The 72,089-nt window shown below is 37.9% G+C and overlaps 1 long non-coding RNA gene across 1 annotated transcript; it reads left to right on the forward strand.

Moving 5' to 3' along the window:
* The first annotated feature begins 1,553 nt into the window (after positions 1–1,553).
* Positions 1,554–25,195, forward strand: LOC148050839 (uncharacterized). Its single transcript, XR_015700720.1, has 3 exons — positions 1,554–1,668; positions 9,785–9,818; positions 24,989–25,195. It is a non-coding gene; the product is annotated as an uncharacterized LOC148050839 (long non-coding RNA).
* Positions 25,196–72,089: the final 46,894 nt, after the last annotated feature.

Here is a 72,089-nt window from a genome sequence, read left to right on the forward strand (position 1 = left end):
AGCATTTTCTCAAAAATAGTCATATGATTGTTTTCAAATAGTTGGAAGAAAAATCAACATTTTGAAAGTTGATGCAAAGTAACTTATGTCCTCCAGATAGCTCTATTCATGTATTCTTTAGCTGTCAGAAGCAGAACTGTAGTTCAGCAATTACCTGCATTACATTCACATCTTCCTTTTTCTGTTAAATCATGCACACACATTTTCAATTTATTAGCACTGGATAAGTGGCCAACTATGTCTAGAAGCCTTGTAATGTGTAAATTACCCTAGCCAGTTCTAAGAAGGGATATGTGTCCATGAAAGTGAATTACTCACAGATCACAAAAGAAACCACCTTTCAAAATTATTTCAGATGGTCTAATTATCTGCAAAATGTAGGATTGGTTTAGTGCTGTTGAGATTTGTTAATATCCACCAAAAATGCTCGTGGCATTTTTGTATGCACAGCAGGAAAATCAGTATGGAACTGGAACTTGTTGTTAATAAAACTTGAAAAGCACAGCTTAAGGTCTTTGCTGAACTATAAATGGTTTAGGCCTCTCAAGCCTACATACTGTCTTAGGGTGAGAGCATATGGAAAAAACACATGAAAAAGCAATTACAGAAAAATTTGGGTTCAGGGTATTGATATTATTAATTAGAGGTGAATAATGCTGATTCAAAAACTTGACACTCCAGAAATGGCAAAGCAAAGCAATCACTAACATGTCTGGAATTCATATTACCTGTCCAAGCAATTTTCTTTCTCCTTCTGTAAGTGCACAGTATTGTTCATTTCAATGAGATATTAGACAGACACTAGGCACTCAATTCCCACAACTGGGATTTAAATATCCATTCAGTTCAGTAAATGGTATGTCTATCATGAAACTCCTTTTTAACTCTATGTCTACAGTTGCATACACATGGTTGATATATAATTAATAGGCATTTTTCATCCTTCTGAAGAGCAGAAATGTGTACAGTTGTGGAGTTTTTTTTAATTTGCAATACAGGCAGTGGATGACTGGCACTGAATATATATAAAAATTATCGTGCTACATGAGAAAGAAAAAAGATCTTTTACAGAGGGTTAGATCAAAGACAATAAGGTTGGTGACATACCGAAAATTAGTATCTACTTCTGTCTTATATTAAGACTGGGTAGGTTTCTCTATCAATAAAAAAAATGTATCTTGTTATCCACATATCTGTTTTGGTTTCATTTTTCCTGAATTAAATTTCATACCAATAATAGGTGTATGCTGGGAGTGGTTTGTAAAGGAGAATACCCAAGTGTGGTATTGGGTAGGCGTGTTAAACCTGGTTTATTGTCTGTTCATACAATACAAGGGGTGCAGCAGAGTCTGCTGGAAGTCCTGAAAGGAGTTCCTGGAGCTCGATGTTGAAAGTATAAACGAAGCATTTAGGTAACATCAGGTTACAGCAGGAAAGATAAATTAAACTTTGGAATCAGCATTTAGCACTAAGGCTATCAGGAGATTCTTCTCTTCCAGGTTCACTCTTACAGGATGTGAATACAAGAAGCTATTTTGAACTGAGGAGTCAATAGAAGAGATTTTGGAACAAATAGGAGAAAGTCAACAGGATCTAATTATGAGGATCAGATACTGTTTCTCCAGATAGAATTCAATGGGGAAATTGCTGGTTTAACTTTGGTACCAGGTAAGTTAGTATGAATACAGTTTCTATGAGAACAAATACAATTTTGTAAGAGCTCAAAGAACAATGTGAGTTAAGATTGTGTGATCAAGATACTATATATGGGTTTTCAAAAAGCCTTGTGAAGGATCTCTAACCCAAAAGATCTTTAAGAAACTAAGCTCTTAAGAAATAGGAGAAAACATCTTGGATTAATAACTGAATAAAAATAGGAGACAACAGGCAAGATAAAATAACTATTCTCACAAGGAAGAGAAGTTGCTGATGGAATCATAGAGGATTTGTGCAGTCTGTATATTCATAAATAATTTTTATGAAGGGAGGGGGATGATTCAGAAGGTGCCACTGTTTGCAGGTAACACAAAATTATTTAAGATTGATGGATCTACAGCTGGCTGTGAAGGTTTGAAATAGGATTTCCTAGCTGAGTGCAGGACAAAATGGTATAGGACATTCAAGGTATGTTCCAGCTGCTTGAAAATAGACATCTAGAGTCATTTGAGAGGGTACTTGACATAGCCACGTGATGGTGGCAGAAGTCAGACACACAGCCTGTCCTTGGCTGTGACATTAGATGCCTATGTTTGGGAAATGGAATCCCATTTTTAGTGCCTGTTAATATATTGTAATACTTATGGAGAAAAATAACCTTAGGCCTATGTAAAAATGCCTTGCAAAATGTTCAGGTAAGAGGTCTTGGAGTCAAAATATGTATGATTCTCTGAAAACATCAGTAGTGGCCAAAATTGCAAATTGATTGTTAAGCACTATTAGAAAAAAAAAAATAGGAAAAAAAAAATTACTGTGATCCTGCATAAACCTGCTACAAAACCATAACGCTATGGATACTGTGTTCAGTATTGATCTTCCCATCCCCAAATAGATATAGGAGAACTGGGAAAGTATTACAAGGGAGACAGAAAGAATGGAACTGCTTTCCTGTGAGTTTGAGTAGATTAGGACTCTTCATTTGCAAGAGCCACATCGGAAGAGAGATAAGACAGAAAACTATGAAAAACCATGAATGGCATCAGAATGTGAACAAGGAATCATCATTCACTATTTCTCACAGTGTAAGATGCGAGGCTCCCACAGTAAATGAGCCTTTTAGATTTCAAATGGAGAAAATGCTACCGGTTGCGGACTTCACTTCTACAGAAAACTATGGAGGTTAAAAGTATAGATGAGCTGAAAAAGCAGCAAGGTAGAGGCATGTAGTGTTGGTTCATCCGTGGTTCTTAAACAAGATGACTTGGAAGCAATGCCAAGCTTAGTAAGTTCGTAAGTCGGTAATATCCAGAGTGCAGGAGGAGAAACTGAAGGAAAAATCACTTTATGTATGCCGCTGTCTCTGCTTTTCTCTAGCCAATCACCAGTGCTGGAGCCAAGAAACAGAGTTATGGAAAATTTGGTCTGGCGTGTAGCCAGCGTGACTGATTCTGCACTTTTATTATGAGATCCCTCCCCTTGATCTGTAGTGCACTGGCTTCTCTATAGCTTAAGAACATGGAGTAAATATTCCGGGTTTCTTCTTCCACATATATACCATTGAAAGTCAAGAATAAATTTTTTAAAAAATGGAATATGCTAAGAGAAATAAAAGAACCCTTCCGGAGGCTCCCCCCAAAAAATTTGTTGTCTCGTATTTGGCTATATTAACTTTGAATCATAGAACACGCATAATGCACCTTATACTGATAGTTCTGACTGCAGAAACAGCCTGAAATCATCACTGAGTTAGGGACACTGCTGGAAGGGAACAGCTTTTGAGCAGTTACAGAAACTTTATGTAACCATTCAGGACAGCAGCTGTGTAAGGGAAATGCTGGAGTATGTAAGTGCACATGCTGAATTCAAACATGCAGACGTTAGTTAAGAGAGTAAGGATAACACCACTATGGGGAGAAACAGAAACACAGGAAAAACAATTCCAAAGGTCAAAATCTTCATGGATTTTAATGACCAGAGCTACTAGTGGTTGATTCCGTAACTCCTATTTCTGGTTGGCACCTGAAACCCCCATGCAAAAACACTTCCACACTGCTCTGAAGTGTTGTGCTTGTCCCTTTTATAGGTCCTCCACAGCCTTTTCCATCCAAGCAAGGGCAGCTAAAGCTCATTCATACTCCCATAAAGCAGTTATGCCCAATTCAGGTATATTCCAGAACGCACTGGAAGAAGCATCTATGCAATCTGGCTCACTGAGTGAGCTCTACAGGGTTCGTGTCAAATCAAATGCCACTAGGAAGGTTTTATGAGAAGTCATCTTTCTCTCACATGCCTGCTAGATGTTTCCTGCCATCTGGGATTGTTCTGAGCTTTTGCCTGTCCAGGTAAATGTGTTGCTCTTTGCAAGGACAAGTGACATCAACTGACAGCCTTTAGAGATTTAGCCTCTGTTTTAGCCACAGAGTACTCATGAACAGTGTTCAACTTAGAAATTGTTACAACTCGAGGTAATGTAATGGTTACAGCCAAAATCCTAATATGAACCATAAACAAACACGTAACAGAATAAAGTAAGCTCCTCATACTTGATAGGACTATTTCCTAAAATCGTGATTCATTTCTACTGTAGCATCTGCTGATCTCTTTACTAAGAAGTCTCAGTAAATGTGTTTTAAATTTGCAGACAGTTGTGCATGTGTGTATATATATACACACATATATACATACATATGTACATGTATGTATACATACATACACACACATATCTATATACATTTTTTTATATATAGATATAAAATAAATTTCCTGAGCAAGGGAAAGATGAGTCAAAGCCATAACTGATGCTTTTGTGATTGTGCTTGGATCCCCACAGCAATTAAGCTGGATCTCTCTCCCTAAAGAGAGCTTTGGGTGCACACTGGGAGAGCTGCCACCATAACCGTTGCCAGTGCTGCAGGAACGTTGCCTGCTGACAAGACCTGTGCCATTTTTGGCACTCAGGCTTTGCTGGGTTGCTGGTTTTCAATCACTGTGAAAAGCTAGGAGCAAAGAAAGGCACAATATGGTAGCAACATGCAGCGAGCTTGCAGTGAACTATGAAATAGTTATAGCAGGTAAAACTGAATGGTTTGGTATTGCAAGGAGGGCAGAAGAGACAGTACTGGGACAAGTAAGGTGCTAGGGAGCACCAGGGATGCACTTAAATAGGCTGGGCAGTCCCCGAAATATATGATAAAGTCTATCCTTTATTTTATTTTTGTGGAAGACTTTTTTGCCCAGCCTAGACAAGAAAATGAATGCCACTAACGGGAAGGTCCAGTTATTTCTCACTCACGTTATTTCTTTACTAGGTAATTACTGGACCAACAAGGTGATGTGCCTCAAACCAGGAGGACTAACATGGGGGACCGTATGCCTTAGCAGATGCATTACAACCTCAGACAGTATACGAGAAATAATAAAAGCCTGACAAGGAATGGAGGTGGGGGAAGGACAGTTTAGCAAAAAAAGGTACATCTTGGCACTTCATAAGGATAGTGATACACAGAACTGGCAAAAATCAAGCAGAGTCAGACCTTGCAAACCAAATTAAACAGATGGCAAAAGCTTTCTGTCATATGAGAGGAAAATAACCAAGAGAATCACTGTGCACTGAGGATAGAATAGAAATTAAACATAATCTAGGTGTGACCCAAAAACTAAATTAAGACTTTGAGAATAAAAAAAAAAATCAAAATGGGAAAATGGGATTAAGTGAAATATGAATTTGTTTTTTAAAAAATCATGCAGATAAACTTGTTATCTCACCCCCTTTATTTTAATGACAACGTGATTGTTGAGATAAAGCAAATGCAGTAGATTCAACCTTTCTGCTCTTCAGTAAAGCATTTGATACATTACTACAGGGGGAATTAGTAGTTAAATTGGAAAAGATAAGGACAAGTATCAGAACTGTAAGATAAGTAAAGAAGTGACTGAACGGGAGACAAGAGTGAGTTATGTTGAAAGGATTTCTCTCTCTCCCTGGAGGAAAGTTACTAGTGGAGTTCCTTTAGGATTGGTCTGGGGATTAATTTTATTTAATATTTTCCTTAATGACCTAGGCAGAAAAAGTAGGAGTGTACTAATTAATTTGCTGATGATACAAAACTGGGAGATGTCATGAATACAGAGGAGGATTGGAATATTATACAGGAAGAATTAAATGACCTTGAAGACTGGGGTAATAGAAATGGGATGGAATTTAAGGTCATGCGCTGCAAGGTCATGCACTTAGGGACTAATGAAAAGTATCTGCTATGAACTGTCAGTGGGAAATGACAGAGGGAAAAACCACCTAGTTGTAACAGTCAGTCACAGAATTACTATGAACTACCAGTGCACTTAGACCACAGAACAGGAAAATGCAATTTAAAGATATATTGAGGAAAATATTTTTAATGAAGCAAGGACTGTATTCATGCCATTGACCAAGGTGCTTGTTAGACATCACTTGAAATTCTGAATCCCTACGATTGGGGTGCAAATTTTTATTTTTTTAAAAAGGTGCAAAGAGTGACTAGTATGGTGATCAGAGGAAAGGATGGCCTGTCTGAAAAGAAGCTGTGCCCCGCAAAACAGAGGTTGAGAGGGGAAGCAATTGCTGTCTATAAATATATGATGAGGTAAACACCAGGGAGAAAAAAAAGCTCTTGAATTCACATGAAAATTTTGACATGAGAACAAAAAGACATAAATTGGCAATGAATACATTTGGACAAGAAATGGAGAAAAGCTTTCTAGACACCAGAGCCATAAGTACAGGAGTGTGGGAGTAAACACAGAGCTGGATAGATTTATTAACTGGGTTTACATGATGTGACTCATGTGCTGGCACCCGTTTGAACTTGATGACTCCTGGTCAGCCCTATGCCCTATTTTTCAGGCAATCTTGCTTCACAGTCCTTTGCTTGGCTTATTACATTTTCTTGCACATTCTTGGTTGTACTTGTGGATATATTTTATAACATAATCTCTTTGATATAATACAAATATTACATGATATCTTTAGTTTATCTATTCTCTACTTTCCTGAGAGGCAAACAGCAACAACAGCCCATGTCTTGCAATGACCAGAACAATGGAATAAAACAGAAATAAAACTATTGTTTCTTTACAACAAATTTGTTGAATTGCAGCAAAAAAATCTAAAACCAGAATAAAGTAGTTCAGAAAATAAACACCTTGAGCCACATCCACTCAAAAAACACATTCAGATGTAAGAACAATTTCACTGAAAGACAATCTCTGATTTTTGTCTTTTTGTTTCCATTCTGTATATTTACACACATTTTTGGAAGTCCCTCAAGTACTTTCCAGATTTAAAGTTTACTCAGTACATACTTTACACAGTTTTCATGATGGCCCATTACAGTTGTTATTAAGTTCTTATGTTCATGCAGTCCCCTCTGAGACAAGAATTACACTTGCAATATCGATAGGAATTTTTTTCTGTGAGGACTACAGACTAATATTTTATAACAGTAAGTTGATTTGTTTCTCAGAATACAAATATTCCCTTTTCTTAACCAGACCATGATTATTAGGTTATAATTTCTCAGTTTTATTGCATTATTATCAGGAGCAGAGAGGGGGGAAGACCTCAGTTCTCTCTCTGTTGAGTGACATGGCTTAATCGTAATGAATGGAAATAGTCCCAAGGATATGTACTGTATTTGTGGTGTAAAATCAAAACAGTCATATTGTGTCTTTAATGCTGTCTCAAATGGATACTCTCATTACTGCGTTCTGAGAAATTCTCTACCCTAGTATGTCTCAAATCTCATTCTAATCATTATAAATTAACAATGCAGAGGCTGAAAAGCAGCAGCAGCATGCTCTGATACTGAGTAAATAACGACAACCCTGTGTTTCCCAGGAGAGGGTCCTTTCTTTATGATAAACCAGTAAATTGAACAGGTTTCTCACTATCTGATTGAGGAGTTACAACTATTAAAATTTTGAGATTATTTGCAATGACTACTGCATCTGACAAATATTGAGTTACAATACTTAGTCTGTGTAACCAACAGCTTATTCCTTTTTTTCATGTGCTGTTGTGTTGTGTTTCATCAACTTTGGAGACGATGATGCAAAATAATGCAATGTGACACCATGAAATACAATAAGATGTGACATAACACATTAGAAATTTAAAGAATGAAAAGCTTCAGTCAATTCAGGAAATAGGAACCTTGTCCAAATTTATTGTGACAAGTAAGAACAGTGCAAACACTAAACACTGTTTTCAAACCAGAGGGCACCATTGTTTTTTGACCACCCAAATTGCTTGCAGATACTGCCGTCATCTTTATTTTTAGTTTAATTTAATAGGCGCAGAGCTAGGAGCTTTTTCAGTTTGGGTGGTGTTTTTGTTGTTTGGGGGGTTTCCTCTCCCTTTCCTCCAGCCTGGCATTAGTATTTAAATATCTAAATTGGCATCTGAATGACTTGGCGTGATTGTCGGCAACTTTCCATTCCAAACAAACCCGTTCCTTGACATTTCAAAAAGATGCATTGCTAACATGCTTCCAAGGATTTTGTAAAAATCCAATTCTGTGAACACAGGCTCAAAATGGGTGAACAAAAAAGCATCTGTGTTAGCAGAAAAGAAGTGTTTTCAGTTCATATCTAGGGTATGCTAATTGAAAATCTAGAAACAGGCTGCTTTCCTGTAGAGTACTGAAATGAATTGGAATATGAAACAACTCTCTTAAATCTGACTACTCCAGACTTTTCTTCCTCACATTTTCACTGTCATTTATTCATATCTGTCTGGTGATATTTAGGTCTGCATTAATGGATTAAAGTCCACATTGATCTCAGTTGGAAAATATGAGTTGCTGTTGCTGATCACCCTATGCTATTGCCAAAGCATTCTCCTTTGCTAGTAAAGTCAGATTCTATTGAAGTCTATCCCAAATAGTCATCTGTATAAACAATGATATGTGATTCTAAACTTCAAGCACATTTTCTGACCAGCTGTACTAACCATTTTTATGTAAGTTTTATTTAAGGGCAGCACTACCATGCCGTGAAGTCAGACAATGAAGAGATTAAAACTATTTTTTTTAAAGCCATCTTAGGGCCTGGATGGCTCATTTGATCGGACGCTGGCCTTTCATCACAGGGAAAAGCAGCTCATATCTAGCTTCGACCGTCGTGTTCAGAAGTAATCTTTATGGGATGCTTATAAAATGTTTGCAATGAAATGAGTACAGGGATTCTTGGTTTACTTGTCAGTACAGTGAAGAAGAACAGGGAACTGTCAACTAGTGTATATGCAGGTGAAAATTAAGTCTCCTGAAAGGGATTTTAGAAAGTGCAAAGCTCATACAAGCACCTAGCTAAATGAATAATAGACAGGTGACTGCTAAAAAACACATCTTTCCTAGCAAATCAAAATTAAATAGTACAGCAAATACTTCTAAATCAATAAGTGCTATAAAAATCTCTGTGGAGATTTATTTTTGTGCACAAAAGGATAAAATCCAATGTTCATTGAGATGGATGAAGAAATAAATGAATTAAATAGATGTTCTGTGCTGTTCCTGCCACTTTTAAAAAAATAATGATTCTAGACCAGATCCTTAGCCGAGTGACACATCTGATTAGCTCCAATAGTGGATTTTGTGGTAAATCAGATAGTAATATATAACTATATAGCTATTTTTCAGAGCTAAATCCATTATTAATTGAGTTCTGGGTATTAGATCAGCTGAGAAAATGGCTCAAAAATATTCACCTCCATTTTAACATGAATTGGGGCCCAAATGGGTACAGTTGTAGCAGAAAAAAAGTTCTGTAATGAATGTAAGGCTGCTTGAGCAGCTTTCTAGACTTCATTGCCCTCAGGTAGAATAAAATTTGCTACTGATGTGATTTAAAGCCAGCTTTTAATGTATTTAGGTAACTAGCCACAGTTCATTTGAAATCTGGCCTGTAAGTGTTATTGTCTATTTAACAAACTACTCACAGTCATGATATTGAATTTTCAGTACACCCAGAAAAACAATTCCCAGGAAAGCAGTCTTCCAACTTTCTGTATTTTTAACTGTAGTGAAAGAGCAACTTAATTAGTGTTTTTTCAAAATCTGGCTAGAATTAATTTTTTTTTTTTTTCTCCTTATAGGTTTAATGATTATTATGAACTTGGCAAGTTGAAAGTGAGTATCAAAAATTGATAGGCTTTCCATGAGCTAATTGTTGGATGACACATTAAAATTAATAAGCTCCTTTAAAAATACAAGAACTTAGTTTCAAGTTTTATGGAATAGCCAAATTATTGTCAGCCAATGAGATTCCACATATATACATATAAACATATGTAAATGAACATATATTATGCATTCACACTATACAGATAGCATTTATAATGTAAGCTCAGCTTTAGCTGGTGATGGAAAAAGGCTCCAACAGTTTTCTGGGGCTGTACCTGTTACCCCATCCTATGACATGGGTGCAGATGCACTGCAGAGAACTTCCATCATTCCCGTGCTTTGCTTGTTCTGCGCCCTTCAGAGCAGAGGAGGGACCCCAGGGGTGGGTCAGCGATGGGAGAAGAGCTTTGGACTTCATCCTTAGCCAGTAGCCTTCAGAGCTGACTGCTTGCATTTACAGAAGTACTAGTAGCACTTTTCTTCTGTACAGGGAAGTTATTTGGGAGGCTGCAAGCCTCTTCTTGCCCCCCTGGCATGGTTCGGCTTCAAACTGTGCTTTCCAAAGAGCAACTTGCAGCTGGCATGGCCTACTGCTTATATTGTAATTTATGAACTCAGTGGTGAGTAAAATTGTTGTGTGTTCTCTATTCTTGCAGTTTCCAAGTGCAAGTTCCTCTGTAATAGCCTGCCAGTTGAATGAAAGTAATGGTTTGGGGGGAGGAGGGCTATGCCCATTTATTCCTTAGTTTCTCTGCTACAGCTGCCAAGAAGAGAACAAATTGTAGTGGTGTCTTTTGTGATGTGGACATCTGCCCACTGAATCTGGATAAGCTCACCACCATGCTCTATGTAAGTCACCAGACAACCATCACATGGTAATGACTTTCAGTCACCAAGACCTGTTCAGATTTGAACCTCTGACCCAGAGGTGAAAGGTTTTCTATAGCTCAGTGTTTCCCTGAGCTGACCAGTACCTCACCTGCTCACACTTTGATAAATACAATCAGAAAAGAATAAAAACACTCTGCAGACAATAGTGATTTTGTGCACCAGATTCTGGAATCAGTTTTTCCACTGTCTTTTCTGCAGCTTCAATGCCATCAGCACAAATATAAGTTGTATAGCCAACATAAAAACAATCTACGCCAACTCTTGGTAGAAACTACTGCTTTTTTGTATTTTTTAATGTGTACATCCTCACTGCTGGCTTCTGCAAAACAGCTGCCTTGCAATTTGTAAGGATAACTAGATGATACAGAGCTGGCTGTGCATGGGGTGGAGGATCAGTTTCTTAATACTTGCCTGTACTGGAATTAGAACTAGAGCAGGAAAGGTCTGTGAATTGCGTGGCATTTTGAAGCAAACAGGAAACTGAATGGCAAGTTGTTTTTTTCACATACACCAATGTACATATGGATCAATTGGTCTTTGAAAGCAGTGGAAATGCTGATAAAACAGCAGAATCTGACCCAATGGTTTAAGCACTCCTTTTACAGGTGTTACTTTGGCATATCCATGTGTTTTTAGTAACAGCTTCAAACCACACAGCGGATGTGAAATAAGTCGCTACTACTTTAGGCAATGCTAATATTGCTAATATTTAGAAATGTGTTTTAAGTTCGAATTCAAAGCATGGCATGGGTTTTTCTCTTATCCTTTCATGAATTAGAGGTTCCAAACAGGAAATCAGATGTTAGGAAACAGAACTTCTTCCCTCCCAGCTTGAACAGCCAGGAGTTCTGAGAAAACAATATGCCACCACTGCTACTTTCAAAGTATCTCTATAATGTGGGTCCCGCAAAGGCAAACAACCTCTTGACCTCACACTTTCATTGATGGGAAAAAGGTTATACGTTACCTATATTTTGCCATATCACAGATTATTACAGCATGCAACATAAAGATATTCAGCAGGAAAAAAAAAGAAAAGAAAGAATGAAAGAAATTCTAAATTGTGGAACTACCCACCCTACTGCTTATTGTTTTAAAATCCTCAGTTAGGGCTCAGTGTAGGGAACTAAAAGGCTGAACAAAAATATTTTTAAATCCATATGGTGCTATTTTCTGTGAAATAGCAAGGAGATCTTTAAATTATTAAGCTTTTTGCATTCTCATGTGATTACTCTGCCTTGGTATACAAATGAAGGGAAAATAAAAGTCAAATAATAACTGATCTTTGCTGTGGTGTCCAGATTAGAACCATGTTCTGTGCAGAAGTGATGGGCATGTAAGCCCTTCCTATCAGGAGATCTGTCTGGCACTCATCAGGCAGTGTTACTTGATCACAGCTGGATAAAAATGCACACCCAGGGCAAATCTGTAAACACCAGCTTAATCTGCATGGGAAAAGTTACTGTCATCTCCTCCGACAGAAAAAGCCTCCAGGACACATTCCAGCAGTAACAGTCACTTCAGTTTGTTACAAATGTTGTCAGATTTAGACACAAAACCATTAAAGATGTCAAAAAGCTACAATTGAAAAAATAAGTGTATTGCTTTTTAGGTATTTTATTTTAGAAAAATGAGGAAAGTCAGTAGTTTTATCACTATGACCAAAAGAATGCGTATGTTTTGCAGGGGGGGAATCCCTATCATACAGCACTAGCTAACAAGCTACATTTTAGACTGTAATTCACAGTCCTCTAACATAGTTCCTTTTTTATATCAGGACATCTTAAAGAGATTTTTCTTTAGGCCAAGGATTGTAATTTGGATAATATTTTGCAGGAGTCATCTTTGTGCATAAATTAAAAACAACTCTGTCTTAGGATATGCCAAAAACCTACTTTTGGCTTCTTACGCCTCTATCAATGGTCATATTTGCAATTGCAAGACCAGAATCTATTACTCTTGTAATCAGCCCTGGAAAACACCTGAATCACTTCATCGTCAGAATAGCTATAAACTAATGGAAAAAAAAGGGCTTTTATCAACTCTAGACAGTTTAACTAAAATAATACAGTTAGAGATTCATAGCTTGCTTGTCTTTTTCAAGCAGATATTCCCATTTCCTTGAGAGAGATTATGCATATGTGCAAAAAAAAAAAAAAAAAAAGCAGGGCTTGGGACTTGATTCAGCTATCCAGGACTGGCAATGGGAAACTTTTGTTTAAATTTAATGTGAGATGGACCAGACCCCAGAGTTCCCAATGTGAAAATCCTAATGCTACAAATTCCCCCTCTGACTTCATATCTTCCCTTCTGCCCTCTCATGCCCACACTCATGCATAACAGAGCCACAGAATGACTGGTTTCTGCAATGTGTTAAATAGGAGGAAAGGGAACATTCAGAAGAAAACTAGGTATTTGGGGCTTTCTTCAACCCAAGATTAATGTCAAGAGATTTTTCTTAGCATTAGTGTCAGTGCTAGCCAGGAAAAATGATCCCATTAAAGGGCCCCTCATGAATAATTCATGAGGCCCAATTTAGTGTTAGTACTGAGGGTGAGAGATAAACAGGTGATAGAGTTTGTAGGGAAACCATTGCACTTGGCATGGTATTTTGGTGGTGTTATTTTTTTTTAAATCTGTATATGCATTAGAGGATGGAGACATAACATGATTTTTAAAACTCGGGTTACTGTTCAACTTCGAGTTGAGCATCTATGTGATCTGTATTTCCAAATCATTAGTGATGAGCTATTCCCCCTAAGTGCATTAAAGTAGAAAGCTCCATAGACAAGCTGGTAATTTAGGGGCTGTGTTTGGCAACAGAATTCCTCGCTACTTTGCTGTTCTCTTCTACGTCCATTGTGAGTATGGAAGAATAGTTACTGAATGTAGCAATTAAGGGGTTTTTTCCTCCCCAAATTAAAAGTTACATTTTTGCAATAATTGCAGTAGTTGAATAATTTATGTCCATTTAAGTGGAATAGCAGTCAGCACTGATGTTTACTGAAAACCCTTTTGTGTTTAGTGTAAAAAGGTAAAAATAAAAGTGGGGTAAAAGAGGTATAGGCAGGCCTGTGAACATGAGATTATTATCATGCCTGTGCAAATCATCAGACTTCAACCTACAATTGACTTCTTTGAATTATAGCATGAGTAGGTATATTCCAGACAAATAGAAGTTACTAGAGATGGTGCTGGGGCTGGTTGAGCCATCGCAGCTGGTCACACAGAAAGCTCCTAGTAAGGCTATAATAAGTAGCCTTTAATTTAAGCAGTATGTCCTGCTGCTGCTCATGCATTTAGAAAACCAAAAAGAAGAGATGTACAGTAGCTAAAGGTGACTGGATGTAGTGCCTTTTCCATGCTGCCCCTTGTAAGGCCAGGCACAATTAAAATCTCTGTGTCTGTGTTGTGCCATTGCTCTGCAAGCCTCTTTCTTTCTGACTAAGATAATCACAGGGAAATGGCTACCAGCCACTCAGTGGTTTTGTTTTATACTGTATATTTTGCAGTTCTCACTTTTAGTTAGAAACACCAATAGAAAGAGGGATTCAAAATCCCTGGCAGCTCTGAATGGAGAAAAGGAGAGACAGCTTACTATGCACGTGCTTGCTGAGCCTGGCAGTGTGATTGTTTCCGTTTTATTATACTGATTTTTGTATTCAGCCATAGGATATGATTCTGGTCTGTAACAGTATAATTCCATTGCTACTTCCAAGTTGCAAGGAAGGCAAATGAGATCAGCATCCGTCCTCCTGGGTTTATTCTGATAAATATTTAGTGAAGATTGAACTCTACCAAAATGCCACTAGGATTTTGCTCTAAATAGAAATTATATCATTGGACTTGTGGCCTCTATTGCCAAGATCTGTGAGCTGTCAATCCCAGATGCTCATTCCCATGCAGTGGCTACAGTTTGCATGGTTGAGCTGGTTTAATCCAAAACTAGGATGTCTCTACCAGTGAGTGATTGGCCTAGAGGCATGAAGTGACAGGACAGTACTTCAAAATTAATTTACTTAAGTGATGTTGCTGGTCTTTCTAGAGTGGTCACCTCTGTGGGACATTGGTTTTGTAAGCTAAATGCACATTTCTCAGTGTATAATAATCACTATCCCCTTAAGGCCCATAGGGTGACATAAATCTACTTTAAAAAAATTCTGTAGTGACATATCCATGCATATGATAGTTCAAGCTCCTATAGTAAAAACACCATCAACTCTCCAAGTTTCTGTTCTTGAAAGCAACAACAATCTATCGAGTCTGTAGTAAAAAAGTTGTATTTTTATAACTGTGGTTCATGAATTGTTGCAAAAGTTGGGCAAATAAAAATATTCTCTGCTTTGAAATTTCTGGTTTGCCCTCAAAGTGGATAAAAAATGAAAGTGAAATGCAATCTTGTGATCCAGATGTTGAGGTGAATAATGATACAGCACACAGAGAATAGGTTTAAACATTAGGCTGAAAAGGTATTAACCTAATTTTAGAATTCCATGCCCCAATCAAACAGTCCCAGGGTCCCAGCTGTAGAAGATATGGCCTCATTCTGATGCCAAAGATGGTTTTCTTTCTACCTGTGCTCTTCAAGTCACTTGGGGGATTCAGCCCACTGCTCAGCAGGAGTAAGGATAGGGATAAAGGATTCCTCTGTCTTCACTAGGCCTAAAACATTCCTCCTGCTGCAAGGGTCATGGTCAAATATCACTGGGGCCCCAAAATTGAGTTTACCTGGGGATCTACTCCATAGATTTGTTAAGAAGCTAAAGTCCCCATAGTCTTATACCTTTACCCTGAGCAAAGAGAGAGGAACAAGTGTGGTCAATGAGGTTGGTTGCTTCCTTCCTTCATGCTGGTGAGTACAAGGCCTTGCAAGAAGGGAGTAGGCAAGATCCAATTTTCACCACAAGGATGGTCTCCCTCTCTCCCTCCAAGGTATTACAGGCTGCTGGGAATATATTTGCTTGCTTCTTTGGTGAAGCACTATTCCTGAGGAGTGGGAAGGATGGCATTCTGATATACTGGCATTTGGGGATACCTTTCTCTTCTATAAGATGACTGTGTAGCCCAGTTGTACAAATTATGTGTCTGTAAATATATATTCGCTTCTTTGAATAGTTGATAGCTATGTAAACTATATGCCGTATGTGTTTTTTCAGGCATCAGAAATATGCACTTTTGCAAGTTTGGGAGTATCTGTGTTTTCTGTTGCATTTTTTGAGGTGCTACATAAACATTATTCTTTGTAAAAATGCTTCTACCTTGAATTATGCTTGGCACCAATTTACATTGTAATATTACTGACACTGCCATTTAATTTGCCTAGTTGCCTATGGTCTAAGTGTAGGTAATTTACAAACCTTTAACAATGTTCAGCTTTCCTAAATGGTAGGGAGAACTGCAATTACACTTAAAATGCACTGGTGCACTATGTGTCAGCAAAAAAGGACCTACAAAAGACATAATTACAATGTAATTGCCCACAAGTTCATGAAGTAAACATACATTATTAGAAGGCACTCATCTATTCAATTTAAGTGACATTACAGATAACATATTGCATAAATAGGAAGCCATTTTGTGACTAGTTAGTATAATAATAGGAGTTGAAATTAAAATGTGGTATATGTATTCCTAAGAGCACTTCAAGCTTGGCATCTGCTCTATAGTGGTTGGCATTATGCTTCATTTCCAGTTTTAAACATTTGAATATTCTCTACAGATATACACCAATAAATAATGATACTATTAGGTACCTCCTAAAAAAAAAAAAAGTTTCAAACAAATGTTTAGGCTGCCTAAGGCCATTCTTATCCAAGGAAAATCTCAGAAGCAGGAAATGGTCAGAGACAGCAGGGAAAATTTTCAGGAGTTGTTTTTGGTGAGCCAAATTGTCTAAAACTATGCAAAATTCAAGCTCTATTTCATTTTTGATCATTTGAACATCCCTGTAACAAAAGCAGTATGGCTGCAGTCTACGCCCCATTCCAGATGTACATTCAAAGGTAACCACCAAAGATGCAATACCAGCATCCCCTTGCCTTTGCTTGGCGAGGCCTGGATATATATGGGGGTCAGTGGTTACCCCACATCGCACCAGGCAGAGGAGCTAATTTTCATCTTGGAGGCCAAAACTGCATCCTGAATTGCACATTTTAGAGAATTTGGCCTTGTACCTTTTTAATAAATAGCAGTTGAGTATGTACATAGATTAGATTTGGTCACTGGAAGTTAATGGGTCCTCTGGATCAAATCCCCTCTGAAATGTCCCCTTGTGTCTGACAATTTCTAGGAGGATAGGCTTTGCAGGGATTTAGTGTAAATAACTGGCTTATTCTCACAAAATCTCTGGAACACCCGTTCCTCACGTGATGACACCATATCCTCCTGAATCATTTTGTTGTTTTTCCTGCTTGCTAAGGAAGGAGTATGTATCCCCTGTTCCTGGTTCCTCGATGGAGCAGCTCAGCTCTTCGTGCAGTGCCCTGGAGAGGCATCAGGCTCCATCTCAGCAAGGAGGTAGAACCAGAATTGTGAGTTCAGGGCCCGTATTTTTACCAAAATCAATGTTGTCTCCCTAGATTATGTTTGTGTTGTCAAGGACCTAATTAGTGTAAAAAGCCGCTTTATTTTTTAAAAAAAATCTTTATTATTAAGGTCTTGTTATGTTCTGTGCTCTCCCAGTGAAAAACACAGTTCGGTTTGAAAGTCAGGCAAATATCTTAAGGCTGCTGAAGCCAGCTATTTAATGTTTTACTTTTCTTGTGTGACCTTATAAGCAGTCTGACACAGTGTAGGTCCAGAGTAGATTGTTTACTTTTAATTTGCTCATAATAGCCTTCCTTGCCAACTTTTACAAACAACATGATATCATAGATTTTTACTTGGGATTCCACTCTGTTGAACACGGCTCAGATTTTTTTTCCTTTTACCTCTTTCACTAGATAAATATAATAGTGGATTACCAACTTGTTAAGTACTTCCTTTTGGAAAACATTGTCTGATACTTGATATTGTACCAGGGCTCAACCTAAATTGGTTTAATTCCTTGTACCTGCTGTGTAGTTAGATGAGATCAACTAGACAGACCTTTCCCATTGGTTAAAGGTCAAAAATAGCCTAAAGACATGTTGTTTACAGCACATCATATTGAGAAATATACTTTTCATAGAAGGCATGACCATATTTTCATTAGCAGTGATAAAAAAAGCTTAAACAGCTCTGCAGATATAATTACAGAGGATTATTTTTAATCACAAACCTATTTTTAAGAAAATGTAGAAGAATAAAATTCACCAGAGAATATTTTCATTATTATTTTACTATAATTATTACTAGATTATATAAAATGTTGGTTTATTACCCATTATTTGAGCACATTTGAGAAACCCCAGACAGTTCAGAGTAAGAGTCATATTCTGATGATATTTATATAACAGTAAATAACTTCACCAATGTCTGGCCTTATGCAAAATTATAATGGAGTCCCTGATGGCTAAAATGATGACTGACATTATTGGATTTTCTCATTTTAATTATTGTTAGATGCCAAGATAGAAACTAATCTGTTTATTTAAACTTTTCAAATTATTTCACCCTTGCAAAAATAATGAAGTTATTAACAAAATTTTTAACGCTTTGTAAGGTAATTTTGTAAATGTATTGTAATCTTTGTTTTGCGGAACTGAATGGCAAAGAGATTAAGTGCATCTTCTCAAAGAAGTATGAGTTTTTAAAAAGCTCAAGTTAAAAAAAAACCACAAGCAAGATTAAGAAATGTAAAGGCTGGGTTGTTGGGGGTTTTTTTTGGATGATGGCTTGAATTTTACACTCACCTATAATAGATGGGATTCAGTGGTCACCAAAATGTTGATACCATCGTATTTTCAGACATTGATATTACTATTTACTTTTTTTTTAGGAAAAGTTCTCAAAATTCTTTGCTAATTAATATAAACTTATCAAGAATGCACAGTGAGCACTTTAGCATTAGATTTTTTTATTTAGTATATATAGTTTCCTAGGAAAATACTTATTTCTATGATATTTTCTACAAAAAAGAGACACTACAGGTTTTTCACCTTTCTTTAATACTGGAGCTCAAAATCTCAGTATTTTACTTGAAAATGGTTTATGTGGACCTACCAAAACAATTGAGAGTTTTCTTGAAGCATTTAAGCTGGAAAATGGCTTTTTTATTAAGCTAAAATATTTCATGTTGACAATTTCAAAACAAGCCACTAATATTTTTTATTTCAGAAGTCATGTTCATTGGTAGGTGACTACTTCATTAAGCTGGTCTTTCATTCTGATGGTAGAACCAGAAAAGGCTTAAAACTCGGATGTGACCATTATTTCTTTAAAATTGGGGGTTGAATAAACCGCGATTTTTAAATAGTATGCTTGTATTAACTAAAATTTATAGGAATGATGGAAGCTATTCACATGCTGTGGTTCGAGGGACTTGGATTTAGAAGCCTGTGTTTCTTCTATAGTTGGGGAAGACACAGGCATCTCCAGGGAAGGATTCATCAAAGTTAAATAATTACACAATTTCTTTACAGAAAAAAGGGCTGCTAGAATGGACCGTGTAAAACAGTGTATTACTAGTAGAGTGAGAGTTATGTCCATAAGATACAAAAAAGATGAAGTTTTTGCAGTGAGGTATTAGTTATATGGTAGATAACATGCCAATGATGAGTTTGACAGGTAATAACCTATAAAGTCCATATGCAACATCTGAAGCAAAAATGGACATGAATTTTCCAAAAATAGAGACTTTGTTCTGTGGTGTTGACATCCTCCCAACAGTCATATCTCTTCACACAAGTCATGTCTGAGAAGAGGAAATAACATTTTCAGTTTTATATGGCTTGACATCTTCAGAAGACTAGACGGGGAAGATCTGGTAATCCTGTAATTTACAACATTAGATAATTAAAGCACTGAAGAGGAGGAAAAAAAAAAAAAAAACCCAAAATGATGATGAAGAGTGACTTTTGGACATTTGCGATGGCACATCTGCCGCTTATGTGAAATTCCCTGAGTTTTCATAAAAGATATGTGCTCCAGCCTTGAAAAGTCTGATTAGAGGAGAGCTCTCAACTCCAATGATCTCCAACAGCTACTTGACAGAACACCCTTACATGTCGACTTTTGAGGTGCTTTGGCAAATCTTGATTAGCTAACTTTTTGATGCATTTGTTGGTACTGGAAGCTACCGATGTTCTGAGATATGAAACCAAAGCCAATGATAATGACAGATAGCACACGATTTTTGAATATTCTTCATGATCTCTTAAGTTCACTATTGTGCTTAATTATTCTTGGTTTACCTTTTTAAGCGATTGTTTAACAAAAAATTTGGTGCATATTTTCAAACAGTGCTTAAATGGAGTGAGTAAATCTTAAACATTCAGCAGGTGGAGAGTATGTGTCTAACATGGACAGCAGAGTCCATGTTTGTATTTTATATGACAAGAAGCAGTAACTTGGTAATTAAGTAAATATTGTAATAAGTATGGCTCTGACATCCACTTGAAGCTTATAACTCCCCAGGGAACAGATGCTTAATTTGTGGCCATGATAATAACAACCTAATGAACCTCCCATCTTACTGGATAGCTTAATAAACTTCAAAGAAAACAAAACAAGAATCTATGAGTAAAAGTACATCCTTAGCTTTTCATTAAACAAAATGAGCATGAGTCAAGGCCCAGCATGGCTTCCAAAGTTAAAGCTACCAACTACAAAGCAAATGTATGCAGAGAAATGTACAACAAAAGACATAGCTTTTAAACCTCCAGTTGAGTTTCCATAAATGTTGCTTACAAAAGCTACCATTCTCTATGTTAACAAAAAGTTGTGGATATGTTCTTCACTAAATCCTCTTTTCCCATATAATCCACCTTGTGCACTTTATCTCAAGTGTGTTTTATCTGATCTAATCCTGGGCTCATTCATTCTCAGATAGAAGCAACAGGATTATTTCACACTTAAACTAGGCCCAATCTTTCTGTGGGTCCATAAGAGGACACCTGGGTAATGAGAAATTACCTATGGAACAAAAGATTAAGCAGGTGCTAGGAAAAAAATAATTCTTTCAAATACAGCAATTTTTAAGGAAAAGATAAAACATTTTTATTCAGAAAAATGTTCATAGAAGACACTATATTTTGAAAGGAATGAGCTTACACCATATTTAGTACCAATATTACTTGGTACAAGTTTTATTAGAAAAAAACAAATTCTGTTTCAGTCACCCTGAAGTGACATTGATTTCCCTGGAGTTAACCAGGTCACAGAGACCAGTTCATACCCAGTCATGTCTGTCTTCCTTGTTCTACCAGCCCTTACTTTAGCACACTTTCAGTTAGGGGGAAGAGGAGGAGGAGGGAGGCTTTGTGGCTCAGTAAATTAGCTGCAGAATTTTTTTTCCTTTACAGTAGTGGGTAAGACAACTCAGAAATAAAATCAAATCCCTCTGGTCGTCGTCCCCCCCCCAGAGTTGTGGGACATGTTAATACATAACCAAGTTCAATCTCCTTTGCTTGACGCAGCAGAAACTTTAAATAAAAAAATTTATGTGTGCACGTATATCTATATCTATTTCACCTATATCTATAGCTATATCTATATATCTGTCTTGTATGTCTCCTTTGGCTTGGAGAGACCACAGGATCGCCCCAAATATTGTCTTCTATCTGTTTCCAATGTATATCAGACTCTTGGTGTGAAGGTGTGAAGGCAGAGCAATAATTTACTGTTTTGAAACAGTGGATCAGTTCCTCAGGAGACATAAACTGGTGTAGTATGTAATTATTTTCCAATCATTCACTCCTTCCCTTTTGTCATCAGCCTCCTCATGGACCAATGTATAACACCAGAGAATTTGTCCCTTAATTCCTTGGACACAGTGGCACTGTGGACTGATGACTTGACTTTCTCAGTGGTGGTCCTTTGAGTTTTCTTCTCTCCAAAGAAATACAACAGAAGTACAGTATGTGAGTAATTTCACAGGATTCAGATGAATACATTACTGAATTATTACACTAGAGATTGAAAACAGATACACATTAGAAAGAAAAAGAAAAAAAAAAAAAGAGTGGATGTGATCTAAATCCTCAGGCCTCAGGATACAGACTAATCTTCTACTTAACTGGCTAATAGGGAAGAAGTGTCCAGTAGGTTATCATACAGCTGCACAGTAGAGGTTTTGTTCTTTTTTCCTTTGTAATACCTGGTACTACGTGATGTCCATCACAGAATAAAAGATTGAATGGTCAACAGATGCAGGATTTTTATAGTCTGTGTCTTGCTCAGGTGTAAAGATGAATCTGGAGTTTACACTGGTCTTGCAGTTTGGGAAGGGAGGGTCCTGGTGCTGTGGGTTTTCAGTTTCGCTGGATGTACGCGAGGAAGGGAGAGCGCTCAGCATCTTGTAAGGGTACAGATCTATGGCTTGATAGTAGAAAGCAAGACTACTAGATCCAGAAGTGTGTTTTCCTAAAGCACTCAAAAAAGTGGTCTAGTTTTAGCGTTTTAAGTTATTACTTAACCCACAATGCATACTTTGTAGAAGCAATGATGCCTTAGCAATACGAAGCTTCAGTGTGGAATTTTATTTTCAAAGCTAAAATGTTGTACTGAGAACTGAAGTGAAAAGCTATAAATGCGTTCTCTTTTGAATTGTATACAAATGCAGTTTTATTCATTCTCAAGTCTTGCAAGCCAATTTCAAACTGGCTTCTAGGTGAATCTATATGAATAACCATTTATTTAAGTGTATTTCTAGATAGGCTGGAAAAATTTAAATAAATAACTGTATCATTACATAGATGGAAAAAGTCAATTGTGGCTTAAAAGTTTGTCCCAAATAAGAACTTTGATCCTTTAAATACTTTAAGAAACACAGAATGAAATAAATGAAATCAATTCACTTTTTTTTTTTGTGAAAATATTGAAGTTTCTGTTGGAAAATGATTTTTTTTTTTATCTGAGTGTGTAGAGGCATTTTTTCTAAGTGGAATAATTTCCAAATTAATGAAAATTGGTTAACTGAGAATGGTTGCTAAACTTTTGATTTCTTCTGTGTAGGATAATTGATTTATGCACTATTTTATCTAACAATTTGATGCAGCATGTTCTCCCCCAGATATGCTTCTGGTAAGATCCTGTAGTTTTATCAAAAGGCAAATACAAACACATAGAAAGGCAAAATCAGAATAATACTAACATTGATGAATGACAGTAGGAAAATAATGCTCATTTTTCGAATAAGCATTTGGCAGTATGGAAACAGTTCCTTTTACTTTCAATGAGGCAAGCTTTGCTCACCATCTTGGTCTCCCCAGCTCCTCCCAGCTGGTGGGACAACCCCAGCACACTGACCAAAAGGGTGGAGGGTGGGAAAATAGAGTAAATACATAAATCTCTGTAATGTACAATTAATAATCTTTTTAGAAATGACTGAACATGGAGCAGCAATCTCTGTCACATGCAGGAATTCCTCTAACCAAGGACACATGCAGACTGACTTAATGAATTATCCTTCTCAACAGTGGGAGCAGTAATTCAGTACCTGCAGTTTAGGGTTATTTAACCCAGGATGTGTTACCCAGGACATGTACAGAAAAAGTTCATAACAATTTTTTTGACTTGTCATCCAGCAGCAGTTAACAGAAATGCAAACTGAGTTAGGGCTGTTGACTAGGTAAAATGAAATTTTAAATTAATTTCATGTGTACAACTTCATATTCATTTCAAAACTTGTAACAGTATGGTGTTACTAAAAGAATTAAATATCAGTAGGCTTGAAGATCTTAATGCTTTCAAAACTATATTTTAAAGACAATTTTTGCTTTTTACCAATCTCACAGTAAAAAATTTGTCAATTTAAAGGATGCTTATTAAACTTACTTATGTGGGGATTTCCATTTCCATATGATAAAACGTTACTTCAAATAGAGCTATACTCTTAAATAATCCTTAATTTGTATATACAAGGTATGTGACTGTAAGACTTTAGGCACAGAAATAAACACTGAAATGACATGACTTTCAAGCAAATCGGTTAACTTCCTTGGCTTCTTTCAGGAAGTTCCAAAAACACAGTAATTGAGAAGAAAACATTTCATGGAACAAAAATCACCCTTAAGTACTCAAGACTCAACAGAAACAAAATCTATTTGCTGAGGGTTGTAATTTGTGTATCAGTTGCTTTTCTCTTTTGACTGAATAATGCAATAAAACAATGACTGCTTCTCTTGGACCAATGCAACTGTTTTGGAGCTGATAATCCTTTACAGTGTGGTTGGAAAAAAAAAAATCCTTTGAAACAGTGATTCAGGACCATCATGACAAAAGATGATACTACACTGATATTGTCAGACTTAATTTTTGATTAGTTAAAAATTGTCTTCTGTTTCTTCTGTATAATTCCCCTCCACCCATGCAAGGACCCCTACTTATTGTTTGGATGTGAAGTTTAAGAAATAAAAAAATGACATGCAAAGTGATACAGGGATAAATAAGACAGAGAAGTGCATATCTGTATATGTATAAAAAGTATATTTATGTATACACATATATACACCTATATGCTATACCCTACTTATTTCTATAATGTGCTGTTTGCTCTTCTGACCAATAGATAGTGGTAATTATCTGTGTATAGGTACGTGTATGAGAGAGGGAGAACAGATGTCCGTGATTATGTAAGTTATGGTAATTAACAGTACATAAATGAAACAAGTTTGTTTTTGTTGATGTGTCACTTGCACACTGCTCCTCTTGAGCATTGGGTTACATCCTGTACACGATCGCCTTATTGTCTACTGTCATAAAAATTCCAGTTTTGTTTCTGAGCAGTCACAGAATGGGACTTGCCAGCTGTCATGGAAAATGTATTCAGTTTCATTTCCACTTAATTTATCTAATCTTAATTCTATTATTATTTTATTACAATTATTTAAGTGCTTGGGGCAACAATCTAAAGTAAAAACAAATAAACAGTAGGAGTTCCAGATAATTTGTAAGTGATCTGAAAGGTCTAATGGAAACAACATCATTATTGCAGTTTTATTTTTTGAAAGGTTAATATTATAGAAGCTTCATCATTGCTGCTATAGTTAACAGTCTGTCAACACTGACATGTTAAATTCCTGCTTCATGAGATTAATGGCTAAACTATAAAAACTCACTCTGGACAGGGAAAAAAAAAGTTGTGAAGTAGTGTTTAAATGTTCAAAACCTTGTAACTACAGGCCCCATATCACCTTCATTTTCAGCACTTGAAACACTTGAGCACAACTTGAAACACAGAAGAGCATCCAAGCCCATGATTAAGTCCATTTCGGTTCTACTCAACACTTTCATGCGAAGGCACCTGCTAGCTTCCTTGACTGCAATGAAATCTGAACACAGGCTTAAAGATCTGAAAGTCCAAGTGTTGAATCGAACTGAGATGAATTTGTGGTTTGCCATCCTGGGCTCAGCTGCTTATCTCTCCTCACCCTCTTCAGCAAGAACCGTGAGTAGCTGCATTCAAAGAAGCGCATAGCAATCATCTGTATGGCATTTGAAGCATGGATTTGTTGAGTTTTATGCTTAATCATAACCTTTAGCTTCCATTTAATCTCTGAATCCAGCCACAGTTGCTCTCACGAATATGACAGCCACCCTATCTACTGAATCTGTGTAACCACAGCATCCTCATTACCACTAATTTTATTTCTCCATCCCCCTTGTTGCCTTGCCTTGATCCTCCCCATAACATGGCTGGTTTAGGGTGCCTTGCAGGGTGATTTGGGTTCTCACTTTCTCCTTCTAATGCAATGAGTTAGTTATTTCTGATGTTCCAATCTTGGTTTAAGATCTCTTTTTCTTTTTTTCCTTTTCTTACTCAGCCTTTAGACAGCATGATATATGTTTCACTGTGTTTATGCAGCTAAACCACATAAAAATATGTAAAGGAGCTAATAAATCAACTCATTGAAACTTAAGATATTACTAGTGCACAATTTTAACCCTAGTCTAGAAATTTCAGGTAAGAAGTATGAAAATATTAAATTCAAGTATTCCATGGGTCATATAATCACATAGTGTTTTAAGTTCATCCACTGTCTAATAAGACATTTGATTTGACTAAGAAATTACTGTACAGTACCCTGGGCCTGATCTAGCCATCACAGAAGCTGATGCAAGGTTTTCTATCAATACAACGTAAGGGAGATCAATTCCCGATTATCACCATACACATAAAAACGTATGGCTGAATATGGGGCAAAGAGAATTCAAAAGGAGGGTTTTGAATTACATCTCAACTTTTGGGAACTCCAGCAGCATTCAGCATTTCTTTAAAAGAAATTTGGATTTAACTGCAGATAAGCAGCTGCAGATAGGGTTACTTGTCTATGATGATTCCTCTCTCCATCTGAGAGTAGCCATTACGACGCAGGAAAGGAAGGCAAAATTCCAGAGTGACGACTCCAGAAGTCGTTTATTTAGAAACTGAAACTTGACTTTGTTTTCCTGCAGAAACCAAATGTGTTAGTTTGGTTTGGATACGGTGTATTGACAAAGGGTGGGTTGTTTTTTCTTTTTATCTAACCCTGGTTGTGGAGATAGAGAAAAATAATCTGTCCTGAGAGCAAACAATGATGCAAACTCATTGTTTGCTTGAAATGGCTGACCTTGCGAGGAAGATACATCTGCACAGATGATCGTGCCTCCAGAAGCAGTTAGGAAATCCTGGAAAGTGACCTGACGCCTGTGTGAGCAGATGCAAGGCTCTTTGTTCGCGCTCTGATCCAGAAGCTGTGCAGCCCTGGTAGGCGAGCAGTGCACCTGGGGAAGTCTACTCTGCAAAGCCTGGCCCATGTCTCCTCCTATTGAAGTTCTTCTGAGGGGAACCGACATTCTATCTCTCCAAAGGGAATAGGGAAAGGCACAATGAGACAAAATCCATGCCTCCTGTAGTGGCACAGCCTGCCGCCCCTGGAGTCACGTTACTCTTGGGAGTTTGCCTCAGCACAGCGCCCAGGAAGGTGGGAGCTGTGCCGATGGTCACGCTGTCCATGGGGCTGGAGCTTTCATCTCCGACCCCATTTTCTCATGATGGACAATACTTTCCCTCCTCTCGTTGGCATGAGAAAGCTGTGAGGCTGTGACACAGAAATCACCTTGTAGCTGGCTGTTAAGAAAGTTTAGCAAATTGACTGCTGCTAAAATAAGAGATATGAAAGTGCCATCTGCAGTTCAGTCACACGGGGCAAATCTCACAGGCCTTACGCAGTCAGAACACCCATGGAGCGCACACGGCGGGAGCTGACCTGCAGGATAATAGGGATGCATACTGAATGAATCGGAAGTAATACCTGGCCTTTATCTGGAAAATTACCATTTTTTTTAGGCCAATCTTCAAAGCTGAACATTTCTTTAGGACTCTGGAGCCATTGAGGAGGCAGACAAAAGGAAGAGAGTCATGGAGAGACATGTAAAAGCTGTAGACCCAGCAGAAAGTGCGGGAGGGTATGGAAGAAGGCTGGGGGAACAGGAGTCAAAACCTCAGTATAAAATTCCAGTTCTTCCTGTGCGGATCAGTTTTTCCAAGGGTGAAAGGAAAATTAATTTCCCAATGCATTTAAGTCATTTCATTACACAATTACATGCTTGCTTAAACTTTAGCCACATACTGTTACCCATCCTTGCAAGTAATCAGTTTTTGGTCTGTGTTTTACAACATGTATTTAGTTTAAACATAAAATACATTCATGTCTGTGTGTGCAAAAAGACATATTCATCAAAGTCTTTGCACTACTCATTCTAGATGTAGGGAAGGCATCATTTCTGGGTAAACATACGTACCATAGAGGAAGAATGATCAATCTTTAGAAACATCCATCACACATTTACTACATATATCTAATTATGAGAAAATGCCACTTTTCTACATTAGCATTCAAGTTTCCAAACAGATGGTCAACTTGTTACACTCAGGTGCAAAAGAAACTATTGCACAGCTCATCTGGAGGGGTGTATGCAGAATACTTGGCAGTTGCATTCTCACAGATATCTCACTCTAGTCTGAGACTGATCCAGCATAACGTAAGAGTAGGTTGAAGTTGGTAGAACTACTCAAATGCTTAAAATTTCACACTTTCTCAAATGCTTACTTTTCTGGATCAGGCTCTTGTGAATAATCAGGCCTGCAGCTTCTTGGACTTTTCTTTGGGTGATCAGATCATAAAAATGAGAATGCCATCTTTGTAGAGACTTAGCAGTCACAAACTGCAAGCTGATCATCAGCCTAATTGCATGTCATCCTTTCCTAAATCAGATTAGTCACAAATGATTATCAATTGAGCCCTAAAATCCTGACGTAGTTAGAAAATATACGAGTTTTTATGAAGGTCATTTTGGAGGCTCAATAGAAAAACCAAACATGCCAGCTTTTAATATATCTGGTGACACTGCCTAACAGCTAAGAGAAAACATCAGGGAGTATTTCTGTGTAAAGTTACAATTTTTTCAAGAACAAGTCAGCTAGCTGACCTACAGTGCTGGAATCTGCTGTCGTGCCAGCGGCCACCCTCAATATTTTTGCCTTGTTTTGTCTTCGCTAGCTCACAGCTCTGTGCCAACTATTAGTATTTTGAGTAAATTATGCAGTTTTGATTTGCATAGGCAGGGAAAAATCCTTCTCATCTGCTGGTGGCTCTAGGTCTACCCAGACTGAGTTTTTCTTTGCAGTCTAGTGTGTGCTCTACAGGTTACATCAGCCTCCAGGTTGGACCATTAGTCTCAGAAAACCTCTACAAGTATTTCATGGACAACAGGGTGCTACTGTCCCAGGGGAGAAAGCCTGTGCATATGTATTTACACAGCTTTGCACAATATTCTTGTTTGGTGCAAAGCAAGGAGCCAAATCCACGGTCTGTTAGCATCCCAGTGACATGCCATGTTAAATCAGGCAGCTACTTCAGAGCTTTCCATGCAGTGCTGTAATCATAACTGCACATTATATTTTTGCAGATATACTTCTTGATACACCAAGTATATAAAGTGTCCTAGTATGTAACAGGTTCAGGTGTATAATATGTCTTGGCTGAACAAATAATTTCTGGTTTACATTTCTGTTCATCTGTCTCTTCTAGTACCAGAATTGATTTTTCCCCTATTAGTCTCTCGGTTCATAATTAAAGGACCAGATCTCTCTATTTCTTTTCCAAGCACCTGTTTCCTGTTTTGAAATGTAGGGTAAGTGATAGTGTATATTTTTTTCCTGAGGGGAAAATCCTTTACTCCTCGAGCACAATTAAGGTTGTTTATATTTGCCTCGAGTGCCAGAACTTAACATACTTATTTCTCTAGTTATCCAGCTGACATTCTGTATTTATTAGATTTTTAGTACAGTATGTGGCATTATAATCAATGCATTATTGACAAAAGCACTTGGATCACACACTATTTATTTAATTTACTACACTGACTCTCATTTAGTAAACTTAATACATACACTGTGTTTTCCTGGCACATTCAGATACATTATTCAGAAAGGGCACATGGATTGCACAACAAACCACTATAATGTCTAAGTTATGTCACAAGCCTTTCTGTAAACTGTTGATCATTAACCTATTCTCTGCTGCAAACCTAGCTTGCTACACATGTGTTGGGCAGTAACTTGTGAAGTTCTGCCATAGTTATGCAGAATTTTTAATGTCTGTTAAAGTCATAACACAAGAAGCATTTTATTGTAACCTGCAGGCACCATAAATACTAAATCTCCAACATTTTTATAACCAGTTATATCAAAGGCAAACTGATTGTCACTCTTTTGCACATAGGATTCTCCCATTAGTAAGCAGTCTTATATTACAGGCATAAAACACTGTTAAGCATTTTAGCTCCGCCAGACTAGCTGCAGCTGTGTCACATTTGTGTTTCCTTATTTTATGTGTGCCAGTTATCTAGATTAAAGTTGGAATAGCATAGCACTCCACTAGATGACAGGCTTGGTTTAAAGCCAGACCACTTAGTGATGCTTATCAAACAATTTTCAGCTCCATACAGTAGCATAATTCAAAAACCTGAGAAGACTCTAAATTATCAGGCTTACCATGAGAGATCATTTCTTTTTTGGATGGAAGATTAAAACATTCCCCTCACAAATATGTGGAGTCTTCCTAGTCAGAGGCATCAGTGAAATAATCTGATTTCATTTTTTCTACTCAGTTTTGAATGAATGTGTGAACGTATACAATCTTACCCAGTCATTTGGGGCGCAAGATGGAAAATGTGTCAAATCAGTGGCCCATGAACTTCAGAAAGTCCTGCTTTCAAAAGCTCATTTTTCTGTTCTTTGTTCTTATGCTCATTTAATCTTTGTTTGCTTGGTTGTGGTTTCTAAGCTATTAATGACTGATTCAACTCCAGCTGATGGGCTGCCCCAAGACAGCTATGCATTAACTTGCAACCCCATTAGATACAAGTTCACCTTGAGCATCGGTTAAGGTGGGACAACCTGTGCTCGTAGATCATCACGTGTATTTGCAGGAAGAGTGTGATTGCTGATTCTGACACATCCTTGAGAGAGGATGCCTCCTGAGAGGCAGAGGGGGAGTTATTCCTGTACTCTGCTGAGTGTTTGGACTGGTACCATGACTGGCCTTCTGGGAGGGCTGTTATAGGAAGCAAAACCTGGCTTCACCATCCAATGCCTATCTTCACCTGATCCAAGGCACTTGTTTAAAGCAAGATTAGTTTTTGCATTAGAAAAGCAAATGAAGTCAATTAGGTGGAAGGTGAACTGGAATTATGCTCTGAACCTACAAACCTGTAGGTCTGTTGCTGCTGTGGAAAAAAAATCAAGAACTGTGTCCTGTACAGAGAAACATGCCAACAGCCTGACTGCAACACTGCCACCTCTGTCACAGCGTGGGAGGTATGGGGTGACCCAAGTTGTGCTTACAGCCGATTTCTTGCACATTGAGGAATGACAGTTAACTTCTGTTAACTTCAGAGAGAGAGAGAGATGAGGCTCATTGCCTGGCCCTACTGAGGGAGAGGGAGAGAAACTGGGCTGCTCACTTGCTTTGACAACATCATGTTTTGAAAGAGAAAGCTCTGAGTTAGCAATCCCATACCTCTTCATTCTTTTTGAGCGAAGTACATCTACTATATTGTAGTTATAACAAACAAGCTATAAACAACAGCAAAAACAGCTAGCATTTTGTAAAAGTCCATAAATGAATGGAGTTAAGAAATGCAAGGTAACCTGAGCATCTGTAGCAATAACATTACAACTGGAACCTTCCTGTGATAAAAGCAAAGAAGCAAAATGCATCCTGATGCTCAGGTTAAAGAGCTAATGGTATGATCTTTGCAAAATCTGATTCATTCATTATTCTCTTCTCAGAAAAATAAGAAAACATAATCACCTGTCCTTTAGGCTTATGTTGTGTGCATTTATATTTTAATATCTATTAAAAATGTCCTGCACATTTCCCTTAGCAATATCTGTCAGTGTTTTAATATTACAGGGCCTTATGGTTCACTTTCTGGAGTCCGTCTAAATTTTCCCACTGATATGAGACAGCAGAATCTGGCCCCTAATTTTTAGAAGATTGAAGCCATCCTTAGAACAGCATATGCTCTGCTCTTCACTTTCTTTGATAACTTCTAACATTTTTTTGATGTGGACTCCAAAAAAGACATTTTTGTCTTTGGATATATGTGTTTTAAAAGATGAAAAACATCGAATAGAAGAGTAAGAACATTTTGTGTTTCAGGTCACAAGCCCATTTAAACCAAAACTTGCTAATAACTATTAGATGAAAGAGAAGAAAATGTAGAAAAATAAAAACATTGAGCAAACAAAATGAATAACACTAAACAGACACTCTTCAAACTCATGGAAATACCATACTGTTTGGATCATGAGTGTAGGCACACATGATATGCACTGACATAGCATAAAAATGTCACTTGTGCCCTAGTGTCTGTCTATGATTATGAGCAGGATATTCAAGCAAAGGTCTTGTTGTGAGCATCCTGCTTCTGCTTCTCTGCACTCTGCAGAAAGAGTGGTTAAGAAAAATGGATAGGAGGATAAATGCCATTTATAAGTACCGAAGCCCAGTGCTCTGGCATGCTGGTGGTGGAGGGAGGGGTAGAGGCATGTCAGGATTAGATTCACTTAGGATTCTCTCCCTCATCGCTAAGATGAGAATAAACTCTGATGAAGTCTGAATTAAAAAATAAATCCAGTGGCTAGAGAATTGTGGGAGATGCTTGGCAGTCCTGCAAGGTGCTGAGCAGTCACAGCTCTGATTGACTTCATGGAATATAGTTGATGGAACAGTTGATGGAATGTAATCATATTTTTTAATGTAGTATGCTGGAAAGATGCTCCAATATTACAATGATATGTGTAGTGAAAAGGCTGGGAAAGAATAGAATAGGATAGAATAAAACAGAACAGAATAGACAAGAACAGAACAGAGTAAAGTTTCCTTTCAGACTTGGGGTTTCGACCACAGCTCTGAACTGACTTGAGTTTCCTTTTTTTTTCCCCTATATCTTAGTGATTAATTATTATCAAATATTCTTTAAGAGCTGTGCCATCTGTTAAACGTAATTACTTTCTCTTCTATGTGTAAATCAAGGTCTTTCTTAAAAAAAGAGGCAGTTTATACTTAATTTAACTACTTTTATCTGCAATTTGCAAGTTAAGGTGTATGTAAAGCCTATGGCTAAACTAAAGGCTCAGTTGTGCCTCCTAGGCGTAGTGTTAATTAAAGGGCGATGTGGATTCATGCCACTCTGAGGGGAACTCTGGAAGGGATTATACCTTAGAGAGGCACAGTGCCTCCAGTGCATCACAGCATGTAAGTAAAATGCACATTCTGTGCACCACCCGCATTGATGTTGCTCAGCATCTCTGTGGGCCCATCTCCTTCCCACTCCTCCTCATCCGCTTTGCTGGGGTTCACACCTGGGGGGCACCGGCAAGATGCAGTCCTGGCACTCCTGACCAATTCCTGCCTGCCTGGGGAGAGGTGGTGCCAACATCCTTATCATTGCTGATACCTATTCAGAGGCTGGATACAACTAGAAATTGCCAAGTGTCATTCCCTAGACATAGTCTCTCTCTTTATTCAATGACAGGTCTTTTAAAGTCTGACAGTGGGCATGACACTTGACAGCTTCTTACATCTTACCTGAGCCCATCTTACACGGCTGATTTTGAATAATTCTATATCCAGCGTCTGATTTTGTTCTCTTTGATATTTTCATCAGGGATCATTTTTCCCTAGGGTAGCTCTCTTGACACCAATGAAGTTTTAGATATGATTTACCCTTGTGCAAATAAGATCAGCATCAGACCCATAAACCTTTGGTTTAAAATATTGACTGTACCAAAGGACATATTCCAATATCTATGTAAATAATGTCTGTGATTAATTTAATGCACATTTACAGGTTTTTCAAGGCCATATTACTCACTGGATTAAATGTACATTTTGGTAATATATTATTGTTATTGTACATCCAATAGATCTAATTCAGCCCAGGGTGATTTTTTATTACCAAGTAATAGACCACTGAAAATAGGATTTATTATAGAAATGCCAAGACACTCTTATTTATAGTATAAGAGTACAAATTGCTACTATAATAAATACTCTTCAGTTATCAAATCATCAGTCTTTTATAGTAACATTGACAAATGATCCCATAGGTGGTATGATATTACTAATGTAATGTATTAACTTTCCATTTTAAATTGGTTATTGGATCTGGAAAAACTGTACATTATATGATGCAGTTCAAATAGAACTTGTGACCTAAATTTGCATATCTGTACAGCAAAATGTGACTACACATAGTGCTTTAGACTATCCGCATATGCAACATGAAAACAGTATCACACTCAGTCCACAATTCAACACAGATCTGTAGATTGCATCCACTTAGAGGAAACTGTTAGCAAGGAATGTCTAAAAGAAAATTTAAAAATCATGCCAAAGACTTTTGGTAAGTCATAGTCATTATTGGTCCCAAGAGAAAGCAGGTCAGTTGTTAAGAGTTGATGAAAATAAATAAAATAGAAGAATAGAATGAAAACATTTTTTAACTTCAGCTGTTGAGGGTTCTTTCCTTACCAGCAGGTGTTTGTTTCATAAGAAGCTGTTCACTGTTACTATACAAGAAACAACATTTAATTATGTATATTTGATCTGGAAAAAGTGCAGAGCCAAGGTCCTTTGTAGAGATTCTACATTGGTATAAAGTAAAATAAAATAAGCATGCAGGATTAAGAAAATGTCATAAAAGTAAGCTTTGCAAGAAGTATTTATTTGAACAATGAGATTGGCAAGTCTAATAATATAAGAAATATACACTTAGCAACTTTTCATAGCTTAGATCTGTAGTACTCAGCAGATACATTTTTTTTTATCCTCAGTTCAGTCCCATATTTCAATACTAGAAATCCAAATAACTTAAATCATTATTAGTCTTAGAATGAGCAAGTATCCAGTACTATTTCATTTTATAAATTTTATGCTTCAACACCACCAGTAATTAATTCAGAATTTTATGTACTCTTTTAATACATCAAGGCTTGATTGGAAATAAATGAAAACATTCTATTTGTCTTTCTGGTCAGTTGGGTAATATTTATTTTATTTAAGAGAAATTTAGCACATTCTTTCCAGCAGCCAGTTAAGTGCGGTCATGGTTGGTGCCAATGGACGATAGAGATTTTAAAGGAAGCTGTATAGTTTAGACAGTTAAGTGGAAAAAAGTAGTAATCACAATGGGATGTGGTGAGGATTTTTTCTATGCCTTTCTTATGTTATGTCTTTTACTGACAAGATATACTCAGCACAACAAACATTTTTCCATCATGGAGAAAATCACAGTTTCCTACTCCTGGCTTAGTCTCCATCCCAGCACCCAGCCTCACAAGTCAACTAGAGCAGCTAACTGGCTGGTCAAATGTAGGACAGCTGGCTATCGCCCCCAGACTACGTTACAGCATGGAAAAATTCATGCTGGATCTCAATCAACAGTCTCTTCCCTGCCTGTCTGTCCACTCCCATTCAGCTAATGTGGTCTCTTTTCCTCGGAAATTCCTGCACTTGAAGACACAGCTTTATCCCAGGTGGAGATTCCAGTGCTTTTACACTCTCCACCTGAAAAACATTTAGATACTAAAAATGTATAGCCAGATATTTCTGCAGTCCTTTCTACTCACATTTGGCCAGCAGAGTGTATCTGTAATTTTATTAATTTACATTGACACAGATCTAGACTGGGGATTAAGTATTCACAGCAAAGCATCAGTTGTACTCATGAACAGGCAGTAAAAGAAGTTGTTTATGTCTGTCTACCTGTCTTTATTTTTTCTTAGTAGAAAGCATCCCTATTTATCCCAGCTACCATCTCACACGTTCATAAATAGTCATCTAAAGTGTAATACCCTTCAGTCCCCCTGGGGGAATGTCCTCTCTTCAGCTCATCTAAACAAACTCTACAAATACAGAATACAGCAACTTAAAGTACAGTTCAGCAGCCTTTGTCTCGTCAAAGCTTTCACCCAAATGAAATCTTAGGTGGCCAATGGACCAGCAGTCGCTATGAAAATTAATAATCTGGTATTACCCAGGGCACCAATAAAAGTCTGAAACAACCCCTAATTCCCATTCTCTGTTGTCTACATAACAGAATTTGTCACCAACGCTTCATTTTGAGATGGAACTTTTGATCTAGGGACAAAAAATAATTCATCACTGATTTATACCTGCAGTTACTTTTGGAGATGCAATTATATCTGCTATCCCGAAGCCAGTGGCAAAGACAAAAATCATTCTAAGAATCAGATGCTAAATGGATGGTGGTGATGTAAAGGCCTCGAACAGCTGCCCATGCTCAGTTCTCACTTGATCCCAAGCCCATTGAAGTCACTGTGAATCTTTCCTTTGACGTCAATGGGCTTCAGATCAGGTCCTGAGCATTTTTTTAAAAACCTCAGACAAATCAAAACCATTTCCTTTGGAATGAGACTGTTCACACCCCTTGGTGAAGACTATTTCCTTTCCAAACACAGCTTTCATACCAGAGTCACGTCAGCTGAATTTCTGTTTTTACCAAAAGCTGCATTTTTTTGAAGCAGGAAACGTATCTTTTACTTATATTTCGTCTATTAGCAGCTAAGTTGTTTTTGTTCAAACTTTCAAAAATATCCCCAGCTGGGCAGGCCAGACCTACAACCAAAAATGGGGAACATTTTAGAAAGTTACAGCCATTTAAGAAAAACTTTTTTGAGATGGAAACTCCTTGCAGATTTAACCATAACAGTCACCACATTTTATGTGGTGAGGGGTCATCCCTACACACTGCAGCCAGTAGACTCCAGTAGATCATTTAGTCTTATAAAATGTATGACACTATAACAAATGTTATAACTTGTATAACAGAACTAATATAACATTAACTCTCATACAGAGCACTGCACTAAATACTATATAACTTGATTTAGAAATACTTCCAAAATGCAAAATAAATTAAATAAAATAAGTTATAGACCTGGGGAGAGTAGATCCACCTGTCAGGCACCATTTCTGTATAAGTTTCCTGAAAATGATGGGGAGACTCTTGGATAATTTTGGAAAGCAATCCTTGTGATGACCAAGAGGAGAATGAAGTGTTCCCTCATTACTGAAGACTGTGAGAGTGGTGAATGTGTGTTCACTGGCTGGAAAGATCAACAGTGAAAAGACATGGTCAGAGATACCATGTTGATATGCAGAAGAGACCAAGCAGAGCACACGGGTTTGAATCTATTCCTCTGTGTAAGTAGGTCTCCCATAAAGTTTTGCTCAGGCACATTACTGACCAGTGGGCTGTGGAAATTACCTGGGAGACATTCTGTCCCTTGCTGAATGCTACAGAGGTAGCCATTCCTCCACCTGCAAGAAATGCCAACCTTGCTGCCAAATGCACTCCTGCAGGGATGCCATGGGATGCCATGCACCATACAGCCTCCTGGAACAGTGTCTGAGATTGAATTTGGATCCATATATTTTGTGTACAGTTTTTTCCCTTCCACCTAAATACTTATGTCACTATTTCTATATTGTTTCATCAACACAATAACTCTGCCAGACTTAACTGTTAAGACTAGTGTGTGCCAGTGTTTAAGTAGATCATCTTTCAAGGGAAAACGGTAAAAGGTCTCTTTGCTTCTTGACCTGAAATAATTCTTTATGGTGATGGAGAGACTATCTCAATTAGATTAGGTGAGTTACCACAGAAAAAAATCAAATGGATGAGCTGTGTTTTCTTTTTCTGCTCAAGCATGGGCATGACAACCTCACCTCAGTGATGGCCATCTCCTGCTTAATGTGTGATTGCAACTTTACTCTGGGAAACAGCACTCTCTAAACATTGCTTCCTGAAGAATCCCCTAGGGATGCTTCTTGCCAAGTTCACTGCTGCGCTTCTGTTGTGTTGGGCCTCCATCCTTTGTGAGAACATCTGTGTAAAACAGATGGATAAGGTGATCTTCATCTGCAGTCTCCCCCCACCATTTTCTGAGTATTCTGAAAAGACGTACTTCTCAGGGGCCCCAGATCTGTGATTGATTTTGATGCAGGAGGAAAAGCACATGTTTTGCAGAGGAAGAATGTAGATCTTGTGGGATAATTTACAATGCACAGTAGTCTTGAGTAGAAACTAAGTAAGTGAGATAAAGCCAGAAGATGATCCCCCAGAGCCTGCTATTAGAGGAACAGTCCAAGCTATATGGTAGACAATCCTGGGATGAGATGAAGTAGAAGAACTGAGCAAAGACAACCTAAGCAACCTCTCAGAATGAAAACAGCAGCTAAGAAGCCTGACTGAAAACCATTGTCAATTGCTGCTTCTGGACTGCATCACTTTCTTCTCCTACAGTAATGAAAGACTGACTCAGGGGAAAATTTATTCTTCAGAAAAGGCTTGTTCTAGCACTTTAAAGGGGGCTAGTAGAAGGGACAGAGATGACTAGGTTGCTGTAATATGTGAAATTGCCCCCAAAATATGTACTGTGCCTCACACGAAAAACAAGCAGACCAGGAAGTATAAAATAAGCCTTGAAGGCAGTGCAGAGGGTCACAAGTTTTTTTGGTGTGAGGGTCTCAGTGGCCTCAGCTGATGTCAATTTAAAGAGACAAACGATTACACCAGAGGCAGAAAAAATAATGTGGTATTCTTCCCTGAGGTATCAATATCTCATCAGACACTTTTTTTTTTTGAGTTAAGCAACCAAAAAAAAACCAAATTGGGAGGGAAGTGAAAAAACAACCAATAAACCCCAAACCAAAACCACCACAGTTCCTCTGAGTATGAATTTAACCAACTGGTTGCCTGGCTTTATTATGTGTTTTTAATCCCACGAAAAAAACTGACTTGCTTATCCAGCTAATTGGGACCCTGCTTGTATCGTATCAGTTCAGGAATCCGAAAGAAAAGGGCTATAAATACACACAAAAAGAGAAGGAAAAAATAGGCAGTCATCCTGTGGGTTTAAGAATTTCCCTAGCAGATACCGGATTCTCAGTTCTAACTCATTTCTTAAACAGCACTGGTGAACATCAAAGAGTACAACACAGAGCATGCTGAGTCCCAGTTACGCACCTCAAAAGTAAATGTTACCTCAATGGAAAGTCTTCAAAAATTCTAAATGAAATAGAGGCCAAGATGCCCAAATGCTCCCTGAAAAATGTAGGCCCTTTCTTTATTGATAATGATTGCTTCATTAAAATACATAGTTGTTAATATACAAAACTACATCGCTCAGTGAAAAATTGCTTTAGAAATGTGTTAGAGCACATATGGATATTACCACTCTTTGCAAGATATCAGGAAAAGAAGTGTCAAATAATTAATTTCAGTGCATTTCTATTGTTTTTTAACAAGCCATCTTTAGAGACAGGAAATCTTTTCTGAACACAGCTCATGTTTCAAAGAAGAAATAGAGGTAGTACAAATAATTGGTGCGCATTGAAGTCGGAGGAGCACAAGTTGTTTTATTAAAAAAAAGAAGTCTTTAAAAGCTGTGTAAACTCTGTAGCTAAATACAAATTCAGAGATATGTCTTTCATATTGTTCAACAAAAAATCATGGCAACAACCATCTCTGATTGTTGCGGGTTTTTTCTTTCTTCCCACAGTAACAAACAGAATTTTCTCTAACACCTTAATCCAGTGCAAGGAAACAAACCTACAAACACGGCCATAAAATTAATTCAAATAAGTAATGAAAAAGGAAATAGGCATAATGAGTGGCCTTTAATTTCAATTGTACATCCTCCCAAACCTTAATGCCAGTGCTCACATGCATATTCCTGTCACATATACTTGCCTTCGCTCAAGTATATCCAGTACCCAGTGAACTGGCTGTGGCAGGTGAATGAAAATATTGAAGCACCTTCTATAGTCACCAGTACACCCAATGTTATTTTAATGGAAAGACTTTCACAAAAAATTGCTGTGCTGTGGTGGATATGCCAATACACTAGCTAGGGTAATATTTATCAAAATATGGAAGTGTGTGTCTGTGTATGCTTTATTAAGCCTTTGCATCAAGCTGCCAACAAACAAGGTTTTGTGCCCTTTACTCCATAGGGTACTGATGTTCAGCTCATGTTTCACCTAGTCCTCTCTCTAAGGTTGCAAGTAGTTCTGTTTTTCTTCTAAGAAATGAACTAGAATAGGCCTTTCCAAAGGAAATGAACATAAACCAGGATTGACAAATTGTGCTAAGCCTCTTCTATTATTATTTGGATTCTAGTCTGGATCCATTGCAATTGGAAGTTTCTAGGTGTGGGAGATGTGTCAATACTGAAACACATAGCAGACATTCATGATGAATACCTTCACTGATAGCATAAAGTCTAATTTTGCAAGGCCAAATAATTGAAAGAAGGGTTCATTTTATCATGTAATAAAAATAATTTTTATGTTTTTATTTCTCCAACTTCGTCAGAATTACAGGGTTTTTAACTTGTTCTTCATTGCTCTCTAATTCCCTTCCTCTCACTGCTTTTCTGTTATGTCATATTTTTCTTGATTTTGTTTTCCATGTCATTTCTTAATTTATTTCTGTCTTTCAACCCATGACCATAATATCTTTCCTCATTGCAATGGGTTTCTCTACTTTTTTTTTCCCTTTCTTTTCTTTTTCAATACTTCGGTCCACCATAATTCTATAATTTACTTTTTAAAAGAACAGGGGATCATACAAGTGAAGGGGGAGAATTTACAATGGATTTCATATTAAAAACAACACCTGAGCTTAACTGTAAGCGCCATGTCTAAAATTCTTAAACCACTCATTAAGACCTTTTCTTTTAAATAAGCACCTGTGAGGAATGCTCTTTAATGAGAATGGCTGTCTTATGTTAACACTACTTTCTGTTGTGAAAAATAGCAGAAAGTCATCTGGCTTTGCCCACATAGGCAGCCTCTAGCTGCCAGACCTGAGTTTAGGTGCTGCCTGCACCTGGTGCCAAAAGAGACAAGGAGAGGAGTCAACAGCTGAGATTGCAAGGCAAATGCTTAGCAATAGCTGTAAGCCCCACTAAAGAAAATATTTAGATGTGAAAGAAAACATTCGGATATAAAAGTTTTTTGCATATTACTGCTTGATTAAGCAGTCATTATGCCTGCCAAAGGTTCTTCTACATCTCAGAGTCAGGTGTGGTTGATCAAATATGGGCAGAAGCAGATTTGGATACAGGATTAGTCAAACCTATAAACCTTTACATCAAGATACATAGCAGCCACAGCACTACTGAATCTAAAACACAGAAATCACACAGCAGGGAGGGAATGCACAGTAAAATGTGAGGAGCTCTGAAGTGTATGTTCTTCTTCTCCTCACCCCTCTTTTTTTTTTTTTTTTTGCATGCTTTTGATCATTTCTAAAATAGTTGAGAACTGCCAGTTAATGCTGAATCCAGATAAATGACAGCAGTTCCTACATGTCTTAGAACATGTGGGATGATAAGGGTTGCTCTAGGTACAGACTTCTGTAGGGAGTTTTGCTACCATAAGGGCTAATCGTTTACTTTTTTTTCCAGGAAATCTTGGACTGTGGACTACAACTCATTAGTCATTGCTTGTGGCTCAAAATCACCTTCAGCATGATCCAAACCACAAATGTGAGTCACTAATTATCTTTCCTTTGTTTCGTTAGAATCAAACATTTTTACAGTTTTTATTATTTTTAATTTTTTATTGCTTGTTTTATCAGGTGCACAAAAAGCAAAATTTGTTCTTCATTGATACCTGAACATGATGTACATTTTTTATTTTTTGGTTGCTGTTTCAATTTTTCTGTAACACAGAATTATGTGCTCTGTGATGCCATAATGTCTCTTGCTGTTTTACAGTAAATCACCAGTTTCAGGACAGTCAGAATGTCAGGAAAACTTGCTTTCAAAGTTGCACTGAAAAGGATTCTTCAGCTCAGAGTTAATAGGATAGGCTTGTACCTAGATGATATCAGCATTTTTTGCCATTAGCAATTTTAAGAAATTTTCTCTTAGTACAGCGGTACTAGACTAGTAGAGACTACTTTTAGGTTTCAGGTTACTTGGTTCAAACTGCAGTACGTGGAACTTTTCACAAACTGCAGTGCACTTAGCCCAGTAAAAAAGCTGATTTAATACAGCTTTATGGATCACTGCTGTTAAAAAAGATGATTTTCGAAATGTCTCTTTAAAGCCCTCTTATTTCTTATGACTGTTTTACCATTCCTTGCACCAAGAATACCAAGACAAACTAATACACTCCCTTGTAGTTAGAATTGATTCAGGGAATCTACACAATATTTCTGCATTGTAATCCTACAACAATTCTCTCAAATTATCTGCATGCATGGAGAGCTCCAGATTTATCTACTTTAGTTCCTGTGAGCCTAAACAAAGAATTCACATTAGTACTTCCATATTTCTGCCCAGGATTTCCCAGACACAAATATGTGTTCACATATCCTTAAAATATTTGAGGTATGCACAGTAAATCCATTACTTTCATAACATGTCAGACGTACTTGTGAATGTGCAGAAGAACTGGACACCACATGCTAAGTAGCTGTTATGCCTCCTGGAAAATACAGATACACTGTGAGTGTCAGAACCACCTGGCAGTGCAATCCAGGGCTTCCTGGAGTCGTCAGACTTAAGGCTGCACCACTGTCCCACAGAAGAGTGAACCTGCTCTTCCCAGCAGAGTGCTCACATACAGCATACTCACATAGACTGCCATACACCTAGGAAAGAGAAGGCCTCCTCAACACCACCATGAACTGCATTTCTGGACTGAAGAGCAGCAACAGGAAAACCCTTGGGCAGCTGAAAAACCCTACGTAACCCAAGATCACACGCGTGCATCCTTTCGGCAATTCCCATAGAAATGATGGAGCTATGCTGGTCAGAGTAAGATTAGGAACTGACCCTGCCTCTTTTCCTCTTGAGAGAAGACTTTGGTCTTTGGAATTGGATGTTACCCTAGATCAACAAACAGAACCAACAACAGGTAGAGCATGCATTAGCGTAAGGATAATAACAAGCACATCAAGAAACCCAAGAATGAATTAAACCAATAGAAACAAGCAAAGCAAGAATATCTACATCTATACACAGTATGGGGAAAGATAATATTTACAACAGATGTTCAGCTTCTTGTCTATTTTCTGCAATTCCAAATTTCAGGAGACAAACACTGCTCTGGCAATGTTACTATACAGGTTTAATTCAAGGTATTTAGAAAGTACATATGCACTTCAAAAAGTTGACATTCATGTTGGGGGGGGAATAAAAAAAGACGAGAATTAAAAGAAAAAGAGAAATGTAGGTAAGATGAAGGTGCTGGAATTGGCTCTGTTTATTCAATTCTACGTGCGAATGTTGCTGGTGGGCTTCTTCAACCTGGACGCACTGACATGTACAGACAATCAGGCACATTGAGCCCAGCAGCAGGGGACAGGGGAAGCAGCTGAGCCAGGGAGGAGACAAATTCAGGGCAGACCTCAGGATGGCAGGGGAGAATGTGTCAGGAATAGGGATTTTACAGCCTAGGAAGGATATTTTGTTCTTTCATGAGACTTCTATGTTATAATCAAAAAATGGGATGTTACGCATACAAGGTTTAACTGCTGTGTTTCAGCCCCCAAAAAGTAATGTGCAATGCAGATTTCAAAAAACTATGTCCCTCATTCTTATTGGACAGCTCTGGTAAAAGTGTGTTTGAAGAATGTAACGTATCTTCTTTGTATTAATATACAGTATAAGGAAATAGCTTTACAGCTCAGGACACAAATGGAGCTTTAGATTAGCTGTCAACAATGTCATATCCATGTTAATAATGCCCTATTCATGCCTGGGGCTGACAGTCTTTCTTATTTTTATTCACAAATTCCATTTAATAACAGCAATAAGTCACTCTAGACAGTGCATTTCTAAGGGATTTTTGCACTTCTCAGGTGGTTAAAGTCACTTGACCTTCGGCCTCATGCCTTAAAAACTCCCTAAGAGATGTGCTAAATTGCCCAGAAATACATTGCCTGTCATGTCTTGTTGCTTAATTAAGGGCCAACCTAGATGGCCTATAAGGACTGCCCTTAAGTAATTACTAATTGATCTCCTACTCAAGAAAAATGAATAAATTCCACAGCAGCCGCACTGTCACATGGCATTAACTCAAATTCATATTCCTCCAATAGAGAATGAAAAGCACACAGCAAACGGGTGGATTGAGGGCAGAAACATCTTTAGAGCAGCTAAGCCTCACTCCCAGAGTTCGTCATGTCTTATCGGCTGGAGCCACCGCTCTCAGCCCTTCACATGCATTGAGACAAAACACACTGCCTGAGAATCAGAGCTTTTAGAAACTGAGAAATATCTAGAATTTTCCATCTGGATTTACCTGCTTTGAAAGATATTTAATCTTTGGTACAAATATCTAACTAAGGAGTCTCAGCGAGGGTGATAAATTGTCACCTCATGAAAGCAAAATAATTATAGCCTACCAAAACAGCCAGAGGAAACGTATTTCAAAGCTCTTTTCTGAAGAAAGGAGGTGGGATTTAGGTTGGCATAGGAGAGGTTGTTGCAGCTTTTGTTACCCAAATTGTTTATCAGAGTGCATGAAACAGCCTTCCTGGATTTGTTGCATTTTCTGTCTAAATCTCCAAACGGTCCAAAAAAGTGCTGATATCTTCTGCTTTTATAAGATGATGAGAATGCTTTGTGCTGCCTCAGAAATCTTGACCATGCATAGGAAGATGTTTTCAGGTATGAGCAATATGAATATGATGCTCTTAAGAAATGTATGGATGACCAGATTTATTAACCTCCTATTACCCTCAGTAAGAGTGCATCTATATATTATCCTATCCATACTGACTTCTCACACCTACATTAGTGGTTTACACATCTCAAAACTACTCAAAGTAAAAAGGACCCACCTCTGAAACATTTCCCTTGGGCACACTGGATGAAACCAGGATTCACTGGTGTCAAAGATAACATTTCTGCTGACTTCAGTGAGGCCAAGATTTTAATCCAGTAGACGTGAATAGTAAAAAACTGTATAAAATTTGGGAAACACTCTGACACATGATAATATATGGTACAGGAGGATAAGCTGATTTTTGAGGTGGCTTGTATGAAAAGCTGCAGTGGTTCCATGCTTCAACCAATGCTTTATGCAGGGCTCCCCCCACTCTGAAACCACATTAGGGGAAGAACAGCATTTGCACTGATGGAGGAGAAACAGGGAATCTGAACTCTGGAAAGACACTCTTATCACTGCAGTGGCACTAACACTGATGACATAACACTAGCAACCATATTAAGATACCTGTCTTCCTTATTAAAAGCTTAACTGCTTTATCTTCCATATCTTTTAATATGTTAGATGTTACGGAGTCAGTGTATGCAAAACTGCAAATGTTACGGATAGCTGGGACCTGTCACATAAATATACCTTCTTGTCATTATGATTGCGTAACTGGTTGCTATTATTTGATTTCAATGTATTGTACTAATTGTTTTAAAATATCAAGAGATTGATAAATGAAATAAATGTGCTAATCAACAGCCATTCCTTAAGCCTATTTGAAACAGAGGTAAATACCAAGCTATGAAGGGCTGCTTACCCCTACCTGAATAAAACCAAAGGATTGAAAAGCACAGTCAGATCTGACAATCAGTCCTCTCAGTACTTTGTGTAAAAACTACATCCTGTTCTATTTCTGCAGTTGATGCAATTCTGGAATAATATGTTTGATTAAGCTGGCTACCGACAAGATGTGTAAACATATGCAATGTAAGCTAATTTTTTGTGATATAAATTTTTACGGCTACTTGTAGGCAGCAATGAACTACCATTTCTAGTGGCTTTTTTTCCAGAACCTCAGAGCTCAACTAGAGGTTTATCACATTAACATCATCTTAACCAAACATCAATATTCATGCATCATTTTGGTGTAGCAGGAAAGCATATTCCTTTAAAAATAAGGGAATAGTAATACTGGTAATTCTGATTCCTGGATGTGCCTAGTTTCTTGCAGCTGAAAAGGCCTTTGCTGTCATCATGTTCTGCAATGATTTTTGTGTTTTTCTATAACATTTTTCTCCCTACACATGTGGGTTTTATATCCTCTTCATGTTGGTATAGCATGAAGTCTTATGTGGAATTTAGAGGATCTGAACTAAATGTAGCTAAAAGGAACTTTTGGATGAACTGCCTGGGATTTGTTCAGATCTGTTAAAGTAATGGGGGAAAGCACAAAAGGATAAAGAAAAGAAAGGCCTTAATCTTTGTTCCATGAGTGATAAAGCAGCATCACATGGGTGAAAATTGGCCTGACCTTCACCCACATGATGCTGCTTCTGCCTCAGCCACTCTTTCTTTGCTCTGATTAAGTGAAGATAGCCTCTTTCTCTGCAAGGAAAAGTCAAAGAACAAAAAGAAAAAAAACCCTGTCTTAACTATAAAAGGTTTATTTTTTTAATCACAGTTGGGCTCATACAAGCCAGTTTCTAATCTTATTTTTTAAGCTAAAAAAGTGCCTTTTTAGAATTTCTTTGGCTCGGTTTCTTTAGCCCCCCCCCCTCGAACCTTGGAGCCTAGATCTTAACTTGCTTCCCTTGGATGTGCTTTGTTGCTCATCTTCACTTTTACATGATAGCTGTTTGACTTAAATGGGTTGTTCGCCAAAGGATTGCCCCTTGGGGAATGGAAAAACTGGAGGGAGGGAGAGGAAAAGCAGTACTCAGCTGGCTTAAATGGCATGTACAGTATATCTATTGGCAGGGTATTGCCAATGCTCCGAGGAAACTTTCAGTGCTCAGCCTTTACAACTGGATGCCATACACCAACTGAGACATGGTTTTATGTATCAGGTTATCCATGTTCATATAGACAAGAGAACTTTACTGCGACACTGCTGTCAAACAGCTCCTGTGACTAATATTTTTAACAGCATGATATTTAAAATTTGACAAGGATATAATAATTCATTCTCCAGATAGTCAACATGCTTGGAGAGCTGGTAATGTCTTCAAAGGTTTCAAAGGGGGCCAATTGAAATTAGTCTCTTTTTTAATGGGTACTAGGTAACTAATTTTTGGTTACACTATTGCAACAGGATCAAAATGTATTTTTAACTGGACATCGATCTACTAAAAAACAGTTAAACTCACAGTTATGTAGGTGTGTGTATGTATGTATTTCGTATCTGGCTGAGATCCAGTGAATTATTGGCTAAGTCCACAGGCTAGCTTCAATTTCCACTGGTCATTTTTTCCCTCGGGAGCTAAGAATATATGATGCTGTGCAACATAATGGAATGTCACTGTAATGTGTAATGTCTGTTATTGTATTACATATCTGAGGCAGGGAATGAGGAAAGATCTCCCCAGCTTACCTACAAAACACAGGCATCAGATCGCTTTTATCTGGAAACGCTCTGTGTATTACTTAGACATACAAAATGGCAAATTGCTTAAGTTTACTGTAGTTTCTAAAATTTAAATCAGACATATGGATACTAGCATGCTCTGTGTAAGTCCAGTGTGACTACCGCTGATTAATTAGTGTTGGAAACTACAAACACCAATTCACTGTTTAGAAATTTTGCAGCAGCTATAATTTATAAGAACATGCTTAAAATAATACTGCTTCTAATTTTGATATGTGACTACGCTGATACTAACAACATCTCTTCCTCTTTGGCAGTGGTTTCAGAAGCATCAGCATGAGTTGTCTTCTGGCCTGGAGAGACATTATCTAGCTATACATCTTCACATGCACAGCTGAATCAATTGATTATTTTTTAGTGATATAACTGACATTTGCAAGACCTAGCTTTTGAGTGTGTAATAATACTGGTCACCATCTAAGAATATGTTCCCATTTGTTTTCTCAAGTAAATTCCACCATTGTGCCCACAGAGAGTACCACACAAAATGTTGTGGTTGTAAATATGTTCAGCAACAGTTAGAATTTGGACTCTGATTCAAAGCCCATTGAAGTCAATGAAAAGACTCCTATTGACTTCAGCGTGCGTTGGCTCTGGCACTTGATACTTTATTTAGAACTTCTAATGATTATTCAGTGGAAGAAGCAATACTGTGAGCTTTGGGTGCTGCAGTCCTCTTGCTAAAAATAAAATTATATTTATAGGGAAAGAATTTTTAGGGGAAAAAATTATAATTTGTATAGCAAGTTTAAATTACTCTGCTATTTAATACTATGTACATCAACACACACACATATATAGGGAATCATACATGCTTGCATAATACATACAAACACACGCTCACACACACCCTCCATGTTCATACAAATCATATTAAGAATTTAAGATATAAACCTCTAGGGATTGATACATTGGCTGAAACAGGAGTGTCCAGTGGCATCCATGGTGCTGCATGGTATCTGCGACACCCACATGGGACTGGCAAATATGCCAGAGGGTCTGTAAGAGTCATATTTTCTTCTGAGTTGGCAGTAGGAGGCCTGGTGATCCCCAGGCCTTGCCAGATGGCATCAGAGTCCTGGTTTGAGGCAACTGAAGGGAACTCTTAGCCTTGGTAATTTAATTACCAATAATGGATTATCAAGGTTCCGTATTTTTTCTCCATAGTCATCTTACAGAATTGTTTTTAAGCTCGGAATTTGACAAACCAACTGGTTTTAATTTTGTGGCTTGAATCATTATTTCATTAACAAGAGGACAGCATTCATGATGGCATATAAAATATTGACGCAATAGGCTAAATTTTAAAAGATGGAACATACTGAAAACCACATTAAAAAAACAAGAATGTGTTTTTATTTAAACCACTAAAAATACTTTTAAAATACATTTTTGACTGAATTGTCTGGTTCTCTCAGAGTTTCTCAGTGCTACAGCATTGCTTTCACACGCCCATAAAAGCTCACGTTGGGCATACATGGTACCACCCTCACCAGTAAAGAGGGGAGGTAGTCTGGTAACTTCACCTGCTAGTTAGTAGCTATTGACAGGACTAATCTGAAGCCTTCCTCACCATCAGAAGCTAATGAGGACCAGTACTTTCATTTATTTAAGAGTCTGAACCAGCCATCATATCTTACTGAAAATGCACGTTTCTACATATTAAATTGCTCTATATACAGCTTGTTTTGTATGACTTTTTCAGTTCATGGCAGCTGCCTCAAACAAGCTTGAAAGGCTCTATTATGGTCTATTGGGTCAAAAATGGCTTTTTTTTTAAGTGCCGAAGTACTTAGTTACAGTGAATTGGTAACACAATATCCACGCCATAATATGCATACTGTGCATGAAAAAAGGCGAATAATTTGTAATCCCCATTTAAAATAAAAGCATAAATACCTACTGTATTCAGCATATCTGAAATGTTCTACCAGTACATATTTAAAAGAAACTCAACATGTTCATGTGAAAGACGAAAATGATCTGTACTTTGTTTATGCAACTTATTGAACAAAAGTAAGGTTTATAGCTCTTTTTGAATTTTTGTTTGTTTGCACTTCAGTATTAACATGGAATCACTATTGAAATGCAGCTTAGGAAATTCGCAAGTGAAAATCTACACACAAATAACAGGAATGAAGGGAGGAGAATCTATATTAAGTCTATCACACGTGATCTCCTAGTTCGACATAAATTCATATCAGAAAGATGTCTCATCCTTCTTGGAGGGCCCATTTCTGGCTCTGTCATTCACACTAGGAGTCCCTTCTTGGAGAAGACAAGAACAAATCGAGGAATAATGCAAGACTCTACAAGTGTCAGAAATTAGGTTATGATTATTTCATTGCTGTACCTCTTTGCTTCACAAATTCAGCCCCTCTAACTTTTGACAACCTTTTTCATATAGTTCTTCCTTGTCTATGATACTTGTTATCTTTTTGTAAGAGAAGAAAAGTTCATTAGGCAGGGGGAAGCTTTGGCAGGGGGAGAAGAAACCTGTCCAATGTCACCACCAGATGTAAGTAATGCTAGTGACTGCTGTACTGTATGACCACTGTCCTCCCTGTCCTTCATACAGTCTTTATTTGCTTTACTCTGCCTGCTGTTTCTCACAGATTTTTGCTGATAAGATATATAAATATCATCTTCCCTTCTGTTATAATTGTTTTGTGATCCACATGTAGTATACATAATATGGAGACTTGCGTTCATTTGCAAAGCCTGAAGATATTGTTCATTATGTTTTATGTGCCAGAATAGATAAAAATCATTCCCAGAAGGGTACATGTTTAAACTGGCAAAGAAAAATGATTGACATCTACCATAAGTACTTTTGTCAAAGCTTTGGCATGTTATCAGTTTGCAAAACTATTCTAATGAACAGTGTCCATACTCACCAGATGTGCTATCAAAAATATGCCAGATACTTGTAAAATTCTGCTGCAGTCTCAATGCCAAATGTGTAAAATACAAACAAGTTAGGCTACAAATTCTGCTAGATAAATTTGGTTGGATAAATATTTGAGCCTAAAGGGTCAAAGAATGTAAATAATTCTAGGCAGGAGCCTACCCTCTTGGCTAGTTTCAGAAAAAGTGGATTATTCTCTCTATGCTCAAACACTAAATTGCCTTGTATAAATTTGCAACTTTAATACTGATGCAGGCAGAAATAGAAAATGCTTAATTAAAATAAGGCTTTATCTCTGTGTCTGACAAATAAAAAAAAACAGTATTGAATATTCCTGCTTGTTTATCCTTTTATTCCCAAATGCCCATTCCTAGCTCATAAACATTATTGTTTTCAGAGGGTACAAGAACAAGAACTAAAGCAGTGTGTCACAAACACATTTGAGGGAGGGTTTAATTCTTGCAGGCTCTTAAGACACCAAGAGCTTGGCAGAGGTTTTTAGCGATGTCTTTTACTCCCAGTTTTGAAAGAAATATCTACAGAGAGCTTGCTAAATTCCCCAGCGCATGGTAGGCCTGTGCTTAGGCTGGATTCACATCTGCTCTGACTACCTGAAGTCAGCAAAGCAGGTAGAGGATATTGGTGAATGGGATCTTGGTCTAGGTTTCTCCACTGACTTTTTCAGGTGTTCAAAGTAGGGAGTCTTTTTCCCCAGCCACTTGTCATGGCATTCAGATATTAGTTATTAAACACCAAGTAAATTATTTTAATTAACTAATTAATATCAAATATTTTCTTAAAGTTTAGTTCTTTTTTGGGGATGTGTTCTTGTTGGGACTAATATGCTAGTAACAGAACATCAGACTTTTGTTTGTCTTTGTTCCAGGAAGCAGATAACACGTATTTGTGGATTCAGGTAAAAGCTGTTACACCAACTGGGGATGTTTTTATTTAATTTCCTTGAGAATCTACCATAAAATTCTGAAAAATTTAAATTGATTATTACCACTTTCTTATCAACCTCCCACCAATCATCCAAACAGATTTTAGATACTTGCTTGAACGGTCTCAAAAATTGGCCCAAGAAAATATATATGTTTATTCAGTGATATTTATTTGCAGTGATTGCTCCCACACTGTCCCTCAAAAGTAAAACTAAAGATCGTGGTTTTTGTTGTGGTGACTGTCCCCTATTTCACCTGCCATAATACTGGTTAAAAAGGGTCCCTATTCCCTCTCTGCACTTAGGAAAATTCCCTGCTGCTGTGGTATTTGGGTATAAACTCCACTGCTGTAGATGTTTAAAAGCATTATTTGTGCAATGTACTAAAATATTCACTGTCCATGATTTCAGGTGTCCCCAGGTACTCCCAGGTATGTGGAATGGTTACTATTTGGCTGGTCTCTCCCTACTTGTCCCTGCCATGGGAGGGAGATCCTCAGGCCTGGGAGGCTCAGTGGCAGCTCTTCTTCTGCCAGCTTCACTTCTTCCCACTAGTTCTTTCTCAGACTTACTGTGCATTCATACAGAGTAATATTTTCAGAGTGTAAGTGAATAAAAAAAACAGAGTTTATTAGGATGTGTGTCAAAATTACAAACACAGAGGTTGGTATATATGCATGCTAATCATTTTTATTTATGCATGAAGTTAATTTACAGAAAGAAATTTACATTATTTTAATGGCATTCTCTACAAATAAGATTCAATGATTTCAGTTTGGTTTTGATGCCTTTTTATGTTTTGCTTGTTTTGAGATATGTATTAATTTGCTTTATCAATAATATGATAAAATTAATGGAGCTCTTATTAAGGTTAAAAGCACCTCAGAGAAGTCATCACTTGTCATCTTTTGTTTTATTACTATGATTACAACAAAGTTGTGTTGTTATCACTGGCAAAATAATTGCTCTCTTTTCCCTGGCAGATTTCAGGCTGCTTTCCTACTCTTGCTCCTGGAGAGAAGCATTTGTAAGCTGTCCTTCAGAGTTACATGGAAGAACTTGCAGAGCAGCAGAGAGGTAGGAATGGTACCTGTCTGCCCTCCGTGCCTGGCATATCTGGGGCACCCCAGCCCCTTCCTCAGCCCCCCAGCACACAGGCACTCTCACTCTATGCCAGCTCCTAGGTTCCCCAGGACAGTTCTGCAAGGCATCCATACCCACCCACACACTGCGGCTCCTCCTTACCCTGGCATGGGACACCACTGACCCTGACTGTCCTTGACCCCATCTCTTCCTGAGCTCAGATGGACTCCATTCACTGGACTAAAACAGAATAAATCTCACAATTTTCCCCTTAAGAGGTCTAATCCTTCAGATTTCATGAAGGCAATTTTCCTGTTGATTTCAACAGGAGTTGTATCTGAAGACAAATGGGAGGATAATACCCATTTGAAATATAAGTGGACAGCAGCATCAGATCAGATGGGTAGTGAGCAGAGACTGAAAGGAAAATGATGACGGGGCAAAAATATCCCAACATCTTCAACCTTTTCATTTTAAAGTGTTTGTTAAGCAATGAAGGTCTCTCTTTGGTTAATGAAATTTAGCGATAATTCTTTGGAAAGGAGAAAGGATCCTTTCACAGCTGTATCAACAATATCTACTCTTTTTTAAAAGAACAGCAGCTGACTTGACATGTCAAGCATCACATATTTGGCCATGAAAGCAAAGTATAAGCCATGCTGGCCAATAGCATGGACTTGGAACAATGCCACTGAAAAGCTGGTTTGTAAACTGATGCTACCTTATTCTTTGGATTCTAGGAGGGCTTGCTGAGATTTAACAGCAATGCAGAACTACTACATTCCTGGTAGATATTTCTTTTCTTGTTACATGAGATCCATGCATGAAGTGAAAAAGAGCAAATGAACATCAGGTTTACATCACCACTGATATGTGAATGATTGATCACCCATTAAATCACATACAGAGCTGGTAACAGCACACGGGGTAGCGTTAAAGTAAAATGTTTGATATTCTTTACTCTAATTAAACATGGAAATAATATGATGCAGTCTGTATTGTAAATGTTATTGCAGATTATAGACCTAGAGGAGAGGTGTTATGCTACCTTTATAGCCTCCAGTTCCTGGAGACTGTGACTTAGAGCTGCCTCAGGGCTGCCCTAAATTACACCAGTTGGTAATGACTCCCAAAGGGCTGCTATGCATCCAGTGGTTGCTGGAGTGTAAAGTACTTTGGCTATGCCAGCAGCCCATCATTTCACAATGGAGGCTGAGAGCAGCTGGCATAGTGCTTGGAGGAAATCCCCAAGTAGTGGTTTAAGACATTTTTCTAACACTTTTTGTCATGAGAGTGATATAAAATAAAGGCCCGATTTCACAAACACAAAGGGGCTTTTTCTTTTTTATTTAAGCATCTGTAGTCATGGGTTGATAAACTTGGAGATGAGGGCTTCTTTAGGATTTCAGAGCAGGTATCAACCTCATATTGCTTCAACATGGCAATATTCCAAATCTCTGTCCTGGCCCTGATTCCCTGCTTAGTAACACTGCCTGTGCAGTGTAGCACCACTGGCTGTCAAAGGTGTACTCCTGGTTTACATCTGTGTTAGTAAAAGGATAACTGGATTCCCCCTTGTATGTGCAAGTTTTTCAGTTCAGACTCTTATTCCACCCTGTGCTGGAGCTGCCGAAGATACCAGTTGAGTTTGCGTGTATAGAAGATCTTTTGAGTGCATGTACATTCAAAAGCTCAGCCGATTGAAGCAAAATGAGTGATGTACGCACTGTTTTTTCTGTACAGTGTGTGGGTGGGCCAACCATTCTCACACAAATTTCTCAAAAAGTCAGCTATGAAATTGTTACTTAATATTGGCAATTTGGGGGATTTGGTTTTGATGGTAGTATCTTCAGGATGCCCTTTAAATGAATATCCTGAACACAATAAATGACTGCTGGCAGCAGAAACTCATGACTCTCAAACTAAGCTAATGCAGTCCAAAACTCAACTGATGACACTGTTTTCAAACCTCTGAGGCAACAAGCCACTGCTTATGATCTTACTAAAAGTTCTATGAAACATATGAAAAAACAAAGTAATTGACAGAGATATAAACAGTGTGGAAAACTACAAACTCTCTGGGCACCTACAGAAAGGATTGGTGTAGTTCTTAGGTAAATTTACTAGGGAGAAGCAATTATCAGTTCTGTACTAACAATATATTTAAAAAAAAAATATCCATGCGCCCAAATAACATCAAGGAGAAAGATGATTTTGTGGATAGGTGAAACATTCCTGGATGTGAATTCATAAAGGACTGACTTACAGTTTAAGTGGACAAAGGTGAGTGTGCATGCAAGGACTGAACTGTAATCTTCCTAAAGGGACGCAAAACATACCATCCTCTTCTCTTCCACCGATCTCTCTTTTGAGCTATGGCTGGCTAGCAGGTCTGCGTAGGGTGGCAAAGGGTCAAAAGGAGGATGGATGAAAGAAACTAATGCTGCATTTTGTCTGTTCCCTCACTGTACATCGTTCTGTGCAAGGGAAAGAGAGATGGTCCAACATTTCTGTCCTCTTCCTGGAAGGTTCAGAAAGCTGTGAGGAAACCTCTTTAGTGCCCTGTACGTATTCACAGATGGACACATGATTAATTCCCAAAAGAAACTGAGGAAAGTGGATCAGAAAACCATAGAATGAATCACAATAAAATGGTCAGAAAGTGGGATCATCTGGCCCATTGTTTTGCCTGAAGGCAGGATTGACTTCAGCTAAGTAAATGCTGATAGCCTTCTGTCAGTCTATTTTTTTAATTATTAAATGATTTTTAATAGTAGTAGCACCTGTTACTATCCTCTAAGCAATCAATTCCAGTGCTTAGCTGCTATTTCTGCACCCTGGAATGACATCGTTAAGCTAGAACTAATATGAGCCAAATAGCAGAGGTCCATCACAGCCTTAATATGCTTCCTTCTTTCACTAGATCCTTTCTGGAGTTTGGAAAGAAGCCTAGCTAAAATTAAATGGCTTGTACCCTACATATCAAAGGATCCGGGCCAAAATTTCTGTTCACTTTAACAGTGTAAACTTGGCTTAACTCCTTGGAAGGCAAAGATTTTACTCCACATTTCCACTGAAGCTGGAATACAGTACCTGAGGACAGAAAACTCTTTTGCTATAGTGTAAAACCAACATATTTTTGTCTCCTATGTACTTTTAAAATTTGTTCTTGAAGGCGGAAAGGCAGGGATAGATAAATATGTAATTAAAGAGAGCTAAAGCAATAATGAACAAATGACATTATTTTTTGCCGTAGTTCTTGAAGGAAGCTAAGGTAGAGGTGCAGAAAATCAGTTACAGTGATGCACTTCACTTAGCATGGGAGTTCATGCAGTGCAAAGAGCTTAATGTGTGCAGCTGAGCTGGGCCTAATGGGCATCAGTTGTTATCCGTGGAAATGGAGTATGTTAGAGGCAGCCTGGCCACCATACCCATCTGTGATGGCTAGTGGGATTTTCAACATACTAGTGACCTTTTCTTACTCATTTTGCTGAATTTTCATCCAATAAAAGCCATCATCTGACCAGTCCACCCAACTCCATATTGTGCAGTCTAAGCCCATTGGCGAGGGTTTAGTGAGAAGCAGGAGGGAGAAGAGGGGGAGTCTGCAAACATAAAGCTGGGGCTGGGGGGTGAGGGGAGCTGCTGAAAGACCTATGCACCCAAGCAGCACCCACATTTTTGTATAGCTTTTTATATATGTTCTTATGCATATATGTATGCATATATACATATAGCACTTTCTACACTTTTCTTATTTCTCTCCCAAATAACCAGAAACTGCTGTAAATCTGCTAACAGGCTAGCAGAGACCTTTGCATGCTGCCTTACACTACACAGAGTAAAAACCCTTTCCCACTCTGCCTTTCGGCTCTATCTGTCCCACAACAGTACCACACATACTGCAACACCCCTGCAGTCAAATCTGCATAATAACAACCCCACCAGTATACCACCAACCACTTTATCTCTTGCCAGTTTTGCAGACTGATTTATAGTTAATATCCCCCAGCACCTTCATGGCCCTTTTAGGACATCAAGCATAGGAACACAGATCTTGTTCTCACCAGAAGTAGGGACTTCTGGAGCTCTCTCCTGCCTGAGAAGGCTTAAATGTGGGGAAGAAGGGTCCCTATATTTTCTTGCCCCACTGCACATGCACATAAAGGCCAAACAGAGTGTAAACTTATCTCTGCGGAGCCAAGAAGAGCTTTAAGGACTTATCTCTTGAAACAAACATTCTACTTAGAAAGAAGCACTGTGAAACCTACCATAATTCTTCATAAACTTGCAATTTCTTAAGGAAAACAACTATATACCTGATATAAATGGATCCAATTTAATAAAAATCTAATTTATTAATTATATGCCTTATAAAACTCTTGGCACATGAGGAAGCGATGAGTAACTAAGTATGGAAGTTCACACAGCAAAAACTTATTACCTGTTATTGCTCTTCCCTGACTGTTTTGATGATCGCGTGCTGAGTATGCTTGCACAAAAAGTGAGACTCTCCAACACAATAATGTGAATTTAACAGAAATGTTGCTGACTTTGTTTTCATTGTACAGCAAAATACTGCTCTGCAAAGTTTAAGTATGGATAGCTGGATGGAGTAAAAGTCACAAATACCAAGTGGTATTCCTCCATAGAGTTACAACAGCGGTGCAGTAGCCTGATAGCTCTGATTTTCAGAATCCTGACAAATTACAAAGGCTTTGATCAAACATGAAAAGAAATACAATTTTATTCCAGATCATTTAGAACAAAAGCATTGTTTACTTTTTTTTTTTCCTATTTTTTTTTAAATGGTGGATTTCTTATCAAACAAGATCGGCTTCAATCCTAGTTCAGTCAACATTTGACATTCCAAATGCATGAGTGTCTTTGCACAAAGGCAGACTATTTTTCAATGAAATTCAACCCTATCTTATAGATGAAAGTGGATTCTATAGATTGAAGTTCTACCAACACAACCCAAACCAATTGCAATTTTAATGACATGCAACCAAATGGAATACCTACAGTAGGCTGAAGCCTGACATAGGTGAGCAGGAGAGCAGGAGCGAGATCCAGGAGGCAAATTTGGAGTCTTGGGGGTTAAAGAGAACCCTTTTCCAAAAGCACAAGTACACAGAATTTAATTGCATAGATTGTTTCCTCCAGGAGGGAAGATCTGTGTTTGGAAATGCTCATTTTGGAGTGGTGGGGACACAACACAATGTTTTGGGGGGACTGTGGGAAAAACTGTTTGCCAGTCTGAGAGAAGGAAAGATGCTGTTTATTTTCCCAGGAGTCCTGCAAAAGGCTACTTGGAAAGTGCAGTGATTTTTGACAAATTGTCAAAATCTTTGAGGTGGCTCTGATGCTGTCAGAGCATTTTTCTCTCACCTCACACAAAGCTTTTCAACTCCTCCTGTTTTAACAATCCTAAGAATAAAAAATCATCGGATATTCTTTTGCTATTTTAAATGGCTATTGTTCCACTGTATTTAATCATTAAGGAACCAGAAGGGACACATTTCATTGAAAAATGTTCATTTGACCCTCTGTAAACAGCAACTTGAAGCATTTTAACAGGCTCTTCAAACTGTTTGGGCAGAAATAAAGCAGCATCTGGTTTGAAGCATGCTTTCATATTGTATTGTTTATGTTGATAGCTTAAGTTCTTTGCTGTGCATTGTTATTTGTGACAATTGAATGTAGAACATTTTTGATTCAACAGACTGCTTTCGTTCTACAGCATGGGAATAAAGCAATCAAAGCTGAGGTGACTTGACTGATTTCATTTAGAGGGTGGATTCCAGCAGGCCTATTAGTGTTGAAGTAGAAGGGAGGGGGAAGGAAAGGATGGGGCAGGTAACTAAGGGATACAAATTAAAAAGGGTGAGAAATCTGGGAAAGAATCTTGCTGATAGTATGGACTATATGAGAAATTTCCAGGAGTCACTAAAGCCATGGGAAGAAATTGCAGGAATCTGTCCAAACAAAAAGGCATGAATTCTATATAGATGTTTCTGTTTGTTTTATTTTTTTGCTGGAGAACTTGCAAGAAAATATTGAAGCTTCAATCCTCTTGTCTCCTAAGCCAATAAAAAATATAAAAATACATGCATCTTTTTAACCATTTTCATTGTGTTTCCTATATTATTTCAGAGTTAAAAACAAACCAAATTATGCATGTTATAAACCTAAAATGAGTCAAATGCCAAAGTAACCAGGGTTAATTTCTGCAATGCAGCATTACAGTGAAAAAATAAATAACCAGAAATAATATGGGGTTGTACCAGTAGTAGCAGAACCATTCCATGGCTGAGAAAGTTCTTAAAAAGGCTTGTCAGAACACTGTTTCAGCCAGACATTACCTATATATTAAATATATCTATATAAATTTAATCATATATAATTATCCAAAAGATATCAACCCAGGTATTAAATATATAAATAAATTAATAAATCAAATCCTTAATGCTGATCTCATGGTAAATGTAAAAAAGGAACAATGAACTGCTTAAGATCAAAGTTTATTATTTTAAAAACACGTAAAAGGCATCTATTTGTCTAGAAGTGAGTAAGGGAGCAGTATTCAGGTTCTAAGGAAATCTGTTTTCTAAATATTCTAGGGAGGCTTTAAGGGACAGAAACAGGTTTAGAAACTCTAATAAGCCTTACACATTTCCAAAGCAGCTGAGGAAGGCATTTATAATTATGATTTGGACTTTTCTGTTTAATTTATTCTGTCCCATGTTTCTATTTACTGCGTAAGGTGCCGATTTTGAAGCCAGACCAGCTAGCTTAATTTGATTTCAGAGCTATTTCCCATAGGTCATCCACTAGGACTGAGGTCCTATAACAGCAAGAAGCCTGACTAGCCCTAGTGATTGCTCCCAGGCTATGTGTTATTTTCTTAGAGACTCTTATTAGACTTTCTGGTTTCAGCCATGTTCAGCAATTCAATATCAGCAGTATTCCAGTCAAAGGACTATAATACAATTAAATATTTTTTCGTGTTGTAATGTTGTTATATATGGTAGCATCTTCAGCTTGTGGTTTGACAGAGCTTTTTAGTCAGGATGAATTAAGCACTGTATGCCTCCTCTGCCTGTTCTCCCCTCAAGACTTTGGCTCTCTGCTATTTAGTTCCTCTCAGACTGTTTTCCTTTCATTTGCCTTATTAGTAGGTAGGTCAGTAGCTGATGCCACCTACTGTGGGCATCTAAAGTCTTTTCTTTTGATTCCTTTTTTCCTAAAGCTTGAGAAGTTGCCACTTTCTTTAGTAGTGATTCACAAAAGATATTAAAAAATCATTTAAATCTCTTCTGATTAGAAAAAACATATACTGCACCTTCCTTTACAGGTATGTATATACCTTTCTTTATAAGCATATATAACGCCAGTGCCTCATCCAACAAAGGTAACTAAAAGCTGACAAAGGTAACTAAAAATCCAAATGTCTTACAGATATATGACATATTAATTAACATCTTTCCATTTTCAGAGCTCTTTTCATCTATAATAGTCTGGTGATTTTTTTTCCTTCCTCTACTCAGAAACCCCTGGAAGCTGGGGAAGGTCAGACCTTGGCTGCGTTGTTAAGACAGAGGGACAAATTGGCATCCATATATCAGATCTGCACCACCTCCCTTGAGCATTTTTCCAAGAATCTGAACAAATGTAGAAGATGATATTGTACTTCTGGGTCATGCTTCACTGTAGAGGAGTGTGAGGCAGCGTGTACCTGTGCATGTGTACACATCTGAGCAGGAGTAAATAAATTGTAAGAAAAAGCCTTTAGTATGGGAAAAAAAAAAAGGGTTAGTATTAAATCTGTTCTCAAATGCTGGAATGATCAGGCAGGTCCTGCGTGTATCTTTTTACTTTACAGTCTAAGGTAACTAAGAGTTTTCTGATACTCTACCATTCTTGTGTTTAATGCTCTGCTCTCATTATATCCTTCCCTTTCAGTCAATCATTGGCTTTGAGAATGGTCCCACTAATGCTCTTTTTCTACGTTACATCCTTTTCCCTGCCAGCTACTATCTTGTAACGTCCTCTGAGTTAAAATTTGAACCTCTCTTACCTAGCTGGTTTTCTTCTGCTCTTGAGCACACTATGTGAATATTACTCTCTGTACAGATCCTCTGTTACCCTGCTTACCTTTTGAGTTATTGTCCCGTATCTATCCCCTTCTATGCAATATTCTTTGGTCATGCAATTTGTTTCTGTGCTTCTATTATAGCCCCTGTTTTGTCTATTCTTTTACCTAGTTTCAGCTAGCTGCCCTTGCTCCAGTGCCTGTGTTGATATAGACGTATCTACAGATTATAATGAATATGCTGTTGAAGATTTTACAGTGAGCATTTTGGAATGTACATCACACATTTGTCTTCTCTGCTATTTAGAAGGAGGTTTTTGGCTCTAAAGAGTTAATAGTACTAAATCTGTACCAATATATTGATCTCTGAAGTTCATAGACAAGTTTCTGAGCTTAAATCACTGATGCAAAATCTGTGGTAGGAGGTCTCCAGATGACAATTTCAAGAAATTTGTTAGTGAGAATAACTCCATGAACTGAATTTGCTGGTGCTGGAACCACAAGGAACTCCACACCTAATTCATTCCGTTGAATCTGTAGAACGATTGTGGCCATTTCAAGTCTGTACAAGCACGTTCTCTCCTCATTTTGCTGGTTTTCTTGCACTACAAGCTCTGGAAAACAGCTGCACCATTCAGTATAGATGCCCAGTGGTGTGTGGGCTCTGGAAGGCTTTCACAGACGTAACCACCTGCTCTGTATGTCAGACATACCTAGCCAAGCAGCTACTCTGCTGCACGATGAAACCACCTGCAGGAAGCAATTGTTTTTGCAGCAAAACCAGGTCTACAGTACAAAATAGTGCACGGACAAAAGTAAGAAGTATGCATATTCAAAGCTATACTAGTAGGCAAAAACTACATCATCTGCACAGAAATTGGAAAGGAATGATGAATACCCCTGTAACACAACACAAATCAATTCCTGTAATAGCTTGTTTACAAGGCACCATTCACCCTGCTGCACTCTATCCTTCCCTTTCCTAAGGGTAGCTGCATTCCGAATACATGGCCGCAGAGCCATCACAGTTGCTAGTATACCAGTGTAAGCAAAATTGCCCCAGTCTGCAGAGGATTTTGGCTAATATATGTCCACAAATGTGCAAGATACACTTGGTTATGTGTATCTGAGTATAAACATATTCATAAGCATATATGCAACCAACTCAGTCTCAATATAGCAAAAATAGATCTCCTGTCCTGTCTGTGTTTTATTTCTCTATAAATGTCAGAGGTTCTAGGATGATCTCCCCATTTTATGCCTCTTGTATTAAGTGTCTTAAACTATTTTTTTTTCCTTTATCATCTCTTCTTATAGCATATACAATGTTCTTATCTTTTGGAACATTTAAGGAAGCTCCTTTTTTTTTTTTTAAACAGTGTCTGGTCTCCCAATTACATTCAAACATAACAATTCAGATATCTCTGCTACTTCCTAACATATCACTTTAATGTTTCTGTTTGAAATGAAACCAAGAATGAAAACTCTCCAAAGAGTGAATTAACCTTGACATGTAGACTTTCTTTCATAAGGCTATCGCTTTGGGGACTGTATTTGTGGAACTTTTTTCCTCATACTCCCTTTCATACAAATTTTGCTAAATTTAAAATTTTCTAAAATGATTAAATTTCATTTACTAATGAACAGAATAGTCACATTTTCAAAAGCATTTATGCAATAAAAATATGTGTTCAGCTGATTCTGCATTTTCCCAGAGGCACTTATTTTGGCTTTTGGAAACCTTGCCTTCTGGCTTCCAACAAAGTTCTTAAATATCTAAATCATTGCTGATGGCTCGAAATGGGGACCAAAAATCCTCATTTAGAGAGCTTTACTCACAAATTCTGAGCACCATCAGGCACCTTATCATTTTCAATGTGGTATTCATGTCAGCAAGAGGCCAATGGTGCTTGTTGTGAAGATAGATAGGGGATTGAACTGAAATGCAGAGAACAGGAAAGTTGTGCATCTGATCCACTGTGAAAAGTTGACTCAGTGAAAAAGAAGTTTAACTGGCAATACACAGTTCTGTTCTGGCTTATTAGCACAAACACTAAAGACTACTATCCTGTTTCTACCGGTACAGCAATAATTTGGACAGTAGGTGTTTGCATTTCTTGGTTTTGGAATCTGGACAGCTGCTATTGCCAGATCCTGCCTTCTTGCATTGCCTTTGATGCTGGAAAAAATAACAACCACAGCATGTTTAACTTTACTGTCTTATAAACATAAGGAAGAAAATCACTTAAAATTACTTCTGGATTTTCATTAATAAGCTTAATAATCTCTTAAGAAGTCTTTGGCAAAGCAACCAATAAGAATGAAGGGATTACAAGCTTTAGATTTTAATGAAAATTGGTTGTTTGTGGTATTTCTCATTCTGCCACAATCCATCGTCAAAAGAATGTGTATTAAGATTTCTGTGCCTAGAATCACAAAATCAAAGTATCGTACTTGCATTACTCATGTAGGCTTTGAATTGGACTAGTCAGATGAACAGTTTTAAATGTGCACATTTGATTTTGTTGGCCATTTTTCCCTTTGTTTGTAGGCAGCACAGATTTTTAGGAAGGAATTCAGTGGCCAGCTGCCCAAATTAAAGAATAGTGAAAAGATCAAAGTAGTGCATATTGCTACTGTGGTAGTTATTAGCATTTGTGATACCTTATTCTCATGACAGAACAGAACGTGGCATAACATCAATCTTGTTTTGTTACAAAAAATAATAAAAAGGGGAATTGGTACAAGTACAGCTGTTTTCATTATAATCTCAAGAAAGTAATGTCAGAGTCCTCTTCAGGGGCTGTAATGAAAGGACCTTTGAAGAGCTAGTGTATTCTTCTGTTAGTCACAAAGGTACTGTACGCAGTAATTCCTTTTCTTAAGAAATGGCTGTTCCGTTAGACCAACAGGAACTGATCACGAGGGTCCCACTATTGCTGAGATGGGGTCATGTAGAGTGGAAATATGAGCTCTATAACCCTTGACCCCTTTCCCTCTTTATTTCGATTCCTTTAACAATGCATGGTTGGCAGACAAAAACAATGGAAAGTTCCAATCTCTTTTGTTTGGCTTGGGAAAAACTCAAGCCAGCTCAGTTTTGTTTTTACCTAAAAGTATGTCTGGGTTTCAATTAAAAGGAGCTACTTTAAGTTTGCTAGTCTGTGAAACTTTGAAAAAAGCCATTGTTGCCCATCCATGATCTAAGCAACAATGAGATACAGATTCTCACAGCGTGTCACAGTAAAACTACATCTCATTTCTAACCGTAGAGGCTAAGAAAGGATGGACTGCTAGCAAGCTGGATTTTTTAAAAACTACGTACCCATTCATGTCTAATTATTAAATCATTACTTTTAAAACAGCACATAATATATTAGGAATTCTATGTCAGGAAATACTGGCAAAAGGAAGAACCACAAATAGCACAGTTGCAAGCACTGGTGCAACTTGAGAGCTGAGCAGATGATGCTCTCATCCACCGTCCCTTACAGAATTGTTGCGTGTTTTATTGTAGTGGGAAGTATGATTATCTGAAAAGTTAAAAGTAGTTGATTCAGGACTCCTAATAAATTAGAAATTGAATTTATATTATAAATTAAGATTAATGCCACCTATTTTTGATCTGCTCAGAGTCTCATGCACACATGCACTCATTTTGCAGGTCTGGACTCATGTAGAGACAAATATTTAATTTCATATTTTCTCTAATGTAAGGGTTGGTAAAATTTCTATCCTTTGACATCATTTTACAACAACTCAGGGTCTTCTTCATAACATACCTAGGTATGTGAAACAGTGATTTCTCTTACAGACATCTCCTCATTGTCAGCTGGTAAAAAATTGGTCCCTGCTAGCTCACTGTGAGCCTTTGTATTTGAAAGAACCTTGCATGACATAGCAAAATTCAGCTGTCAGTAGTTTCTAGTGTAAAATTTATAGTAAAACCACACATTGTAAATCATCTGTAGAGAACTGTATTAGCTGACACAAATTTGTCCGACACAGGTTTGTCCAACACAGTGGGTATGATTCAATAAAGGGAAGACACAACTGAAATCATTATCCTATTGAAACATCCATAATTTTTGTAAAGTCAACAGTTTACCTTTGCTCCATTTTAGTGTTTACAATTTACAGCTTTGGGTCAGTCCCCAGATACATGACGTAAGTAGATCCCTTCCTAAATACAGAGCAGACACTGGAAGACCCTTCCTGTGAAAAGCTTAAATGTTCCATTTTTGGATAGAGTACAACCGTCTGAACTACCTGCAGCAGACAAGAGTCAGTTGCAGAATGTATAATTAAGGGTTTTGAAGGTCCATAACTGAATAATTCTGAACAGTTTGCTATTCCTAGCTTTTATTATACATTTCCAACAAATATATTTGCCAGGTACTCAGCCTTCACTTGCTAAGGATAGTAGGTAAAAGGATTCCTCTTCAAATTTTAGATTATAACTGCTTCTTTTTTTGGTGTTTGGGGTTTTTTTAATTATGTGCTTGCAGGAAAGTTTACTTTTGCCTTGTATCATCCTTTAACTCGAAAACTAAGAATTCTTGTAGAGCTTGATGGACTTTTGCAGTTCAAAATCAGTTCTTAACATTTAGTTTGCAATATCACAGCGTGCATCCTCAGTTCCACTGATAAAAAGGAATTTGCAGGAGGCAGCTCTGAGGAAGACGTGACTAAAAAAGAAAAGTTTCATATTGAATTACGGGCCACCTCTGGTACAATTTTGTTACTGGAGTATCAATAATTTAACGTATACACAATTAAAGAAAAATATTTACAATAAGAATTCCTAAACTTGGGATTGCTAGGAGTTTTTTCAGTCTCAAGACCAGCCTAACATGATAAGGACATGATGGCCAGACCTAAACCAGATGAAAAGGCTTGCTAGGTTCCTTCTGAATAAGAGAAGGCAGATAGATAACTTGTTGGTCATTGCCAACTGCTTGACCAGCTACAGGAAAGAAAGAAACGTTCTTATTAAAAATAAAGCTAAATGAAAGAGAAGGTGGTATGGTCCACCTTCTCTGTGGGTGCTGAAGGGAAACATTTGTTACATTTTCTACACAAAATTGATGTACAGAAGCAAAAGGTGCCTCAAGTAGGGAATTTCCACAGGCAGACCCATGGTTCTTGTCCAGATGGGTACCATCCAGGAATGAAATCCCCTTATAATGTACAATTCTGAAGATTATGATATTGTTGACACCCAGTAGTCTGATCAAAGCCTACACATTCATATTCTGTTGCTTGAAACAGAAGTTATCTTTTTTTTTTTTTTTTAAATTCAGAATTTAAGGAGACTGTGGACAAAATTTTGCTTCTAGATGTGTGCATGGCTTCCACTGACTTTTATGAAAACTGTGGGTATGTTGCTCAAGGCGGAATCTATCTTGGTGTATGGTTTTGATTCACCCCGTATTCCTTTAATGTTCAAAATCTTAACGATTATTTGGATATAATACATGAAAGGAAAGACAATATCTGAAAAAGGACAGAGAAGAATTATTCTCTGTTTCAAGGGTGAACTGCCTTAAGTAGCAGAAATCAGTCACAGGAGGCTGCTTGCTTCACTTATTTTTCTAACTGCTCTAGGCAAATAAAGACTAAGCCATTCTTTTATCAGGCAGGCCCTCTCCCCAGTATAAAGACATAATCAATCTAAATTGAAGGCAACTAAGAGATGCACAGGGGTTTTTTGGGGCAGGTTTAGGTTGTATAATAACATAAAAGTGCAGGGTTAATTTTGGTTTAGATTTTACTCCAGTATAGTCAACAGAAATTGAGGTCAAAGATAAACACCTGAAATGAGTGTTTCAAAGTTTTATAATAATTTGCTGAACAATTGATAAAGGAGTGTTACATGTCATCTTTATAAATTTTGTATAGAGAAAGTCATTGTTGTAAAACATGGGTATCTAAAGTACAAGATCAGCTTAGTTTCTCAATACAAGATCAAATCAGGGTGGATAAAAATAATTTACTCTACATTGAACCACTGCAACCCTTAATCAGATTTAATCCTGTTTCCCTCTCTTGAAAATCTCAACCAAGTTATGGTTCAGAGAGAAGGCAAAAAGTTCAGGTACCCTGGGTTGTCAGGAAAGATTAAAAAGGCTAAATCTTATTTTTATACACATCTAAACAAGTTCATGATTTTGATAATAAGAAGCATGTTTTATCCAACACAAGCTCAGATTTTGTTCTGCAAAACCAAAACTTAACTTGTGAACTATTTCCAAGCCCAACTCAAAATCACATTCATCCCAGTTTGCTCATAATAGAAATGACAAAAATAAAACCTTTTTCTGAACTCAGGAAAAAGTGTGATTTTGCTTGCCCTCTGATGATCAGAACAAAAGGGAACAAAGACTCAAACTACCCATAGTCTGAGTTTTAAAAAAGAAAATGTGTCTTTTCTGCCCCTTTCCTGGTACTTTTTGTGATTAGGAAAGTTTTGTTGAATCCTAGTTGTGTGTATTCCTGAAACTGGGGCATAGAACCAAGAATGCTCCTTGGCAAAAGATTTTATTTGCACTTAAAAAGCCTCACGAGTTCTGCCAGATCAGCTCATATTTACAGGAAGGCAAGACAGCAACAAGAACGCTGCAGAACACAGCAGCCACTGCACTAGATATATCATCAGGTAAGTAGCAAGACATACAAGTGCTCACGAATTTTACTCTTGTGTAAAGTCACACCTTAATTTTGTTATGATTCCAATGATATACTTTTCAGCTTCCAAAAGGAGGGTTAGAGTAGACTTTGTGGCGCCAATTAACTTCTGAAGTGAATAGGGGTTTTAATTACTGCTGAGTAAAATGGAGGGACCAAAGCAGCACCCAGGAACACTATTCAGTGCAAATTTTTCTGTTCTACTAATAAAAGGGCAGCTTACACCATAACTTTTTCTCGGAGCCTTGAAGAGTCCCTTGGGGCTGCAAGGGGCTTCCAAGAAAAACAGATAGGGCTGGAGAGGCTCCAAGGAGATTTCCCCACGTACAGAATGCACCTAGGAGCTACAGCCCTTGTTCCTGTCTCACTGCGGTGAAGAATTTCCTCCTGAAGGTGGGGATGGATTCCAGAAGCTGCATCAGCTGCAGGAGTTGCACTGATAGATAGATAGATAGCCCTGCCACAGCAGCTGCCTCGTCTGGAGGCGAAGTACACACAACCCTGGGTCCACAGTTCCTCCTGCTACATCTTGCTTTTGTAATTCCAGCTAAACATTTTTTGCATGAAAACAAACCATTTTGCAATAATCATTGAGCTCAATCTAAAATATGCAGTGTACAACAACCTTTTAAATAAACGACAGCATCTCAAACACTGACAGATTCACTACGTCTTTTCACTTTCAATTCGAAAGCCATTTTTCTTGGCTCAGCTCAGATGCTGAACTTACTTTCCACATATTATTGAACTTTTACAATATCGAATTGCTCCAGTTATATGCTGATATTACTGTTAAAGCCATAACTGGAATGTTGCATTTAACCCTTCCCGTGTGTACCTTTAGCTTTAGTGTGTGCTGTAAGTCTACTTCTAATGTCAAGCCAAGATGAATTCAAACGACCTTGGCTTTTCTGCAGTGATTAGAGATTACAGTGCAGATTCTCTTTTGTGGAAAGCACTGTGAATTTGAGCATTCTATAACAAAAACAACCAAACAAAAAGAAACTGGTGAACTGAAACACTGCTAACAGTAGGCTAATTTTTTCATTGAAAAAGACTGGCATTCAGCAGCCCATATTTGTTAGTGTGCTGGTGTGTTTTGAAATCAATTATTGTATTTCGTTCACACAGCAGATGAAGATGGTAAATTAGTTCAATTGCAGATGAGAACTCAGAGCCTACTGGAAGCTGATTTGTTTGTCAGCATCCAGGAACTTACAGCATGAAGCACATCTGTCCCAGCCATCCTCTGTCATGGGGAAAGGAACACTGGGATGTCTACACGTCAGTTTTCTAGCCTGAAAAATGCCCTTTCCTTCTGAGTGGCTCCCACTTTGCTTGCCTCAGTCTTCTACAATTACTTTAAATTTCAAACATTGCAAACAAATTGGCAATACACAAAGCTGTGACATTCCAAAGACAATGCTCATTGACAACAAGAGACTTGCTTCTCATATGTTTCAAAACTTGGGGAGAAAATAAACTAGAAAAAAGAGGCTGCCACCCTAAGATGAAGGCATATGGCAGGTTTGTCTTCAAATCGTCAACCGTATTTCCCCATAATTGTGGAAGCAGGGGATACCCTTTTCCAATTATGCTCTTAAGCCTGAAGGAAGCTCCCCCAGCACTGTACAGGACGTGCAGGAATATGCTACTTATTGACTATCTATATGGGCTTCAGGAAAAGAGTTGTTGTGGGGGGAAATGGAAAAATAAAGGACAACTGGAAATGAGAGTACTTACACCTTAACTCCACTTTTAGGAAATGGAAAGGTAACTGTAGAAACATTGAGTGCTAGTACTCTTTGACACCCTCATTATTAAGAGGTTTTTAAATTTTATTCATGTGGCTCATATTCAACCTGACAAGTCATGTAGCAATTAAAAATTGGAATGCTGCAACAACAGTGTTAGAATTAGGATCAGTGACTGGTTTAACTCTCCCTGACAAGGAAAGCCTGGCAAATGACTCGGTTCCAGCCAGTAGGGAATCTTCAGCCTCACTGCGCACTACCAATGCATCCTGACATGCCTCGTCAAGACAGCCAATGTGGGCCTAGCAGATGCCCTCGGAAAGTTTCCTCCTCTTGCCTTTCTTGCTCCTATGCAGTTTGTCACTGGACTCTGGAGTAAGTGTTGGGATGAGCCTAATGGGGGGCTAGATGCATTTTTTGGGAACTTGCATAAAGCCTGGAGGTAAGAAACTGGGCTTCTGGATGTGCTTTTTCCTTCTCACCCTTCTGGAAAAACAGAATTTTTGCAATGACTCAAACCCAAAGGTGGGAGGTTTCAGAGTCCAGGTTCTTCCATGATGAAATGTTATGAGAAGCTGCTAGAAGGAATTACTGTGGAGCAACTACATGATCACAGAGAACTGAAATTTCCATTACAGTATGTGGGCTCTGCCACAGGTCCTGCAGCATTCTTACAGCCTCAGTGATACATTCAGATAATGATTTTGGCTCCCCTGGTATCTCTCTCTCTCTTTCTCTCTAATAACATGCTGCCCTTTCTGCTTTACAGGACAGACGTCTTTGACTAATGTGTTTGAAACATGGGTGGCTTAATATCTGTGTTATAATAATGACTGATTTTTGGTATCCTGGGAGAACATCTCTCTTGGCACTTAAGATATAAAAAACAAGTGACATTTTGAAATAAACAAGGTCTACAGGTGGTAGAATTAGCACTCAATCTGTCATCTTGCATGCAAGGCAGAGCCCCAGCCACCAGCGGATACAAAACAGAAAGTATTTTGAGGTAGGTAGACTAAAAGTTTGAGTTCATTATGAAGAAACTTACTCTCCCTTTCTCCAAAGTTGTTGTAGTTTCTGGGTATGTAGAGCAAGTGGCATTTCCCTGGGCAGAAGGGCAGGGATGGGAGCAGAGTTTGAAGAGCCATGGTGGCTGTCTTTCATTCCCCAGGCAGTATGGGGCTGGATTTCTTGACAGCTCTCTTGTGGGCTGTCTGCAGCATCAATTTTAGCAAGTGGGCAGTCTATTGACTTCCTCTGTTTTCTTCACCTCATGCAAAGGTTGCAAGGGTTGGGTTGGGTTTAGCTTTCAGGTTTGTAGCTCTGTAACCTTTCTGTGTCCCCTGGGGGAAGGAGTCCTTCCCTCCCATGCCAGCAACGAAGATTGGTGGTAAAATTTTAGCCAAATACAGCACCAGCAGTACTGATGGTTTTGCTGGCTAGAATATCTGAAAGTAATGAAATGACAGTTTTACTGGAGAAAAAATAAACAAGTATTTGAGGTACCTTTAGTTTCATTTTCCCGGCTAGCAAAATTTACTTATAGACAAGAAAATCTGAAATTTTTAGCAGAGGACTTCAATGTCCATACTCAGTCAAACTCACGTGCCATTCCAGTGTAGACTTTAAATATGCAATTGCAGATACAATCTGTCTCTGATAAAATATTATTGTGTGCTGGCAGAAGAGATACTAATCAGCTCTTGATTAATATTCATTGTATACATCTAAGCATTCAGGAAATTAAAAGGTATTTTCAGACAATCAGAGAGCATACAGCACAAAAGACATTCCTAAATAAATTGAACAAGCAGTGGTCAAGGCAGTCTCTTGAATTCAGAGTTAGCAAAAGGCCAGCCACTTCATTTTTTTATTCACCCCAGAGGATTAAGAAAAACTGAGCTGATAGAACCTTGTGATCCCACCCACTTTGGGTGCATGTTTTCTAATTAAAATGGAAATTTGATCAATTATCAAAACGCACTGGCTGATAGAGATGTGCCATTCATCTTCTGTTCAATCCTACATCTGCCTTGGAAGCAAGAGGAGTGTTTTCGGGTTCTGCAATAATTTAGACATTAAAAAATGCCATGATTATTATTATAGTCACTTCTAAGACCATCATCATTACTATTTTAAATGAAACAAAGCAAGCCACTGCCCTGCCCTCCACCAAGATCATGCAAAATTAGCTCACACATAAATATATACAGAGAATTGCATATAGGGAAGTAGGGATATATATCTGACATCAACACAGTTATCTGTAAGTATCCTGGCATTTGCAAAGGCTAATCATTTTATAGAACTATTTGCAGAATCAGGTACTTGTCTGTGAAGTCTCAATGACCATCAAAGTAAATGGAGAATTTTCCCACAGTGCTTTCATCAGGAAACAAAAATCCACTACTCAACATATAGCTCCCATTCAAATCAGTGAGATTCTCACAAGGAACTGCCCACCAGCAGCAGGGTGTTGTGCATACTCTGCCTGGTTCTAAATACACTTTGGACACATAACAGACCCCCACTGCAAACATATTGAAACTGGAATGCCAAGTGAGGAGCACTGGGCAAAGAAAACATTTTCACCATTAATGTAGGTGTTTATGGTAGTCTGCTAAATCAAGGCTCTTCTGTTGATGTGTACTTTTTTATAATCCTGTTTTTCAAAGACCTAGGCTTTCAGAGTAGGCAGTGGGTGGACACTGGGGAGCACTGCAAGGGTAAATGCTAGACATAGTCAGATACAAATTAGTAAGCCAAAGTCCAGAAAATGGCTGCTGCTGAGGCAAATTAAGAAGAAAAAGGTCAAACCACAGACAGAAAGAGGATGCTTATAGAGACACTTTTGGCCAAAGCATTAAATAATAACTAGGGAGACCATAATGGCCACTGTTATGCTAAAATGAGAGAACAAGAGCATGTGAGATGGCTGGTTATGGTGTTGTGTTGTCCTAATCCCTCTCAGACTGGTTATATACCCAGTTAAAAACTCTGAGCTCATACACATCAACAGCTCAGACAGCAAAGGCCAGTCTTAACGCACTAAGAAAGCTGACTGGGAAAAGCCACTGTTAATTTGCTGCCTTCAGTGACCGGAATCTGCTTGTTCCCACCAGTCAGGCCCCAGCAGCTCAGCCTACTGAAAAAGTAGGTGAGCAAAACAACAATCACATTGAAAACTGAGGAGAGACACAGCCTGAAATGAAGTAGATAGATACTCAGAAAGCTCCACAAATACAGGACTCAAAATACAACAGCTATCTTCTTCCTATCGTGCATTGTCCAAGAATGCCCTTCAAGTGAAAATTTGATGGAAGATAGAAAGAGAAACACCAGAAGGCTTAAGTGAAAATTTTCTCTCCTTTTTCTTACTTATATTTACTTAATTATAGACTATAGGTAGCAAAAAAAATGCTGTTACAAGGCAAGGGTAAGTGCAAAATCCCAGGTCAAGATCACACCTTAGTGGGCCAATAGTTCTGCCAAAGGCAGTGGGAGTAAGATTATCCAGGCTCAGAAAAAGCAGAGGGACCTGGCTTGCTGGTTTACAGTAAGAAGGCTTCAGTACATTATATTTTTCCATATTTTAGTCAGCACACTGCTCACTTTTGCTTCCACATTCAAGTTCCACTTAAATAACTCACTGAAAGTCTTAGAAGTCTAGTCCTATGCCTTAGATCTCAAAGTTAGTAAAAGTGGTTGTTCACCTAGGCAGGATGCTAAAGCATTTTTTTATTGCTGTATCTCCAAGTATTCCAAAGATTAATAAAGATCATTTAAACACAGATTGTTCACAGCCATATTGGTAATACTAATAATGCATTTGCTCCGCAAACAGGGAGTAGATGTTCAGTATTGGGACAATATATCT

Source organism: Nipponia nippon, unplaced genomic scaffold (genome assembly GCF_047370975.1).
Source record: "Nipponia nippon isolate SJK-2023a ecotype South Korea unplaced genomic scaffold, ASM4737097v1 scaffold_7, whole genome shotgun sequence".
Lineage (NCBI taxonomy): Eukaryota > Metazoa > Chordata > Aves > Pelecaniformes > Threskiornithidae > Nipponia > Nipponia nippon.